The 61,398-nt window shown below is 36.3% G+C and overlaps 2 protein-coding genes and 1 non-coding gene across 3 annotated transcripts; 2 read left to right on the top strand and 1 right to left on the bottom strand.

Moving 5' to 3' along the window:
- Nucleotides 1–13,314: 13,314 nt before the first annotated feature.
- Nucleotides 13,315–13,421, bottom strand: LOC148573450 (small nucleolar RNA R71). The gene has a single exon (XR_015905810.1). It is a non-coding gene; the product is annotated as a small nucleolar RNA R71 (small nucleolar RNA).
- Nucleotides 13,422–35,491: 22,070 nt separating this feature from the next.
- On the top strand, nucleotides 35,492–38,360 carry LOC110265108 (zinc finger BED domain-containing protein RICESLEEPER 2-like). The gene is made up of 4 exons (XM_088505775.1): nucleotides 35,492–36,315; nucleotides 36,395–36,706; nucleotides 36,826–37,539; nucleotides 38,141–38,360. The coding sequence occupies exons 1-4, from the start codon at nucleotides 35,492–35,494 to the stop codon at nucleotides 38,358–38,360; spliced, it is 2,070 nt and encodes a 689-aa protein (XP_088361901.1).
- A 5,233-nt stretch (nucleotides 38,361–43,593) lies between these two features.
- Nucleotides 43,594–54,177, top strand: LOC107627093 (nucleolar-like protein). The gene is made up of 15 exons (XM_088505177.1): nucleotides 43,594–44,037; nucleotides 45,628–45,974; nucleotides 46,075–46,209; nucleotides 46,760–46,910; nucleotides 47,337–47,404; nucleotides 47,591–47,650; nucleotides 47,736–47,861; nucleotides 47,938–48,066; nucleotides 48,374–49,027; nucleotides 50,455–50,647; nucleotides 50,759–50,952; nucleotides 51,692–51,793; nucleotides 52,708–52,847; nucleotides 53,153–53,431; nucleotides 53,534–54,177. Exons 2-15 carry the CDS (start codon nucleotides 45,774–45,776, stop codon nucleotides 53,796–53,798), a joined length of 2,697 nt encoding a protein of 898 aa, XP_088361303.1. The 5' UTR covers nucleotides 43,594–44,037; nucleotides 45,628–45,773; the 3' UTR covers nucleotides 53,799–54,177.
- The last annotated feature ends 7,221 nt before the right edge of the window (nucleotides 54,178–61,398 follow it).

The raw sequence follows: 61,398 nt of genomic DNA on the forward strand, positions 1-61,398 counted from the left end.
AAGAACACTCAAGAACAAATTCGAAAATTTAAAGAAAATAAAGAACACACAAAGGACACTAAACTTAAGAATTGACACTAGACTCAAACAAAAGACAAAGAAAAGATGGATTTTGAAAAAGTTTTTGAAAAAGAAAACAAAAGACACAATTAAAAGTAACTAATCTAAGCAACAAGATAATCCGGTAGTTTGTCAAACTCGAACAATCCCCGACAACGGCGCCAAAAACTTGGTGCACGAAATTGACTCCGCAATATTCGTACAAATAGACCGGCAAGTGCACCGGGTCGTCCAAGTAATACCTCAGGTGAGTGAGGGTCGATCCCACGGAGATTGTTAGTTTGAACAAGCAATGCCTATCTTGTAGATCTTGGTCAGGCGATTAGAAAGATGATAGTTGTTGTGAAAAACGTATGAAATAGATAAATAAATAAAACGTTACTAGATAGGTGTGAAATCAGTGATGAGAGAACGGTTGATGCTTCAGAGATGCTTCCTCCTTCTGGATCAACTTTTCTCACTGTCTACTCCAACTTCTGATTGATTCATTCCATGGCAGGTTGTAAATGACTAACGCCAGGTCAGTGGTCATTAGTCTTCTCTACTTCAGATCAAATGCCGGCTCAGCGGTCATCCAATCTGAACGGGGGTGAAGCTCTAGTAGTCCATTCCCTTGGTGATCCTACTCAAAATACCATAGACAAGGTCAGATCTTCCGGATCAGAGAATGCTACTCTATTGATTATAGCCTATACCACAAAGGCCCTAATTGCCCCGTACCTCGGCTGCACTGATGTCTCCAAGTACCTAACGAAGTCGTGGATTAGCCGTCTAAGAGATGTATAATCAAGCTTGTGGTTCAGTACTATCCCGTCAAGGACTCGTAAGAACCCATGTGAAATAGGGATGATGGTCAAGTTACACTCCCAATTCATTAGGATGAAGAACGAAGACACATCTTCGAATGGAATCAAGCATAGATTGAAATAGAAGAGTGATATTATTAATCCATAAGAATCAACAGAGCTCTTAACCTTAACCTAGGAGGTTAGTGACTCATAGCTTACTGAAAATTAATGTAAAACGTGTAAAGTGGGCAAGAGTGAGGTCGAAGATCCTAAACATGGGTGATCTTCTCCTATATATGCTAATCTAATAACTAAGGATTACAGAAATATGATAAACTAGTCTTGTAGTGCAAAAATCCACTTTCCAATCCCACTTGGTGAGTGTTTGGGCTTAGCTTGAGTGAGGCCACGAGTTGGTACTCCCTCTGGGGCGTTGGACGCCAGCTTTAGACTCCTGAATGGGGGTTGGACGCCAGCTACTCCCTTTTGGGCGTTGGACACCAGGAATGGGGTTGGTGGTTAGCGCTGAACGCTAGTTTTGGACCTTCATTTCCAAATAAAAGTATAAACTATTAAATATTTCTAGAAATCCTTGGATGTTACCTTTCCATAGACGTTAAGAACACACCATTTGGAATTCTGTAGCTCCAAAAATGCTCTTTCGAGTGCATGGAGGTCAGAATCTAACAACATCTGCAGTCCTTTCTCTGTCTCTGAATCAGACTTTGCCAAAACTCCTCAATTTCAGCCAGAAAATACCTAAAATCATCACAAAACACAACAACTCAAAGTAGAATCCAAAAATATAAATTTTGCACTAAAATCTACGAAAATATAATAAAACTTAAACAAAACATAACAAAACTATATAAAAATCATGTCAAAAAGCGTATAAAATATCCGTTCATCAGGATGCTATATGATTAAGGTGCTAGGTAAACATTATAGCTACAATGCATTGTCTCATAAACACCGAACGGTATGGCAGATTAAATGAGGTTTTGATTTGTTGGACGTGGGGTTTGACTATTTTTTGTGAAGTTTGATGTGGCTGAGGAGCGAGAAAAGGTTCTCTTAGGAGGTCCATGGATGATTGAGGAAAATTATGTGGCAATGAAGCCTTGGGATCAAGAGTTCAGATCAAGTGAAAACTGTTTTGGAGCAACTTTACTGTGAATTAGAATTTCTGAATTACCAATTTGGTGCTACCAAGAAGATGCAATGTTCCGTATTGTGCCTGTAGTTGGCATCCCCGTCAAGGTTGATTTAGCAACAAAATTAGCTGAAAGCGGACGATATGCTCGTGCATGTATTCAGATAGATTTAGGATTGCCAGTGACTAAAAAGATTTTTGTTGAAGGTGTTAAATATGAGGTTGAATATGAAAGTCTTCACCTTATTTGTGGTTCCTGTCTCAAGTTTGGTCATGATATGAAAGTGTGCAAGACTGACAGTAATGCGGGAGGAGGAACTAATGCCAAGGAGGTCGGCAATGTAGCAAAGCAGCCAGAAAGTTCAAATTCAAAAAATCTGGTGCATATGGAAATGGCAAGTTTTCATTTGGCAAGAATCTTGGAGGTCAGACCTTAATTGTTGCTGTCCCGGATTTGGTGGAGAGTGATTTGCATGTTGTTCATATGGACCATGCACAACATGAGGCTTTGGAAGGTTGGACTCAAGTGATTAGGAAAGGAAAGTATAAAATGGGTCAAAAGCCTTCTCCTTGCATCTATCAAGTCCAACCAAAAGCAAAGAAGACTCCTAACAAGGCTACCAATACTTAGACAATGCCTAATCATCAATGTACAACACATACTATTAGATCCAGAGTAAAATTAAGCAGGGGTATAAATATTGGAAAACCGGTTAATATGGCTTCTTCGGGGACCCGTCACAATGTCCATCATCAGCAGCAAGGTGAGACAACAAATGGCACTTGCGGAAGCATCCTCACCCAAACTCTTTGCAGAATTCGCTGGCAGATAAGGATGGAGCATCGGTGGCGGGTGTAGCGCAAGTTTCGACGGAGAAAATTACGTTGCAACTTGATAGTCCATTAAAGGCGGGATCGTCGAAGACATGGACATCATGTTCTCGGGTTTGTTATTGGGGCTCCCTTTTTGCTGTTTTTTACGGATAGTTTCAATATCATAGCCTGGAATGTGAGGGGTGCGTCTAACAAGATGGCCGGAGTGCATTGCAAAAATTTGGTGAGAATATATAAACCATCTTTCTTCTTTATCTTTGAGACTTATAAAGTGTTTAATAATTTGAAGAATTTTTAGGATAAGTTGAATTTTCATTGTATTGGTGTTGAGGAAGAAGTAGGACATAGGGGTGGCATTTGGTTCTCTCTTCTATTGCTAATGCTTCTTGCGTGATTACTAACCAAACTGACCAATGTATCACAATGAAAGTGAGTGTGGGTAGCTTAGTTTCGCTTTGTAGTGCAGTGTTTGGGAGTCCTCAATTCAAAAAAAGAAGTATGCTTTGTATAACACCCTACCACACAGAGCCTTACACCTAGGATGTAAAACTGAGGTGGTGAGGCACTACGACCTCTAAAAATAAAATATAAATATGTATAATAGTTGAAAGAAGGTAGTATACTAGGAGTCTTAAAAAATAGGTAAAACAAAACCGCAAAATTAAAAGCGCGACCCTCAGGAAAGAGATTACTTGCATACGAAGGAAGCTATGGTTCACTAACATATATATATATATTAAATGACAAGAGTAGAGAGTCAAAAGTACAAAATAACAAGCCCCTAACTCAGCCTGCGAAGCTAAGGCTGGCTGGAGAATATTTACATACATATATACATAACCCAAGGTCCAAAATACATAAATAAAACCCTGGTTCTCCTTAAACCTCTAAGAGGTGCAAAAGTAAAGTAAATATAAACATATGAGGAGAGTCTATACATACATACATATATATATATATCAAAAGTAAGCCCCAAAATGAAATCACTTCGCTGCAGAAGTTCCAAACGCCTACCGAGGTGCCTCTCAACCTACATCTGAAAAATAATAACATAGTATGGGATAATAACCGGGGGTTCTCAGCATGGTAAAGGTGCCATGTACATAAGATATAAGATCCTAGGAATGCTAGAGGTAATCCTAGAACGCCAACACTCAGATTATCAAACTTAAAAAACTAAAACAGAAACCATAAATTAGGGTGGCTCTCTAAGGCTTTCTAGACTTAACCAATTTCTTAAATCTAACTAAAAATCAACTAGAACCCTAAATCTCTCAACCTTTCCTCTGTTCCTACATCTTCGATGGAATTACACAGACAAACAAGCAGACAATGCAGACACAAGTAGATTACAGATAAAACAAGTAGCAAATATAGCAAGTAAGCATAATAATCACATAGGCAAGCCCAATTAATGCACAAGAAAACAAAACATACATATGCATATGATGAATGTCTATCCTACTGGCCACGAGCTCATGTGTCGGTTATATCGCCAGAACCTGACACATCTGGTAGCTAACCCAGACATTTGTCTCTAGGTTGCGCATCTCCAAGAGGATCATAAACGAAGGAGAGTGCCTTTCCACCTTCTCTTGGAGGTTTCACGAAGGAGAGTGTCTTTCCACATCAAAGGAGTGTGCCTTTCCACCTTGCAACCAAAGAAGAATATGGGAAAAACAATACGAAGGAGAGTGTATTTCCACCTTCCCCACATCCCCGTCACGACAAAAGAGGGAACTTCTGTCCTCAACTTGCCATCCGAACACATTTTCAAGTTAACACGCAAGCTGGATCGCACCCAGACCTTGTCATCTCGACCATTCCGGCCACACACACACCTCGACCATTTCGGCCATACACAGTCATCCCCAATCTCATCATTAAGATTTCAATTCAGTAACTCTAAACCATCCTTCACTTCCAAGTAACCTTACTTTTCATAGCTTAATCTCATCACTACACTTAAAACTAATCTTTAGAGGTTAAAAGAATAAAAATAGAGGTTTAGAGGTTAAAATTTGAAATTTAAAACACAAAAATCTATTTTTGCTGAAATAAGAGTCACGCGTATGCATGGGTCACGCGTACGCATGTACGCGAGGCAGTAGTGACACTTCACGAATGAAGGGTATGCGTACACAGAAATCCCAGGTCACGCATACGCGTAGGCCACGCATACGGGTCGGCGTACATTTTATCAAAAATTTTGGCTAAGTCTGAAAATCTGCGGAATTTCAATTTCGAATTCCAAACTTCTGACGCGCATAATTTCTTCCGTTCTTTAAACGGCGTAAACTTCACGAACCCAATTTTAAAACAAGTTTGAAATCATTCGAAGGTTCAAGAGTTGAGTTATGTCTTGTCGAAGTTTGGCTAAAATCCTACTTTACACAAAGTTCCTCAAACCTCAAGTTTCCATTAAAAACCAAACTCAATCAACATTTTATACTTACAAACAACCCACCAACACATCTTATCACAGCCATACTGCCTCCACATCTTACCATAATCAACCATACCTTAATTTTACATGATTCTCACACATGGACTTCACAATTTTAGCAACAAATTATCAACAATCCATCATCTAATCATATTCATCATTATCAACATATCAAGCATCATTGATCCATCATTTATCACCCTACTCTCATCATGAACAATAATCATCAATAAATACTCAATCCATATAAAAAATCATCATCAAAGGTGCTAGGCAATTAACATACTCATACGTTCCAACCTATCCTATGGTTATCTAGCCTAAGTTTTCACAGAACATTATATATTAAATATGAGAAACCTAAACCATACCTTGGCCGATTTCCTCGTATAATCCAAGACAAACCCACAAGGCAAGCTCACGAGTTCCACTTCCAAACTCCAGTCTCCACAGATTCACCAAGCATTCAACATCCACAATTAAGCTCCAATTTATATACACACACACCTAACACATATTATCACATATTCATACCCACAACTCAATACCCAACACACTAAATCAAGAAATTAGCTAGAGTTCTAGGATTCTCACCTTACACAAGCACCAAAGAAGTAAGATTGAACGGTCTCCTCAAGTTAATTTGAGTCTAAACACCAAAATTTAACAATTTTCAACATAATTGCTCATAATTTTCGAAATTGGAAAGGAAGAAATTGGAACATAGAAGTGGTTTTCTTACCTAATTATTGAATGGGCTTTGTAGAGCTCGTCGCTGTGGACGCGTGGTCACAAACAGTGCGGCAATTGGAGCTCAGAGCGAGAAGTTATGGAGGATTGAAATCAAATCATGGGTTAGGTTTTGATGTTCTTGTTCCTTCCTTCCCCAAACTATTTTCTGCGTGTTTCAATGTGTGAAGGGAAGGGAAATGAGCTGAGCTCTTGGGTATAGGTGGCTTGGGTTGGGACTTGGGCCCATTTTGGGTCTGGTTTGCCCGGTTTGGCCCGCTCAGCCTAATTTTGGTCCAAATTCTTTAAAATTTGTGTCAAAATTCTTGTTTTAAGTAGCTCTACCTCATTAAACTATAAAATTTATATTTTTAATTTCTTTTATTAAATATTAATTTATTAATTAATTATTCACTAATTTTACAGGGTTTACATCTTACCCACCTAATTAAGAATTTGGCCCTCAAAATTCAAATTCAGTTATCTGAAAAGAGGTGTGGGTAGTCCTTCCGCATACCTAAAGTTTCTTGAAGCTGACCTCATTACTCAAAACTTCCATCTTCTTTCATTTAAACTAATTTAGTTTGTAAGACATGAATTTGTTTTAGAAGCGTGTTTTAGAAGTTACAAAATGTGGAGTACGTCGAATAGGTTCGAAAGGTATGGCAAAAAAAGTATTTGGTATGCCACTGACCATCAATCCTCTTCCAAAAATGAAATGGACCAACTTAGCGAGGTTTAACTTCTTAGTTTTTCATTACTCATATGATTATAGTTTATTGAAGTAATCTTCACAAATGTGTATCTTCCTTCTTCAAACCTTAGAAGTCTTCTCTTTAGGTCCGCATAACTCTTTTGTCGGCTTTTCGTAGTAAGAATCTTAACTCGGCTTTTTCGTCATCTTGACTATCAAATTCGGGAGCTAAGATGTTTGATACTCCAGTTTCAGATCAATACAGAGGCGTTTAGTGCACCGTTAAGCCTCACCTTCTTTCTGATGTATAGTCTTGTCGATATCTCTAGTAAATAGTTTACTTCGATGGACGGAATGGACTCGGTTAATTGATCCGTGATTATTTATCAGTGTTACTTCCAACCCTAATCCTTGGTAACTCCTTTCATAATTAGTAGCAATCCCTTTTTGCTTTCATTGTGAAACCTTTCGTGGTCGCCACATCTCGGATGACTCTTGGTGCTCGCTCCTCATCTTCGAACATGTCAGATATTCAGTCACACGCTTTGCCATGCTATCCATCATTTTGGGCCACTGAAATATATCTCCTTACAATCATGATACCTCTTAATAGTTCTTGGATGAATTAAATTCTTCCCTCGATGGGTTCAGGCAATGGTTTACATCTCTATTTCGGCATTAGGCATATAAATCTCTTCTTGTACTTTCGAATCCATTTTTTCATCCCTCCAAGTTTCCTTCTTTGTCTCCCTCGATATCTTCTTGATTTCCTTTTGTTTACCAAACTTTGACATCCTCGGTAGCTCTCTATCGTCTAGTTACATTTCTCGTACCTCATCTTTGCCATGTTTTAAGACTACAATGGATCTACACCTCCAGCTACACCCTCATTATCCAACATAGAGCTCCAACTTACCTAGCATTCCTTCCTCTGAAATTTACATCCAAGCATTCCTCAGAAACTTCTTGCTCAAGGCATCCGCTACTACCTTACGATGTTGTATTAGTACGTATTCTAAGTCCTCCAATAACGTATTGCATTCAAGCGTCCTCAAGGATTAAGGCTCCAAAATTCTTCGTAGTGTTATAGGCTCATTTCCGCGTTCAAAAGTCTTGTTCTAGGGAATTAATACTTTAATGGTTGCGTTTAGGAGTTGTACATGAAGCAAAATCCAGTACAAGTATATTTTCGAAAAGATGTTATGTTCAAAGAGACGAACGAGCAACACGAATGAATGGTGTTCACAAGAAATCAAAAGAAAGTCTTATATATGATCAGACAGAGTTGTACCGAAATATTAGAATGCACAAGAAGAAGAATTAAGGTGCATCTCAAGGAAAGAGTGCAAATCAAGAACCCTTGATAAAAAGAGCAAATCATTTAGAGTCAAAGAAATCTCAGCTGATTTTGAAGAACATGATTTGCAAATAAGAGCAACTCTACTCACAGCGAGCTCTCAAGATTCAAGGATTACGTAATTATACTATTACAAGCTCAAACTCATCCTGGAAGAATCAAGATTCATGGTATCCTAGAATGATACATTACTACTTAAATTCGGTCATTGCAATTACCTTAACCTTGTGGTTGTGGTCGATCTGCATCATGAGTCCTCCCATGTGGACTAGGACAGTTCCTAACCAGGTACCCTGGTGATCTGCACTGGTAACACAGACCTTGCTTATTTTTATGCTGCCTATCCAAACGGTAGTTCTCAGTCCTCTTGAATTTTTGACTCCTCGGTGCCAAGTTCTGATGGTGGTCTCCTCGGCGGGATTCCCGATTATCATTCTCTGCCACAGCTGCCTTTCTCACACATTCTTCAGCTATTCGGCTCTTGTTCACAAGTTCAAGAAAAAACTCTAATCTCCATCAGTCCAACGGAGCTCAGAATGTCACTCCGAAGTCCTTCCTCGTACTTAATACATTTCCACTAAGCAAAGTCCTCCAGAGCACTTTGACAGATTCGGGAAAATTGGCACAGTTCTTCAAATTTGTTGGTGTACTCCGCAACAGTCATCTGACCTTGCTTTAACTGCAACACCTCAAGCTCCTTTGCATTTCGGACAAAACTAGGGAAATATTTCTGGTAGAACTCAATTCGGAACACTTCCCAAGATATCACCGTGCCGTCTGGTTGTAGAACTCGTCGTGTTCCCTACCACCAGTATTGAGCTTCACCCTATAACTGGTAGGTTGTGAACTCTACCCACTGTTCCTTGAGAACCTGTTGAGCTTGCAAGGCCCGCTCTACTGGTTGGAGCCAGTTATCTGCCTCTGTAGGGTATGTGGTCCCTCTGAAGGTTGGAGGGTGCACTTTTAGAAAAACAGCAAGTGTCATCGGCCCTTCATTTCCATTGTTACCATTTCCATGGTTCGCTTGATTTCCTAACGCCTCGGCTGTCACCTGCATAGCCACAGCCATGTTTCCCAGGGCAGCCATAAAGTCTGCAGGGTCGTTCCCTGCCATTCCAGGGTTCGCATCACCTATTCTACCTCTACCTCGCCCGCGACCATGTTCGCGAGTCAACATCTAGTTCCTTGATGAGTCCATATTTGACGATATATTTTAGCTTGAATTGGATGGATTTCATCATATAAACCTACACTTATTCCCTTGAATAGCATGCTTTTGAACTTTCCTCCCAAATTGCGCTTGATTATGAAAATATGCTCTTTTATGCCTAATCTAATCTATTTTATTCCATTTGCCTTCCATTCGATGCCTTGATGTTGTTTGTGAGTGATTTCAGGTGTATAAGGTAGGAATGGGTTGGAGAAAATGGAAGAAGAGCATGCAAAGTGGAGGAAACATGAAAAATCAAAGGAGATGAGTTCAGAGACGTGTGCGTATGCACAGCTGCCTGATGAGCGGATAATTTATACGCTTTTTGGCATTATTTTTAGTATGTTTTTAGTATATTTTAATTAGTTTTTATTTAAAAATCACATTTTTGGACTTTACTATGAATTTGTGTGTTTTTCTGTGATTTCAGGTATTTTCTGGCTGAAATTGAGGGACCTGAGCAAAAATCTGATTCAAAGGCTGAAAAAGGACTACAGATGCTATTGGATTCTGACCTCCCTGCACTCAAAGTGGATTTTCTGGAGCTACAGAAGCCCAATTGGCGCGCTCTCAATTGTGTTGGAAAGTTGACATCCTGGACTTTCAAGAAATATATAATAGTCCATACTTTGCCTGAGATTTGATGGCCCAAACAGGCGTTCCAAGTCAGCTCAAGAATTCTGGCGTTTAACTCCAAAACTGGCACAAAAGCTGGAGTTAAACGCCCAAATTGGCACAAAAGCTGGCGTTTAACTCCAAGAAAAGTCTCTACACATGGAAGCTTCAATGCTCAGTCCAAGCACACACCAAGTGGGCACGGAAGAAGATTTCTGTATTAATTACTGATTTCTGTAACCCTAGGCTACTAGTTTTCTATAAATAGGACCTTTTGCTATTGTATTTGACACACTTTTCACACTTTTTTTTACACTTGATATACTTTGATAGACCTTTTCACGTTTGGGGGCTGGCTTCACGGGCATGCCTAGACCTTGTTCTTATGTATTTTCAACGGTGGAATTTCTACACACCATAGATTAAGGTGTGGAGCTTTGCTGTTCTTCATGAATTAATACAAGTACTACTGTTTTTGTATTCAACTCAAGTCTATTTCTTCTCCAAGATATTCATTCGTTCTTCAACTTGATGAATGTGATGATCCGTGACACTCATCATCATTCTCACCTATGAACGCGTGACTGACAACCACTTCCATTCTACATGCAAACAAGCTTGAATGTGTATCTCTTGGGTTTCTAATCTAAGATTGGAACCTTCGTGGTATAGGCTAGAATTATTGGCGGCCATTTCTGAGATCCGGAAAGTCTAAACCTTGTCTGTGGTATTCCGAGTAGGATCTGGGAAGGGATGACTGTGACAAGCTTCAAACTCGCGATTGTGGGGCGTGTGACAGACGCAAAAGGATCAATGGATCCTATTCCAACATGATCGAGAACCGACAGCTGATTAGCCGATGTTGTGACAGAGCATCAGGACCATTTTCACTGAGAGGACAGGATGTAGCCATTGACAACGGTGATGCCCAACATAAAGCTTGCCATGGAAAGGAGTATGAATGATTGGAAGAAGGCAATAGGAAAGCAGAGGTTCAAGGGGAACAAAGCATCTTCATACGCTTATCTGAAATCCACCAATGAATTACATAAGTATCTCTATCTTTATTTTATGTTTATTTTCATCACCTTAAACTCCATAACCATTTGAATCCGCCTGATTGAGATTTACAAGATGACCATAGCTTGCTTCAAGCCGACAATCTCCGTGGGATCGACCCTTACTCACGTAAGGTTTATTACTTGGACGACCCAGTGCACTTGCTGGTTAGTTGTGCGGAATTGTGACAAAGTGTGATTCACGTTTGAGAGCTCCAAGTCCTTTGGCGCCATTGTTGATGATCACAATTTCACATACCAAGTTTTTGGCGCCGTTGCCGGGGATTGTTCGAGTTTGGACAACTGACGGTTCATCTTGTTGCTTAGATTAGGTATTTTTCAGAATTTTTAAGAATGAATTCTAGAGTTTCAAGGTGATGTTCCCATCATCATAAAAGCTGATTGATTCTTATCAATTTAGCTATTGAATGTAATGTCCTGCTGAAGCTTGGCCAAACATGTCTAATCTTTTTAGACTGAAGCTTTAGACTAACATTGCATGATTCCTGGAATTCTTATTAAAAGTTTTGATTCTCTTTATTTTCTTTTCCATATAAATTTCGAAATTCACAAAAAAAATTATAAAACCATAAAAATAAAAAATATTTTATGTTTCTTGTTTAAGTCCAGTATCAATTTTTAAAGTTTGGTGTCAATTGCATGTTTCTGTTCTTCTTGCATTTTTCGAATTCATGCATGTTCTTCATTAATCTTCAAGTTGTTCTTGATGATTTCATTGCTCTGATCTTTAAATTCTCTTGTTTTGTGTGTTTTGTTGTTTCTTACATGTATTTTTAAATTGTTATAGTCCTTAGTATACAAACTTCTAAGTTTGGTGTCTTGCATGCATTGTTTATTTGATCTTAGTTGCATTTTTATTGATTCTCATCATCAAAAATTCAAAAATATTTTTAAAACTATGTCTTTTTAAGTCAATAATATAGAGAATTGAAGATTCAGAACATTCAGCAGAGGAATCAAACAAAAAAAGCTGGGCGTTCAAAACGCCCAGTGAAGAAGGAAAATTGGCGTTTAAACGCCAGCCAAGGTACCTGGCTGGGCGTTTAACGCCTAAAAAGGTAGAGATTTGGGCGTTAAACGCCAGAATGGGCACCATTCTGGCCGTTTAACGCCAGGATGACACTAGAGGGAAGATTTTGTTTTTAATTCACATTTTTTTCAAGTTTTCATAATTTTTCAAAATCAAATCTTTTTCAAATCATATATTTTCAATCATATCTCTTTCAAAATCAATTTCTTTCCATTTTATATTTATCCTTGCTTCAATTCAAGATTTACTTCAAAAATTTTCAAGTTGTTACTTGCCTATTAAGAAAGGATCAAATTTTAAATTTTAGAATCATATCTTCTAATTTCTTGTTAGTCAAGTAACCAACTTTAGTTTCAAAACTTTCTCTTTTTAATTTGATTTTCAATCATATCTTCTCAAACATATCTTTTCAATCACATCTTTTTCAAAATTAATTTTTCAATCATATCTTTTCTAATTTCAAAATCTTTTTCAAAAATCACTTTATTTCTTTCTCAATCTTAGTTTTCGAAAATCTCAATCAAATTTTCAAATTTCTTTTTAATTATTTCAAAATCTTTTTAATTAATTTTCGAAAATTCTTCCCCTCTTCTCACATCCTTCTATTTAAGGGACTAAGACTCCTCATCAAGGTGCAATTCGAACTCTGTCCCTCTTGATAAGTTCGAATTCTCCTCTATCTACCTCCTCCTTCTATTCTTCTTTTCCTCTGACACCTCAAGGAATCTCTATACTGTGACATAGAGGATTCCCTACTTTCTTGTTCTCTTCTCTTTCATATGAGCAGGAACAAAGATAAAGGCATACTTGTTCAAGCTGATCCTGATCCTGAAAGGACCTTGAAGAGAAAGCTAAGAGAAGCTAAAGAATAATTCTCTTTAGAGGGCCTACCAGAGCTCTTCAAAGAAGAAGAAACCATGGCAGCTGAAAACAACAATGCCAACAATACAAGGAAGGTGCTTGGTGACTTTACTACACCTACTCCCGACTTCTATGGGAGAAGCATCTCTATCCCTGCCATTGGAGCAAACAACTTTGAGCTTAAGCCTCAATTAGTTTCTCTAATGCAACAGAATTGCAAGTTTCATGGACTTCCATTGGAAGATCCTCATCAGTTCTTAGCTGAGTTCTTGCAAATATGTGACACTGTCAAGACCAATGGGGTTGACCCTGAAGTCTACAGACTTATGCTCTTTCCTTTTGCTGTAAGAGACAGAGCTAGAACATGGTTGGATTCACAACCCAAAGAAAGCCTGAACTCTTGGAAAAAGCTAGTCAATGCCTTCTTGGCAAAGTTCTTTCCACCTCAAAAATTGAGCAAGATTAGAGTGGAAGTCTAAACCTTCAGATAAAAGGATGGTGAGTCCCTCTATGAAGCTTGGGAGAGATACAAGCAATTGATCAGAAGGTGCCCTTCTGACATGCTTTCAGAATGGAGCATTATAGGAATCTTCTATGATGGTCTGTCTGAACTATCCAAGATGTCATTGGATAGCTCTGCTGGAGGATCTCTTCATCTGAAGAAGACGCCTACAGAAGCTCAAGAACTCATTGAAATAGTTGCAAATAACCAATTCATGTACACTTCTGAAAGGAATCCTGTGAATAATAGGACAACTCAGAAGAAGGGAGTTCTTGAGATTGATACTCTAAATACCATATTGGCTCAGAATAAAATATTGACCCAACAAGTCAATATGATTTCTCAGAGTCTGTTTGAAATGCGAGCAGCAACAGGCAGTACTAAGGAAGCTTCCTCTGAAGAAGAAGCTTATGATCCTGAGAACCCAACAATGGAAGAGGTGAATTACATGGGAGAATCCTATGGAAACACCTATAATCTTTCATGGAGAAATCATCCAAATCTCTCATGGAAGGATCAACAGAGACCTCAACAAGGTTTCAACAACAATAATGGTAGAAAAAACAGGTTTAGCAATAACAAGCCTTTTCCATCATCTTCTCAGCAACAGACAGAGAATTCTAAGCAGAGCCACTCTGACTTAGCAACCATTGTCTCTGATCTAATCAAAACCACTCAAAGTTTCATGACTGAAACAAGGTCCACCATTAGAAATTTGGAGGCACAAGTGGGTCAGCTGAGTAAGAAAATTACTGAACTCCCTCCTAGCACTCTCCCTAGCAATACAGAAGAGAATCCAAAAAGAGAGTGCAAGGCCATAACCACATCTCACATGACCGAACATGGAGAGGAGGAAGAGGCAGTGATTCCTACTGAGGAAGACCTCAATGGACGCCCACTGACCTCCATGGAGTTCCCTAAAGAGGAACCATGGGAATCTGAGGCTCACGCTGAGACCATAGAGATTCCATTAAATTTACTTTTGCCATTCATGAGCTCTAATGAGTATTCTTCCTCTGAAGAGGATGAAGATGTTACTGAAGAGCAAGTTGCTAAGTACCTTAGAGCAATCATGAAGCTAAATGCCAAGTTGTTTGGTAATGAGACTTGGGAGGATGAACCTCCATTGCTCATCAAAGAACTGAATGACTTGACTAGGCAGAGATTACCTCAAAAGAGACAGGACCTTGGAAAGTTCTCAATACCTTGTACCATAGGCACCATGACCTTTGAGAAGGCTCTGTGTGACCTAGGGTCAAGCATAAACCTTATGCCTCTCTCTCTGTAATGGAGAAGCTAGGGATCATTGAGGTACAAGCTGCAAGAATCTCACTAGAGATGGCAGATAATTCAAAGAAACAGGCTTATGGACTTGTAGAGGATGTCTTGGTAAAGGTTGAAGACCATTACATCCCTGCTGATTTCATAATCCTAGAAACTGGGAAGTGTATGGATGAATCCATCATCCTTGGCAGACTCTTCCTAGCCACAGCAAAGGCTGTGATTGATGTTGACAGAGGAGAATTAATCATTCAAGTGAATGAAAACTCCCTTGTGTTTAAAGCTCAAGGATATTCCTCTGTAACCATGGAGAGGAAGCATGAAGAGCTTCTCTCAATACAGAGTCAAACAGAGCCCCCACAGTCAAACTCTAAGTTTGGTATTGGGAGGCCACAACCAAACTCTAAATTTGGTGTTGAACCCCCACATTCAAACTCTAAGTTTGGTGTTGGGAGGTTCCAACAATGCTCTGAACATCTGTGAGGCTCCATGAGAGCCCACTGTCAAGCTATTGACGTTAAAGAAGCGCTTGTTGGGAGGCAACCCAATTTTTACTTATTAAATTTCTATTTCCTTTGTTATTTTATGTTTTCTGTAGGTTGATGATCATGTGAAGTCACAAAAACAATTGAAAAAGCAAAAACAAAGTGAAAGCAGAATGAAAAATAGAACACCCTGGAGGAGATAGTTACTAGCATTTAAACGCCAGTAAAGGTAGCAGAATGGGCGTTAAACGCCTAGTCTGGCACCATTCTGGGCGTTTAATGCCAGAAAAGGGCACCAGACTGGCGTTTAACGCCAGGAATGGGCAAGAAGCTGGCGTTAAATGCCAGAAATGGGTAGCAACCTGGCGTTTAATGCCAGGATTGGCAGAAAGGGGCGTTTTGCACGCCACTTGGTGCAGGGATGAGATATCCTTGACACCTCAGGATCTGTGGACCCCACAGGATCCCCACCTACCCCACCACTCTCTCTTCTTCACCCATTCACCAATCACCTCAATACCTCTTTCCCAAAAACCCCTCACCTATCAAATCCTACCATTCTCTTCACCACTCACATCCACCTTCATAAAACCCCACCTACCTCACCATCCAAATTCAAACCACTTTCCCTCCCAAACCCACCCATAATGGCCAAACTATACACACCCTTCTCACTCCTATATAAACCCATCTTCACTCCTTCATTTTCACACAACCTAAACACCACTTCTCCCCATTGGCCGAAACACAAAGCCCACTCCATCTCCTCTATTTCTTCTTCTTCTACTCTCTTCTTTCTTCTTTTGCTCGAGGACGAGCAACCTTCTAAGTTTGGTGTGGTAAAAGCTAAAGCTTTTTGTTTTTCCATAACTATTTATGGCACCAAAGGCCAGAGAAACCTCTAGAAAGAGGAAAGGGAAGGCAAAAGCTTCCACCTCCGAGTCATGGGAGATGGAGAGATTCCTCTCAAGGGTGCATCAAGATCACTTCTATGAAGTTGTGGCCAAGAAGAAGGTGATCCCCGAGGTCCCTTTTAAGCTCAAAAAGGGCGAATATCCGGAGATCCGACATGAGATTCGAAGAAGAGGTTGGGAAGTTCTCACTAACCCCATTCAACAAGTCAGAATCTTAAGGGTTCAAGAGTTCTATGCCAATGCATGGATCACCAAGAACCATGATCAAAGTGTGAACCCGGACCCTAAGAATTGGCTTACAATGGTTCGGGGGAATTACTTAGATTTTAGTCCGGAAAATGTAAGATTGGCATTCAACTTGCCTATGATGCAAGGAGATGCACACCCATACACTAGAAGGGTCAACTTTGATCAAAGGTTAGACCAAGTCCTCATGGACATATGTGAAGAGGGCGCTCAATGGAAGAGAGATTCAAGAGGAAAGCCGGTTCAACTAAGAAGGCATGACCTCAAGCCCGTGGCTAGGGGATGGTTGGAGTTCATCCAACGCTCAATCATTCCCACTAGCAACCGGTCCGAAGCTACTATAGACCGGGCTATCATGATACATAGCATCATGATTGGAGAGGAAGTGGAAGTTCATGAGGTTATATCCCAAGAACTCTACAAGGTGGCGGACAAGTCCTCTCCTTTGGCAAGGTTAGCTTTCCCTAATCTCATTTGTCACCTTTGCAATTCAGTTGGAATTGACATAGAGGGAGATATTCTCATTGATGATGACAAACCCATCATTAAGAAAAGGATGGAGAAAACAAGAGAACCTCATCAAGAGCATAAGGAAATTCCTCATCATGAAATCCTTGAGATGCCTCAAGGGATGTATCTTCCTCCACAAAACAATTGGGAGCAAATCAACACCTCCCTAGGAGAATTGAGTTTCAACATGGGACAACTAAGGGTGGAGCACCAAGAGCATTCCAACCTCCTCCATGAAATTAGAGAAGACCAAAGAACCATGAGAGAGGAGCAACAAAGGCAAGGAAGAGACATTGAGGAGCTCAAGCACTCCATAAGATCTTCAAGAGGAAGAACAAGCCGCCATCACTAAGGTGGACCCGTTCTTTAATTTCCTTGTTCTTTATTTTCTATTTTTTGAAAGTTGTGCTTTATGTTTATATTTGTGTCTTTATTACATGATCATTAGTGTCTATGTCTTAAACCTATGAAAATGAATCCATTACCTTTCTTAAATGAAAAATGTTTTTAATTAAAAAATAAAAAGAAGTGCATGAATTTAAAATTTTAAAACAGTTTAATTATCTTGATGTGGTGGCAATACTATTGTTTTTCTGAATGAATGCTTGAACAGTGCATATTTTTGAATTTGATTGTTTATGAATGTTAAAATTGTTGGCTCTTGAAAGAATGATGGAAAAGGAGAAATGTTATCTGATGATCTGAAAAATCATAAAATTGATTCTTGAAGCAAGAAAAAGCAGTGAAAAGCTTGCAAAAAAAAAAGAGGCGAAAAAAAAAAGAAAAAGAAAAGCAAGCAGAAAAAGCCAATACCCCTTTAAACCAAAAGGCAAGGGTGATAAAAAGGATCCAAGGCTTTGAGCATCAGTGAATAGGAGGGCCCACAGGAATAAAATCCTGGCCTAAGCGGCTAAACCAAGCTGTCCCTAACCATGTGCTTGTGGCGTGAAGGTGTCAAGTGAAAACTTGAGACTGAGCAGTTAAAGTCGAGGTCCAAAGCAAAAAGAAGAGTGTGCTTAAGAACCCTGGACACCTCTAATTGGGGACTCTAGCAAAGCTGAGTCACAATCTGAAAAGGTTCACCCAGTTATGTGTCTGTGGCATTTATGTATCCAGTGGTAATACTGGAAAACAAAGTGCTTAGGGCCACGGCCAAGACTCATAAAGTAGTTGTGTTCAAGAATCAACATACTTAACTAGGAGAATCAATAACACTATCCGAATTCTGAGTTCCTATAGATGCCAATCATTCTGAACTTCAAAGGATAAAGTGAGATGCCAAAACTGTTCAGAGGCAAAAAGCTGAAAGCCCCGCTCATCTAATTAATATTGATCTTCATAGATGTTTTTGGAATTCATTGTATATTCTCTTCTTTTTATCCTATTTGATTTTCAGTTGCTTGGGGACAAGCAACAATTTAAGTTTGGTGTTGTGATGAGCGGATAATTTATACGCTTTTTGGCATTGTTTTTAGTATATTTTTAGTATATTTTAATTAGTTTTTATTATATTTTTATTAGTTTTTATTTAAAAATCATATTTCTGGACTTTACTATGATTTTGTGTGTTTTTCTGTGATTTCAGGTTTTTTCTGGCTGAAATTGAGGGACCTGAGCAAAAATCTGATTCAGAGGCTGAAAAAGGACTGCAGATGCTGTTAGATTCTGACCTCCTTGCATTCAAAGTGGATTTTTCTGGAGCTACAGAAGCCCAATTGGTGCGCTCTTAATTGCGTTGGAAAGTAGACATCCTGGGCTTTCCAGCACTATATAATAGTCTATACTTTGTCCGAGATTTGATGGCCCAAACAGGCGTTCCAAGTCAGCTCAAAAATTCTGGCGTTTAACTCCAAAACTGGCACAAAAGCTGGAGTTAAACGCCCAAACTGGCACAAAAGCTGGCGTTTAACTCCAAGAAAAGTCTCTACACATGGAAGCTTCAATGCTCAGCCCAAGCACACACCAAGTGGGCACGGAAGAAGATTTCTGTATTAATTACTGATTTCTGTAACCCTAGGCTACTAGTTTTCTATAAATAGGACCTTTTGCTATTGTATTTGACACACTTTTCACACTTTTTTTTACACTTGATATACTTTGATAGACCTTTTCACGTTTGGGGGGCTGGCCTCATGGGCATGCCTAGACCTTGTTCTTATGTATTTTCAAGGGTGGTGTTTCTACACACCATAGATTAAGGTGTGGAGCTTTGCTGTTCTTCATGAATTAATACAAGTACTACTGTTTTTCTATTCAACCCAAGTCTATTTCTTCTCCAAGATATTCATTCGTTCTTCAACTTGATGAATGTGATGATCCGTGACACTCATCATCATTCTCACCTATGAACGCGTGACTGACAACCACTTCCGTTCTACATGCAAACAAGCTTGAATGTGTATCTCTTGGGTTTCTAATCTAAGATTGGAACCTTCGTGGTATAGGCTAGAATTATTGGTGGCCATTCCTGAGATCCGAAAAGTCTAAACCTTGTCTGTGGTATTCTGAGTAGGATCTGGAAAGGGATGACTGTGACGAGCTTCAAACTCGCGATTGTGGGGCGTGTGACAGACGCAAAAGGATCAATGGATCCTATTCCGACATGATCGAGAACCGATAGCTGATTACCCGATGTTGTGACAGAGCATCAGGACCATTTTCACTGAGAGGACGGGATGTAGCCATTGACAACGGTGATGCCCAACATAAAGCTTGCCATGGAAAGGAGTATGAATGATTGGAAGAAGGCAATAGGAAAGCAGAGGTTCAAGGGGAACAAAGCATCTTCATACGCTTATCTGAAATCCACCAATGAATTACATAAGTATCTCTATCTTTATTTTATGTTTATTTTCATCACCTTAAACTCCATAACCATTTAAATCCGCCTGACTGAGATTTACAAGATGACCATAGCTTGCTTCAAGCCGACAATCTCCGTGGGATCGACCCTTACTCACGTAAGGTTTATTACTTGGACGACCCAGTGCACTTGTTGGTTAGTTGTGCGGAATTGTGACAAAGTGTGATTCACGTTTGAGAGCTCCAAGTCCTTTGGCGCCATTGTTGATGATCACAATTTCGTGCACCACTGCCCAATCAGAGCGCGTGGATCATTTCGAGCGCGTCACGCGTCCAACCAGGCATCGCCTAGTGTGCGTGCGCACAGATACTTGTGCGTACGTATAGGAAGGGATTTTCGCAAAGTGTGCCAGTGCACACATCTGTGCGTCCGCACAGGTCCCAATGCATGCCTCCATTAAAAACGCACGTGACTCGCGATTTTGGGGCTTTCTTGGCCCATTTCTGAAGACTTGGAGGCTAGTTTGAGAGGCTATATGAAGGGGAATGCAACACATAACAAGAGAGCCATCTTAGAATAGGAAAAACACATAGTAGGAGTAGGAGTAGTGTAGATTAGAAAATTCTCTCTTAGGTTTAATTAGTGTTTGTATCATTTTATACTTCAAGTTTGGATTTAGATTATAGCAATTTTATTGTAAGTATTTCTTTAATTCTCTCTTTTATGACATTACTTGTTCTACACTTTCTCATATTTTCATTTCTCTTGCCAACTTATATAGTTTTTCAATTTTGGATTTCTAGTTGTTTAATTTGATGTTTGATGGCTTTTATATGTTTGTTTAAGTTGCCTTTATTGACTTTGAGCATTTATGGTTCATAACTTTCCTTAATTTACCAATTTTGCCATGTTTTGTGAATATGCATACTAGGTGTTTGATGAAATGTCAACCCTAGCTATGGGATAAATTTCTACCCCTTGGCTTGGGAGAAATGAGTCTATGGATTACTAGAGCCATAATTTCCAACATTTAGTGATAATTCTTGGGAAGTTAGTTGATTCTTGTTTCCATTAAAGCTAGCCTTTTATCAACTAGTTTGGTAAGTTGGTTAGAACTTATGGATTAAGGTTAATTATGCTTGCTTGACTTACTCCTTGATGTTTGGGGTTAACTAGGCGAGATTAACTCATGATAATTATCATAGTTGTGGTTATGACAAGGAAGGGATTCCATAACTCATCCCAAGTCAAGGTTTCATTTATGTTTTGAACCACTTTTCCATTACTTTTTAGCCTTACTTGTTTATATTACATACATAGTTCTTTTGTTCTTTCATTAGTTTTTTAATTGCAAATTTTGTCTAGTTCTTTTATCTCTTTATTTCTTTATTGCTTCCTCATCATTGAAAACACCCCTTGTTTCCCACAACCAAAATTGTGTGCACTCTTTGGCATTAGTTCCTAGGGAGAACGACCCGGGACTTAAAACTCCCGGTTATTTTGTGTTGATTGTGACATCTTTAGGGTTATAATTTGATTGATGATCAATGGTTGGATTTGGACTACACTTGCAACATCAATCTTACTTTTAGTGCAAAAATCCAAACACATGCTTTTGGTCATCTATCATTCCTATACACACCAAACAAGTGATATCAAGTTGATCAGTCTCAATATCACAAGTCTAGTGCCTCAAGTCCCAAATGCATGCTCATGAACATTTATGCCACATATATCAGTTAGATATCCTAATAGCACATAAATACACACACAAAGAATGCACACAAGCATAGTCAGTCCGTCCCTCAGGCTCTACAGGAACGAACTACTCTGATACCATAATGCAGCACCCTACTAATGCGGAATTTATAACCCACAAGCTAACCGATAAGTGCACCGGGTCGTATCAAGTAATACCTCAGGTGAGTGAGGGTCGATCCCACGAGGATTGATGGACTAAGCAACAATGGTTAAGTGATTTACTTAGTTAGACAAACAGAAAATAGTGTTTGAGAGTTCAAAGAGCATTAAATAGTAAACTCAGAATATCAGAAGACAGGCAAGTAAATAAGTTGGAAAAACAATATGGAGAAGGCAGTTAAGGCTTCAGAGTTATCTATTTTCCGAATTGACTTTTCTTATTAATTTATTTTAATCATGCAAGATTTAATTCATGGCAAACTATATGTGACTAGACCCTAATTCCTTAGACCTTTCTAGTCTCCTCTCACTTTCATCAACCGCCAATTCCTTGGTCAATTAATTCCAATTAGGGGGTGAAGTTTAATTCTAGTTATTATGCCAGTAAAATCCTAATTATCCAAATATAAGAGGATTATACGTCACGTATCCCGTTAAGTCCAGATAATTAGAATTTAGGAGAAATTATTTTCAAGTTGTTGTTCAAGTAAAGAGCTTTTCCAAGTTATACAAGAACTCAATTAGAAAGAGGGTCATACTTCCGTTCCACCCAATTTCATAAGATAAAGAACGAAAACAATTCTTAAATTATAAATCAGTACATGAATTAAAATAGAAAAAAAATATTATCAATCCATACAATAGACAGAGCTCCTAACCTTAACAGTGGAGGTTTAGTTGCTCATGGAAAAGAGTGAAGACCAGGATTCTGGTAAACTGTAAATTGGGCTGAGGTGGAATCATCCCTAGAAGAGAAGTTTCTTTTCTCTTTTATATCTAATCCTAATTAATTTAAAATCTATTTTCTAAAACTAATATAATATCTTTTCCTATTTATAAAAATTAAAGTTTAAATCAGAATTAATTATAGCAATCAGCATTTTCTGCGTTTTCTGCACGTGACGCATGTCACGCGTACACGTCAGTCACGCGTACACGTCGATGGTCTTCTTCGCGTGTCACGCGTACGCGTCAGGTACGCGCACACGTGGCTCCTCGATGGTCATCTCCTTTAATTCTTGTGCTTCTTCCATTTGTGCAAGCTTCATCTCCATCCTCTAAGCCATTCCTGCCTTATATAGCCTTCTTCTCTTTTTCTGCGGAAACTCTATCAAATCCAATCAAATGCTACCTAAAATAAACAGAATTACACACGACTCAAAGTAGTATCCATAGTGGCAAAAAGATAGGAAGGATGCTCACGCATCACCTACCACACAGATCCTTACACCTAGGATGTAAAACTGAGGCGGCAAAGTGCTACGACCTCTAAAAATAAAATATAAATATGTATAATAGTCGAAAGAAGGTAGTATACTGGGTGCCTTGAAAAATAGGTAAAAAAAATCGCAAAATTAAAAGCGCGACCCTCAAGAAAGAGATTACTTACATACAAAGGAAGCTATAGTTCACTAATATATATATATATATATATATATATATATATATATATATATATATATATATATATATATATATATATATTAAATGACAAGAGTAAAGAGTCAAAAGTACAAAATAACAAGCTCCTAACTCAGCCTGCGAAGCTAAGGCTGGCCGGAGAATATTTATATACATATATACATAACCCAAGGTCCAAAATACATAAATAAAACCCTGGTTCTCCTTAAAACTCTAAAAGGTGCAAAAGTAAAGTAAATATAAACATATGAGGAGAGTCTATACATATATGTATCAAAATATTAAAAGTAAGCCCCAAAATGAAATCACTTCGCTGCAGAAGTTCCAGACGCCTACCGAGGTGCCTCTTGACCTGCATCTGAAAAATAACAACATAGTATGGGATGAGAACCGGGGGTTCTCAGCATGCTAAAGGTGCCATGTACATAAGATATAAGATCCTCGGAATGCCAGAGGCAATCCTAGAACGCCGACACTCAGATTATCAAACTTAAAGAACTAAAATAGAAACCATAAATCAGGGTGGCTCTCTAAGGCTTTCTAAACTTAACTAATTCCTTAAATCTAACTAAAAATCAACTAGAACCCTAAATCTCTCCGCTTTTCCTCCGTTCCTCCATCTCTGGTGGAATTACACAGACAAACAAGCAGACAATGCAGACACAAGTAGATTACAGATACAACAGGTAGCAAATATAGCAAGTAAGCATAATAATCACATAGGCAAGCCCAATTAATACACAAGGAAACAAAACATATATATGCATATGATAAATGTCTATCTTACTGGCCATGAGCTCACGTGTCGGTTATATCACCAGAATTCGATACATCTGGTAGCTAACCCAGACATTTGTCTCTAGGTTGCGCATCTCTAGGAGGATCATAAATGAAGGAGAAGAGTGCCTTTCCACCTTCTCTTGGAGGTTTCACGAAGGAGAGTGCATTTCCACATCGAAGGAGTGTGTCTTTCCACCTTTCAACCAGAGAAGAATGTGGGGGAAACAATACAAAGGAGAGTGCCTTTCCACCTTCCCCACATCCTCATCACGACAAGAGAGGGAACTTCCGTTCTTAACTTGCCATCCGAACAAATTTTCAAGTTAACACGCAAGCTGGATCGCACTCAGACCTTGCCATCTCAACCATTCCGGCCACACACACACCTCGACCATTCCGGCCATACACAGTCATCCCCAATCTCATCATTAACATTTCAATTCAGCTACTCTAAACCTTCCTTCACTTCCAAGTAACCTTTCTTTTCATAGCTTAATCTCATCACTACACTTAAAACTAATCTTTAGGGGTTAAAAGAATGAAAATAGAGGTTTAGAGGTTAAAATTTGAACTTTAAAACACAAAAATCTATTTTTGTTGAAACAGTGGTCACGCGTATGTGTGGGCGTGCCTTTTGGCCCATTTCGCGTATGCATAGTTTGGTTCGCGTACGCATGTACGCGAGGCAGTAGGGACACTTCGTGAATAAAGGGTATGCGTACGTAGAAAACCCAAGTCACGCATACGCGTGGGCGTACGTTTTATCAAAAATTTTAGCTAAGTCTGAAAATCTGCAGAATTTCAATTTTGAATTCCAAACTTCCGACGCGCATAACTTTTTCGTTTTAAATTATTTTTCTTTCGTTATTTGAATGGCGTAAACTTCACAGACCTAATTTTCATATAAAATAAGTTTAAAATTATTTGGGAGTTCGGAAGCCAAGTTATATCTCGCCAAAGTTCGGCCAAAAACCAACTTTACACAAAGTTCCTCAAACCTCAAGTTTTCATTAAAAACCAAACTCAATCAACATTTTATACTTATAAATAACCCACCAACACACCTTATCACAGCCACACTGCCTCCATATCTTACCATTGTAACTACCCTACCCCATAAGGCCTGTGATTTCTGATTCTTTACAACGTTCGCTGACGCGCATGGATTTAGATATAGATATATATAAAGCATAGATAACGAATTAAAATTTGAACACGTAGCACTAAAACTTTTTAGTGCTTCCGAGTGACGAATCTTGGTAATTAGATAATTACCGCTATAGTTAATTTGTGTCCCTTAAAATTAACTATTTCTTACTAACCCAGTTTTGCCTTCCTCCCTTTCAAAGCCACGGTTTTTTCTTCTTTTCCTCCTCCCAGTTCCACCGAACTAAGTTTCTTCTAATTGAATTAAAACCCAAGGGAACTCTGGTTAAGTTCATTACATCTTCCCCTCTCACCACCAAACGCTACATCAGGAGAAACCATGGTCACCGCTTCATTCAAGGACTGCTGTGAATTGGTGTTGCAAGGAGAGGAAGCCACGAAACTTTGCCACTCCAGCTCATCCTTCTCCATCTTCTATTGATATATATAGCAGAGCTAAACCTTTTTAATCCCTCTGGAAACCACATGAAGAGAGGAAAGGAAGCAAAAGTGGCATTTGATCAAGGAAGGGAATGAGGAAGACGTCAATAGTGTACATCACCATTAAGGAGAAAGGAGAAGACCATCAAAGGAGCTGCAACCCAAAGCCAAAGAAGAAACCCTACCCTTTCTTCTTTCTGATTCCCTTAGAGTTTTTCTCATTAGGGTTTTATGAATTAAGGTAGCAAAGGACAGGCCTTGGTTTTTGAATTCTCGAAGGAAGGTAAGGGTTTAGGTGATTAGATTAGATATATTTGTAGCTGACAGTTGTGGTATTATTGTTGATGATGATTCTATATGATTGTGTGGTAATTGCTACTGGAATTTTGTAGAGGAGTCATAAATTTGATGTTGCAATAGCTTGCTACAATTTTGCTAGTGTATCATGAATTTGTTAAGTAATTGTTGCTGAGTATAGTGTAGAGTTTGATATTATGAAGGTGTAATGATATGGTACCGATGGTGTAAATTTTTGGAATATATGGAATTGAGGCTCTTAGAGCTGTAATCCATATGAAACAAGAAGAGATGACCTAAATGAGTTAGGATTAATGATGTATAATGGTTAGGGTTTTAGGGAAGCAAGTTAGTGTTTACAAACTTAAGTACCTATGCTGCAGAAATTCTGTAGAATTTTGGACAGCAACTTAAAATAAAAACTGGGAGTAATTTAGATGTGATTTTTTATCCAAATTATTTTTCTATCAAATTTAAAGAAGTCAAAATTACTCCATAAAAATTTCAGAGAATTTGGCCAAGTGGTTTGGAAGATATGAATTTTCGAAGTTTAGTGGTTGCTGTAGAACTTTCTGATTTTCTGATCTTGTAGTACCAACTTTCAGCTGCTATAACTTTGATTTATTTGAAATTTTGAGTTGTTTCCAAAATGATTTTAAATATCTATCAGTATATTTTAAGTGAGTATAAGTTTCATGTCCATATCTATTTTGTAGGCTTAATTAAGTCACCTGGAAGCTGGATTGCTTGCTGGAAATTCTGAACTGATTTATGAAAACAGGGTACCACTTCCAATTGACAATTAAATAATCAAATGAAGTAATATGAACCTGAAACTTATGGATTCTGAAACTTAGGAGTGTTGAGTATAATCTCACAAAAATTAAGAAGCAACGGATTAGAATTGAAATTATTATAGATTTTATAAAAACACTACTGTTTGCTGTTTTTCTGAATCCTTATAAGTGCAGTAGCAGAATTTTAAAACTTTGTATAAAATTCAATTCTAATTCAAATTAAAGATTAGAATCTCTAGAATGACCTTATCAAGAGAGATAGTCCGTGCATAAGCTTTGACAACATAAAAACCACATAACAAGACAGCAAGGTACTGTTCAAAAAATCTAGAACAATAGTCTCAGTTTTTTTCCAATATCTAGCATTAGACTGCTCAGAAAAATATGATTCTTAGTTCTTTAGAAACTTGAGTTCAATTCGAACGCGTGGGCATAAAGTTTTCACAAATTTGAGTCCGTTTGTTATATTAATTATTAAATAGAAAACTGATCGCCAAGAAGGTATTAGGCTAAACAAGTCTAGAAAATGAATAAGAATGTAAGTTATCTCTAGGAAGGTTTAAAGTTAAAAGGTGATGCGGAGGTACGTATGATAAAACGGTGATGCGGAGGTACGTGTAAGTAAATGGTGATGTGGAGGCATAAAGAAAACAAAAGAAAATGAGGAATAATGAATGAAACAAAAGTTGAGAATTGTATATTGAATGGGCCTTGTGCCAAATTGCTAATGCGAAAGTGTCCGCCTAACTGATAGCCTGAGATTGCTAATGTGGGAATGTTCGCCTAATTGATAGCCTGCCTCTTACCGTGATACCAAGATATACTAATTGACATGGGTTCGCCCATTATGATAATTGTGCCTAACTGACACGGTAAAAGAGACCATATTTGGGGTTCTCCCCGAGTAACGTCAGGTTGCAGGTAAACAACCGACACATGAGATCATGACCTGCGCTAGAAAAAGGCATGCATTATCTTGTTTGCGCATATGAACTTCATGTGAATTGTTTATTGCCATCTCCTAATTGTTTATACTATCTACTTTTTGAATGTATATTTGTACCCTATATCTCTATGTTTGTTCTTTTTTTGTTTCACGACAACTTAGAGACAAAGACCCTAGGTTCTCCGTTTACCTTGCTGAGAACTCTAGGTTCTCACCCTTCTTCTCTTTCTTTCTCCCCCTCCCCAGATGGGATCGGCAAAGGAGTCCGTTGAGTTTCGGGTTTTGGTATATCGCCCACGTTTCAATCCCGGCATGTCATACGTGTTCACTCTAGCTGAAGACCATTTCAGAGATTGACCTAGCTGATTTTTTACTCCTTTTGACGATTAGTAGTATTACTTTCCCCTCGCTTTTGTAGTACTTTTAGAGGGGTAGGACCTCTTAGTAGTTGGTTCCAGTTTAGGAAACCCGTGTGAGGGTTGGGACTGACTTCTTCTTTTATATCTGTATATAAAACTTGGAGTAGTACTCGGCTTTTGGTAGATGACAGGTATCTCTAAGCTTAACTCATGTGTATATTTATATATATGTATATATGTTATTTTCTGTTGCCATGCATTTATCTATGACATAGCTTTAAGAACTAACCTTGCAAGCAACTAAATGATATTTCACGATTAATGTTTATTCACGCTAAACCGATAAAGGCTTTTATTATATTTGTTTACAAAATCTGAGTCTAGAGCTAAGTAGGTCCTTACGACGAGTAACACCTAGACTTTTGGCATTGGTCATGACGTGTCGAAGGTTGGGTTGTTACAATCATAGTCAATCATACCTTAATTTTACATGATTCTCATACATGGACTTCACAATTTTACCAACAAATCATCAACAATCCATCATCTAATCATATTCATCATTATCAACATATCAAGCATCATTAATCCATCATTTATCACCCTACTCTCATAATGAAAAATAATCATCAATAAATACTCAATCCATATCAACAATCATCATCAAAGGTGCTAGGCAATTAACATACTCATACGTTTCAACCTATCCTATGGTCATCTAGCCTAATTGTTCACAAAATATTATATATTAAATACGAGAAACCTAAACTATACCTTGGCTAATTTTCTTGTATAATCCAAGACAAACCCACAAGGTAAGCTCACGAGTTCCATTTCCAAAATCTAGCCTCCACAGATTCACCAAGCATTCAACATCCACAATTAAACTCCAATTTACATACACACACACCTAACACATATTATCACATATTCATACCCACAACTCAATACCCAACACACTAAATCAAGGAATTAGCTAGAGTTCTAGGATTCTCACCTTACACAAACACCAAAGAAGAAGGATTGAACATTCTCCTCAAGCTAATTCGAGGCTAAACACCGAAATTTAATAATTTTTAACATAATTGCTCATAATTTTCAAAATTGGAAAGGAAAAAATTAGAACACAGAATTGGTTTCCTTACCTAATTGTTGGCTGGCCTTTGTAGAGCTCGTCGTTGTGGACGCGTGGCCACAAACGGTGCAGCAATCAGAGTTCGGAGCGAGAAGTTATGGAGGATTGAAATCAAACTATGGGTTAGGTTTTGATGTTCTTGTTCCTTCCTTCCCCGAACTATTTTTTGCGTATTTCAATGTGTGAAGGGAAGGGAAATGAGCTGAGCTCTTGGGTATAGGTGGCTTAGGTTAGGCCTTGGGCCCATTTTGGGTTTGGGTTGCTCGGTTTGGCCCGTTTGACTCAATTTTGGACCAAATTTTTTAAAATTTGTGTCAAATTTCTTGTTTTAAGTAGCTTTACCTCATTAAATTATAAAATTTATATTTCTAATTTATTTTATTAAATATTAATTTATTGATTAATTATTCACTAATTTTACGGAGTTTACACTTTGGGATCATTTGCGTTTTATTAATTCAGGTCATAATGGACCATGGCTGGCTGTTGGTGATTTTAATGAGATTGTGGCACCAGACGAGAGTACGGGTGCTTATTTTTCTTCTCACAGAGCTAGTCTATTAGCTACTACTCTAGATGACTGTGAACTCTTTGATCTTAAAGTGACTGGTAGGAGATATACTTGGTATAGACCAGTTCAAGCTGGCAGGAACTTAGCTAAAAAGTTGGAGAGCACTAGTTAATGAGGCGTGAATGACAATATTTCCTGAGATTTATTCTGAAATTCTTAGCAGGCTTCATTATGATCATTCTCCTATTTTAGTTCGTTGTCATGGTGGCTCCAGAGTGAAAGGTTCTCGTCCTTTTTGGTTCTAGGCTGCATGGGCAACACACTCTTCTTATAAACATGTTATCAGTAAGGCTTGGGATCAATGGTTTTGAAACGTTACTGAAAGGCTTAAGATAGTTCAACAGGTTTCTTTGGACTTTAACTCAAAGATTTTTGGAAATATTTTTGTTCAAAAAAGTAAGTTAGAATATCAGATTGATCAGATTCAATGGTGTTTGGAGGTTATCGATGTGTTGTCTCTGAGAATTAAAGAAGCTGAATTGAGGAAAGATTATAATAGGCTTTTATTGCAAGAGGAACTTTTTTGGTATCAGAAATCTAGAGAGCAGTGGGTCAAGTATGGGGATAGAAACACTAAATTCTTTCATCTTCAGACTTTGGTGCGTAGAAACCATAATCGAGTACATGGATTATACATTAGAGATGGGTCTTGGTCTACTAATCCAGATATTCTCCAGGAAGAAGCCCTCTCTTTTTACAAGAATCTCTTTGGTACAATGAAAGGGGTTGAGGTTGATTGTTTAGGGGATGTTCCGATGCCCACTCTAAGTCAAGTCAGCAGTATTTAGTATGAGCCATTTTAAGGCTCCTAGTCCAGATAGCTTTCAAGCTTACTTTTCTAAACAATATTGGAAGATAGTAGGCACTGAGATTTGGAATATTGTCCGGAGCGCTTTTTGGGAAAGTACTTAAATCCTAGCATCATGGAAATTCTGATTGTGCTTATTTCCAAAATTGATAACCCTATCTTTATGAAGGATTTCAGGCCTATTAGCTTGTGTAATGTTGTTTAACAAATTATCACCAAAGTATTGACTAATCAACTTTGCCCATTTCTTCCAGATATTATTAGTCCTTTATAAGGAGGTTTTATTTTGGATCATGGTGCTCCTGATAATATTATTGTAGCCCAAGAAATTCTGAATTTCATGAAGCACACAAAATTCAAGAAAGGTACTATTGCTTTTAAAATTGATCTTGAAAAAGCTTATGATAGGGTGGATTGGAGGTTTTTAGAGAGTACTCTCATTACTTTTGGTTTTTCTATCATCACTGTTAATTTGATTGTGAATTGTGTTCGTGCATCATCTCTTTCTATTTCACATAGTTTTGCTCCTAGAAGGGGGCTTAGACAGGGTGATCCAATGTCTCCTTACTTATTTGTGCTTTGTATGGAAAGACTTGCTTGCTATATATCTCATAAGGTGGTCGAGGGTGTGTGGAAACCAGTTTCTGTCACTAGGGGTGGCCCAAAATTTTCTCATTTGATGTTTGCAAATGATCTCTTACTTTTCTGTCAGGTTACAAAGAGTCAGGTCCAAATGGTTATGCATTCTCTCAATATTTTTTGCAAGGTATCTAGCATGAAAGTAAATCTTGAAAAGTCTAAAGCTTTTTGTTCTAAAAATGTGACTACTCGTAAAAAAGATATTTTTACTAGTGTTTCTTCAATATGTTTTGCTTTGGACTTAGGAAGATATCTTGGAATTAACCTTAATCATTCTCGTCCCAATAGGGCTTCTTTTCATTCGGTGATTGAAAAGGTGAGGGAAAGATTAGCTAATTAGAAAGGAAGACTTATAAATAAAGCAGGGAGACTTTGCCTGATCAATTCTGTTGCAGCATCTATTCCTGTCTATCATATGCAGGTATCTTTTTTTTCCAAATTGGGTTTGCGATAAATTGTCTTCTATGATGAGACAGTTCTTTTGGAAGGATCAAGTTGATTGCAGAGATCTTTCTCTTGTTAATTGGAGGACCGTGGTCACTTTAAAGAAATTTAGTGGCCTGGGTGTTAGAGATCCTGCGTGTGTTAATATATCTTTACTTAGTAAATTAGTTTGGCAACTTTTTCATTGTCAGGACAAGTCTTGGGTTGCTCTATTGAGGGGGAAGTATCTAAGGAATGAAGGAGTTTTAGATGGCCCTGTCCCTTGCAACACTTCTCATGTTTGGAAGAGTATCTCAAAGGCTTTTGGTGCTCTTAAGGATGCCTTCTCTTGGTGCGTTGGGTCACTTGATCAATCTTTTTGGTTTGACAATTGGAGTATTGAGGGCTCAATTGCTCAAGATGTCCCTTTTGTACATATATCTGACTCTGATTTAACTATTAGAGATATTTGGAAAGATGGCCAATCAAATCTCCATAATATTTTCTCTAACATTCCAGAAGATGTCAAATAGCATTTGAATGCTTATAATCTGAATTTGAATGCTGGAGAGAGTTCAGGTTGGTTGTGGGTGTGGCATCTTTTAGACTCTACTCAGTTAGGAGTGGATACAGTTGGCTAGCCAAAAGAAAGTTTGACTGGAATGAGCGTGATAATTGGTTGTGGGTATGGCGACTGCATATTCCTGAGAAGTACAAATTCTTAATTTGGCTCAGTCTTCATAACGCTATTCCTACGGCAGAGTTTCGTTTGGGTCGTGGCTTAGTTTTATCTAGCACTTGTCATCGGTGTCAGAATGGTTCTAAATCCATTCTTCATTTTCTTCAAGAGTGCCCTAGTGCCAAGGAGGTTTGGAACCTTTTAGGCCTGTATTCAGATAACTCAGATTTACGTGATTGGCTCTACAGAGGTGCAAGGAGTGGAAATGTTTTTCTTTTTTTTTACCATCTGGTGGATTTGGAGAAGCAGGAATCATGACTTATTTAATACAGATGACTCTTGAAGTGCTAGTAAAGTGGTGAGTTTGATTCGTAGTTCAGTAAGGGAGTTCCACACTATTTTTGCTATGCATCAATCTTTGTCTCCTCTTTCGCTTTGTTTGCATTGGGTTCAACCTCTAGTTCACTCTATTAAATTGAATTGTGATGCTAGTTGTTTTGTTCCTTTTGGCTATGCTGCTTTTAGTTGTATCATTCGCAATTCTGAGGGATGTTGGTTGAAAGGTTGCATTGGGAAAGTCGAACTGTGCAGTATTCTTTTTGCTAAATTGTATGCGATTTGAAGAGGTTTACTTCTAGTTTGGGATAGTGGATTTTGTGAAGTTATTTGTGAAACAGACTGTTTAGAAGCTCTTTTCTTGGTAAACCAAAGAATGCTTGGTAAGGATATTCTAGAATGGAGTTTGGCAAAACATATACAGGAGGTTATGAATTAGAATTGGAGAGTTTCTATTCTTTTAATTCTGAAAAATGCAAATAGTGTTGCAGATTGTATGGCTAAAGCAGCTGCTTCTAGTGCAGACATTCACTCAAATTGGAGTCAACCATAGAGTGAGTCTCAATATCTAATAGATTTAGATATAAACTTAGCCAATTAATTTGATTTTATCTTTTTTTTTTAGTCACTAAAAAAAGATACTACCAAATAATTTTTGTGTGCAAAATGGTCAAACACTAATTAAATGGAATATCAGTACTCAGTAGTATTGACTTAGGGAAAGTAAATATTATAAAGTAAGAAAGTATTTCTATAAGTAGTATATCCATTTATTTATTTATTTATTTATTTATTTATTAATTAATTATTTTTTTAAAGAAATTGATAGGAGTTTAAGGCATCATTTGACTCGTTTGTAAGTTTTTTCCTCTCTTCAATTTTATTAAGTCGGGTTAACAACAGATGATATAACTCTTTTCAATTATATTCTTAAACTATCATGATTAGGTTAGAACAGATTAGGTCTCGATAATTTAAATCTTCGTTTTATCTCTAATTTTTATTTTTTGTAAAAGCTTATTTTTATCTATATTTAAAAAAATGATGAGAACAATAATTTTTTTTTCTATTCCTAATTTTTAAACAAAACAATTCAAAATATTTTTTTCAAAAAAAAAATAAGAGTCCAACATTTTTATGTATTATATATAATATTTTAAATAAAACACATTGAGTAAATGATCAAATTCATTCTTAAAAGATTACTCGTTCTTTAAATTAGTCCGTGAAAAATATTTTTGATCAAATTCACCCTTTAAAGATTTTACATTAGTCATACTAGTCTTTTCATCACTTTATACTAACAGCATCAAAATTTGTTAATGTAACACGTTAAGTGATACCACACTGACCACAACACACACTTGATAATCCTAATTGACTGCTAATATGACAAATTTATGCAATTAAATCAAATTAACTTCAAATTGAGGAGGACTATTAGACATTGAAATATCTCAATTTAGGTTGATTTAATCTAGTTCCATAAATTTATTATATTAACAGCTAATCAGAATTATCAAGTGTGTAATGTGATGTTACTTAACGTACTATATCAATAAATTTTGACGCCATGAGCAGTGAAAGTGATAGAAAGGCTAATGTGACCAATTTAAAATTTTTTAAAAATGAATTTGATTAAAAAAAAATTTGAGATGAATTTGAAGAACAGATAATTTTTTAGGAACAAAATTGACTATTTATTCAAAATACATTTTTACAAATATTTTTATCATAAAAAATATATTATATAGTAATATTTTTTTACAGAAATAGTTAGTTAATAATTTTTTAATAAAAAATATAATTTTCTAATTAATAAACAATCTAGTATAACTAGCATTTACTCTAGGAATTAATCAAAACATACCTCTTTTATTTTTTTAGATTTTTTTCTCCCCTTTTTGGCATGAAATATACCTCTTAAATGCCACTTTTTTAATTTTTTTTTTTGTTTGCTCCTATTTTAGGCCACCAAACTTCAATTATTACTTCTTCGAAACAAAATACGTTACTCCCATTGCAAGGTCTGTTTCCAATTTTTTGGAATAATCCTCTTTTGATTTTTTACAGTATTTTTTATTCTAACATGTTAAAGACTAGTCATTTGCAAATCAAAGCTCTATTTTTTTTTTTTTATCTTAAATAAAAACTCTACTTGAAAATTTATCGTTGACTAATGAATGAGATAACCCTCTTTAACTCCACTTAAAGCTACAATTGCCCACGCCCACACCAAGCAAAGCAAACGGGCCTTTTATTACTGACGGAGCCCAACATCCCTATACTCCTGTTATACGGGGCTGATTCGGCTCAACCTCAACCCACCCACCAAGCCATTTTTAAATATGAAACGACAATCCCTTGCAATTAGGGGTGGAAATAGGCCAGGCGGCCTGCCAGGGGCCTGTAGCCTGGCCTGTATTTAGCCTGGCCTGGCCTGTATTTAGCCTGGTCTGGCCTGGCCTGATAGGAAATAGGCCCAGGCTCAGGCTATTAAAAAAGCCTATATTATTTAAAAGGCCAGGCCTAGGCTTTTGAAATAGCCTGTTGGGCCTGTCAGGCCGGCCTGAGCCTGCAAATATATATATACTAATAAAAATGCTATTGGAAGGAATTGAACTTGGGTCTTCTAACTTATAAAAATACCTTTATCCACTCAGCCATTTGTCTCTTTAATTATATAGGTGTATTTTTATTTTCTTAATATCTTTAATCTTTGATGTTGGAATATCAAAAGTCAATCAAATAAAATAATTCTAAAATCTTTCCCTCCACACTAATAAAGAAATACACATTAACACGGTCATTTTCTTTTCTCTTCTCCACTTTACACGCTCCTACCAGCTACCAGCTACCAATCTATCATCCTCTTCATCTTCTCTTCCTTTGACTGTAAGCACTTCTTCTTCTTTCTCATGTCATTATTTTTTATTTTATTATTTTTATATTTATTGTTATAATGTTAATTATTTTTCATCAATTAGGATTTTATTCTGTCAAAGATCTTCTTTTAAGTTTGATTTTTTTTGTTTGTGTTGTGATATTACTTCTACTTTTCTGAACATAAAATTTTATCTTTTTTTTTCGTTAAAAGGTTCTTACTTTATGCCATTGATATGATGAAAGCAAAAAAAAATCATGAGATAATGTTGTCTGTTAATTTTTGTTTAGGTATTACAATAAGCTTTAGAAATGGCTGAATCTGTAACTCCAAGTAATCCATTGACAAATTCTATTTCTTTAAATGGAGAAGAAATTAATCCGTCAGTACCAACAATGGCAACAACAGATACTGGCATTGCACCAACACACACAACAATTATTACAAATCAACCAGTCACTGATGAAAGTAGTAGTAATGAAACTATTGTTACAAAAAAAAGGAAGAAGACTTCACCAATTTGGGACGATTTTGATCAAGTTGAAAGTTCTGAAGGTACAAAAGCTATTTGCAAGTATTGCAAATCAGTGTTTTTTTACGCTGGAAAAGGAGCAAGTACTTCACATTTATGGAGGCATTCTAGTAGTTGCTTACAAAGGAGATTGCATGTTGCTGCACAAAAGAAGCAACCATTGATTCCATTTCAACCTTCCAATTCAAGTATTAATCCCTTTGTGACACCAGGTGCAAGATATTCTCAAGAGAAGATGAGACAAATAATTGCTACAGCAATTATGATTCATGAGCATCCTTTCAGCATTGTTGAGGATGAAGTTTGGATGTGGGGCTTCCAATATGCCAATTCTGAATTTCATAAAATTTCTCGCAAAACTGCTCGAAGTGATTGCTTGGCAATATATGAGGCTGAAAAGAAACAACTGAAGGCTTTGTTACAAGGTGTTAGAAAGATAAGTTTGACAACTGACATGTGGAGATCAAGTCATCAAATTGTTGAATATATGGTTATCACAGGTCATTTTATTGATGCAGGATGGAATCTTCAAAAAAGGATTTTGAGTTTTGTTCAGGTACCTGCTCCTAGACGTGGCATTGATGTTGCGGATGCTATTTTCAAGTGTTTAGACTTGGGAAATTGAAAACAAAGTCTTCTCAGTATCTGTTGACAATGCTTCCTATAATGATTCATGTCTAAGGGCTCTTAAGGATACTATTTCAGATAACAACTCATTACCTGTTGGTGGTAGTTTGTTTCATGTTAGGTGTTGTGCACACATTCTGAATTTGTTGGTACAAGATGGGCTAGGTAAAATTAAAGGTATTATTCATAAAGTTTGTGAGAGTGTCAAGTATGTCAATTTTAATGATTCAAGATTTAAAACATTTGTTGATATTGCTGAAAACAAGCGTTTGAAGGAGAAAAAACTCATCGTTGATTGTCCCACAAGATGGAATTCTACTTACAACATGTTATCTGTGGCTTTGAAGTTTAAATCTGTGTTTCCTGTGTATAAGAAAAGAGAACCTCACTACAATTACGAACCATCATCGAGGATTGGAGGAAAGTTGAGAAGATTTGCAAACTTTTAAAAGTTTTTAATCTTACTACTCATGTCATTTCTGGTAGTGAGTATCCTACTGCAAACTTGTATCTTCCTGAAGTTTGGAGAGTGAAACAAGTAATTGATGATGCTATTGAAGATAGAGATTCCTTCATGAGAGAAATGGCAACCTCAATGAAAGAAAAGTTTGACAAATATTGGGGAGAATGCAATATGGTAATGTCTCTTGCTTGTGTTTTGGATCCTAGGTGCAAATTACATGTTATTAAATTCTGTTTTCCTTTAATTTACAAACCTGAACATGTGGCTGCTGAAAATGTTGAAAAAGTGAAGAATACATTGCAAGAAATGTACGATGAATATGCTGAAAAGTGTCATGATGAGACAATAATAAGTGGAGTTAACACTAATAGTCTAGTTGCTTCTTCTAACGTGGTTAGTTCGGAAATTAGTGGAATTGATGAAATGTTGAATATGGTTCGAGAAAAAGAAGCCATTCATCCAACAAAATCAGAATTAGAAGTTTATCTTGATGAGAGTGCTTACATTCCTGAAGGCAATTCTAAGTCTTTTAGTGCTTTGGAGTGGTGGAAAAATAATAGCTTGAAATTCAAGGTTTTATCTAAAATGGCAACGGACATACTAGCAATTCCTGTCTCAACCGTGGCTTCAGAGTCTTCATTTAGTGCTGGAGGAAGAGTTATTGATGAATATCGTTCTCGACTAAATCAAGAGTCCATTGAAGCTCTCATTTGTGGAGGAGATTGGCTTCGAAACAAGTATGGTTTGAAGAAAAAACCAAAGGTAAAAATTAACTTTCTAATATTTCTCTTTTTGACTAAGTATCTATGTTATAGAAAATATTTTCTCTTTTTAAATGTGAAAACATTGATATTGGTATGATGTGAGTAGTTAGAACAATAAAGTTGAATTTTCATGATATATGACTAAGTATTTGTTGCATTTATATTATTTAAAAATCTAATGATATGTGTATGTTTGCTTTTTTTTTTCAAGGTGTTGGAACATGAAGATTAAATCACTTGCAAGCTTAGAGGGTTAATCGATTAATTGGCCAACATTTCCTTTACTGTATTTTGATTTAAATAGTTATTAGCTTTTATTTGATGTTATGTTTAGTTGGTTTGTTACAACTCTTGATATTGATGAACTCTTTTATTTTGATATGTTACATATTTTGGAAGTAGTCAAGTGAGAATATATTTATATATATTATCTTTTTTTAATTAATAGTAGTTATTTATTGATATTTTGTCTTTATTTTGTATCACTATTATTCATAAATTTATTATTTTATATTTTATAATTTTAAAAATTAAATTATATCTTTAATTTAATTATTATTAAAAAAAAAAACAGGCCTATTAACAGGCTTCAGGCCAGGCCAGATTTAACAACAGGCCAGGCTCAATACTCATTAAAAAGCCTATATCAGGCTACAGGCCAGGCTAAGGCCAATATACTCTATTACAGGCCTGGCCTGTTAAGACTAAAGCCTGGCCTGGCCTGGCCTGTTTCCACCCCTACTTGCAATCCACCTTCCTCCAGTACAACAACCTCTCACCACGTGTCCAATTAGCAATGAACTAGAGAATCTTTGAATCACTAAATTTGGATAAACAACTTAATTAAGTTCTTTCTGAAAAAATAATTTAAACAATAAATAATTATAAACTATTTTAAAAAAAACTTAAAGTATAAGGACTTTTATTAATATAAATAAATTATTTTATATTTGAATTTTTAATTATAGAAATACTTATTTTAAAATTATAGCATTTAGATAAATAACTCAAAAAATACAATTTTTTTCACAAAAAATGAATATTAAAACAACGATAATAATAAATACTTCTCAATATTGAATGTTGATTTTCTATAACCTAATCACTAAGATTACAATTGTTTAGGCAATTAATTCTTTATTTGATCTCTTATTAGTTCCATTTTTTAGATAGAAACTGGTTCTTGTACTTCATCTTCACCCATAACAGTGTTATTGTATGTGGTAAATAGTAATAAAATTTTAATTCACAATAATCTTAATGGAAATGCCAAAGAAATTATTGTGTAGTTAATGTTTGTTATTTATTGTGTATGATATGGTAGATAAAAATAAAAAATAAATATGAAATGTGTGTCAATATATATTTTGTTGTTGTTTTTTATTTTTTTTATTTCTATTAGAATTTTCTACTTTTTTATTGGGGTCAAGAACTTGCTATAACTAATTATAAAATAATAGCAGCTATATAAAAATAAATCACATGAAAAAAAATAAAATTAAAATTTAGATTTTATACCACACACAATGTTAAATACAAATTTAATAATAAAAATAGAGTAGTAAAATGATAAATAAAAAAAACTGGAAGGAATATATGCAATAGGTGGTTCAGATGGAACATTATTTTAAAATGGTGGTAAAGGGTCAATATTTTCAGCAGATAAATCATTACGTGAAAATGATGGTGGAAGGCCAATGCTTCTAGCAGATGGAACCTTGGGTGAAAATAGTGGTGGGGAGCCAGTATTTTTTTACAGAGCCAAGAATGAAAGTAGATTTTTTTTGTTTTGAAGTCTTTTTTTGTACGAAAATGATAGAATGACTGATCGAGGAGGAAAAGTCATATATTTCTACTTTTTCAAAAAGTTATGAATTAACTTTTCGAGAAGTTAAAAGTTCTTTTTAAAATAGTATCAAACACGCATAGTGTGACTTTTCATAATTCAAAAGTCAAAAAAATAGATTCTGCTACTTTTCAATCAGGCTCTAAAAATAGCTTGTAAATAGTTATTTTGTATTTGTATTTTTAGTTTTAAAAGTACTTATTTTATAGAAATGTGATAAAAAATAGTAATATTATGAGAAAAATTATTTTTTTTATTTTTTTATAAATTTCTAAATAATTTCTTAAAAAAATATAATTTAATTTTAAAAATTGTACCAAATATTAATACTATTACTTTTCGTAAATTAAAAACTCAAAAAATAATTTTTAAAGCTTTCCAAACCACCCTAATTTACTATACCAGATTGCACCTTCACCTAAGTGTCTCCCGTCTTATAAGGAAGGGATAAGTACTTTTTTCGTCCTCAAGGTCTGGGGTCAAAATCAAAATCGTCCATGACCTTTTTTTTATTAAAAGCATCCTCAACGTTACAAATCATTATAAAATTGTCCTTTTCTATTTTTTGGACCAAATTACCCTTAACTATTAATAAAAATTAAAAAAAAATAAAACCACACCCCCCATCAGATCTCCTCGTTTCTCTCCTCCCCCCCCCCCCCAATAATTTTTCCTTCTACACCCACCCCCAAACCCCACCACCACTCCATCACTCCATCACCCCATCACCCCCTCACCGCCGCCGCCCCTGCGTCCAACCCGCCGTCCGATCGCATTGCCGTCGCGCCGTACTCAGCCCGATACGTGCCCCGCCGCGCCTCGCCGCCAGATCCGCGCCTCACGCCGTCACCCATGGAGCTACGAGCCCCGCCGGTCGCCGCCGCACCGCACCGCACCACCCCACCACCACTTCTTCTTCTTTTTCTTCTTCTGTGGACTGAATTTTTTGTAAAATTTGTTGTGCATGTTGTTTGAATTTTCTGTTGATGATGAATATGACCATGAAGAGAGGGGCATGAGGAAGTGGGGTGAAGGGGTGAGGGGATGGGGGGAGGCAGTGAGGGGGTGGAGGGTTACGGTGAGGGGGGAGACAGTGAGGGGTGGGGGGTGAGGTGAGGGTTGAGGGGTGGGTGAGGGGTGGGGGCAGTGAGGGGTGGGGAGTTACGGTGAGGAGGTGGATGAGGGGGAGGCAGTGAGGGGTTGGGGGGTGAGGTGAGGGGTGAGGGGGAGGCAGTGAGGGGTGGGGGGTTACGGTGAGGGGGTGAGGGGGAGGCAGTGAGGGGTGGGGGTGAGGTGAGGTGAGGGGTGGGGGTTACGATGAGGAGGTGAGGAAGTGGGGGTTACGGTGGAGGCGGTGAGGGGTGAGGGGTGAGGGGTGAGGGGGAAGGGGTGGAGGTGGGGGTTACCGGAGTGGGGTGAGGTGTTGGTGTTGGTGTTGGTGTCTGTGGTAGTGGTGGTGGTGGTGGTGGTGGTGGTGGTGGTGGTGGGTTGGTGACAGTAGAGGTGGTGGGGTGAGGAAGGTGAAGAGGAGAATGATGATGATGAGGGTATTTTGGTCCAAAAATTCAAGAAAGGATGATTTTAAAGCGTTTTTGAACGTTGGGGATGATTTTAATAAGAAAAAAAGGTTGGGGACGATTTTGATTTTGACCCCAGACCTTGGGGACGAAAAAAGTACTTATCCCTATAAGGAAAGTGCTACCTATCTTTTAAAATTTAGTTTTTTAATTTAAATTTTATCATCTAAAATTTTTTTAACGTCTTCTACAAAAATAAAAATGTTACTTTTTTTTTTCTTTTTCATGTGGTTACGTACGGGAATAGATCTTTTTCAGTAAAAAAAAAAACTGGATGATATCAATTGTTTAATTTAACTCTTTATTATTCTTTCTCATATTTATTTTTGGTCCCACTTATAAAATTAAAGGTGAGATATCACACCTTATTTTTTTAAATGTTAAAAAAATAAAAAATCCATTTCCGATTACGTATTAGCAGTGTTATCAAAACCGCACCGGATCGGTCGGTTCAACAAAAAAAACCGGTAAACCGAATCCTTTATCGATTCGGTCCGATATTTGGACTGAATAAGGTATAAACCTGCTGCAAACTGGTTAAATCCGGTGCAAATAGGTGAAAACCGGTCGAACTCAATAAAGTTCGGTCTAACCGAACCGATTAGGAACTAAATTTTAACAAAATGTTACAATATGGGATTCAAACCCCTCCCCTCTTGAGAAGAGACGCTATGCATAGCCATGATTTTATCAAATAGTTTACTTCTATATAATTTATTTTAAATTTAGTTATAAATTTACTCATTCTTAAATTAATTATATTTTCATTTAATAATAATTATAAACTCATTTATTTTTTTATAATTATATAATATCTATTAATATTATTTTTTTAATAAATATTTATAGTATATAATAATATAATAGATATAAACTAATTAATAAATTATTAAAATTTAAAAATAATAGATATTTTAATATAAAAACAAAATAAAAATATTTATGATAGAATAAAAATAACAAAATACTTATTATTTCTGGTCCATAATATTTTAAAATAGCTTGATATTCTTAAAATATTAGTAAAAATATGTATTTTAAATTATAATTTTAAATTTTTGACTATTTTTATTTTTTATTTACATAATATCGAGTCAATCAGTTCAACCAGTAATCCACCAGTTGAATCAATGACCCAGTAACTTGACCGATTCGATCTCCAATTCAGTTTTAACAACTATGCTATTAGTTTATTACCATCACACATACAGTACTTTTTCGGTCTTTTCTCTCTCAAATTTTCTGTATCATTATTTCTTTACATTTTTGTCTTCTTATAGTAAAGTTTTCGGATTTCTTATTCATATAACTTTTATTAGTGGCAATTTTTTTTTCTTTAGATCAACACAAATACGTTTTTTATTAGTATTGTAGTTCCATACTGTATATTAAATACAGGAAAAGAATTAAATTTAAATATATATCTAAAATTATAAAAATACATGTTAAATATTTTATTAATATACCCAAAACTCATATCAAAATGAATTATTTATACACAAAATTTATAAAATTACACAATAAATAATTGATTGAGACATCAGTATATATATCCAAAGAAAAAGACAAAGAACCAATTTTTATACATTCAACAGAAAAAGACAAAAAACAAATTTTGGATAATAAAATTTTGATCTTCGCAATTCAAAGTTCAGTGTTTACATTATAAGGTTAAAAATAAAATTTTGATCATAAATACGTCCAAAATTAGATGAATAATATAAATACATTTAAAATTAAATATTAACACGTTCAAATTACAATAACATTACAAACTTCAAATTAAACAGAGTCATGCAAAAAAAATATTAACACAAATACATCCAAAAAAAGAAAATAAAAGAACATAAACACATTTAATATTATGCACAAATTAAAAAGATAGAATCTTTTATTAAACAAAAAGAAAAGAGAGGAGAGACCAAGCACTATAATAGTCCGAGAATGTGGAGTTAACAAATTAAATGTACAATTTTAGTTATTTAATTTTTTATTAAATTAACCATTTATTTTTATATAATATCAAACATGAAATAAATTATTATTTTAAAATAATTAATTCTATTCATATGGATCTATCATTAAAAAAAAGACTAAAAAAAAGTAATTAATCTATTATTCATTATAACTCTTTTAATTTAGTTAGTGCATACTCGACTATTCAATACTAAACAAAAAATTTTAACAAATACACTTGTTCAATCCTAAATTTCAGAACTACGTTACCATAATTTTATTGGTTTTTTTAGCATCGTTTACTGTACTTGACTTTTTTTAGTTGAATTTAGAAGATCTCATCTTATTAATTTTATACCTATATTAGAAAATCATGTTATTTTTTATTGAAATTAATTATATTTAAAAAAATTTGACCATATTAAAAATTTTATCTTCACTATTTAAAAAGATGTTTATGTCAAGGTTCTGAAGATTGGACAGGATCAGTCGATTCGACTAGGTTAATTAAGAATCGATTATTCGATCGGTCTGATTGATTTCTAAAATTGCTCTATAAAAAGCCGGTTGAATTGGTGGTTGACCGATAAACTGAGCGAACCGGCCAGGTTTTTCTAAGTTCCGGTTCGCTGATTCAACAATCAAAACGGCGCCGTTTTAATTTTCTAGAGAAACCCTTTTCCTTCTCTCTCAAACACGCCCTCACCAACCCTACATAGATTCTCCTAAACCCTATCAGAGCCACCATCACCATCTCCCCTTTTTTCTCGTTCTGCTCTTCTCCTCGCGTCGCCAGAAGCTAAGGTCGGCTCGGGGCTGTTGTTGGCGTCGCCGTTTCTCTGTCCGAGCTCTCTCTGTCGCTGCTTCTCTGCTCTTCACCGTTGGTTGTCGCTGATTCTTCTCTCCTTGCCGCGCGTCGTTTCTGCTTCTCCCCTCCTCGCCGTTTTTGGTTGTGGCCCCTTCTCTGCTCCCCGCCAGTCTTGTCGTCGCTGCCTCTCTGCTCCGCACCCTGTCTCACCGTAGTTGCTTCTCTGTCTCTCTGCTCTCTGGCTCTGCAGTCTTTTCCTCCCCTTCTCTGCCAATCCAGATAACGTAAAACCTCCCCTTTATCCTCTTCAATAATGTTTAATTTGTTGTAATTGTATTATATTATTTTCTTCTTTTTGTTCTGAATATACATATGATGTATTATTGATGATTCTGCTGAGTTTCTGAGAAATTAATTTTTTCTGAAGTTTTATTTGAATTCAGTCAGTTGATTTCTTTGATTTCTTTGATTATTCTTGTTTTTCTGAGTTAATTTCTTTGATTGTTGATTGTTGTTAACAGTAAGAATTGTTGATTGTTATTTTTGTTGAGCTAATTATTATTGATTTTTGTCAAATTTCGTAGTTAATTTTGTACTATTGATCTAAATTTTTTATTTTGAGAGTGTTTTTGCAAGTTTTTTAGATATTATCATCTATTAGGGATTTTGTGAGCCTCTTAATGGTGTTATAATAAACCTTTCTTGATACTCGAGTGATACACAACGATTGAAATTGTTGCTTCTTAACTTTGTTGAACTTGTGATTGACTGAGATTAACTTTTATTTGTGTTCCTTCTTGTTATGAAGCACAATAAATCTGCATTTTAAGGCTCCAGCATCTTGACTTTGTAAACAACTTTCATGGAATATTATGTGTTGCAAGTTAGCTTTTGCTCTTTCATATTACTTTGTTGTTTATTTTGTTATTTTGAATGATTCTGAGTTGCTGGAATTTGATTCTGATTTGGAGTTGCTGTTTTTTCTATTTTTGTTAATTTTTACTTATTTTGTTGATGATTACTTGATTATTAGAAGTTATTGTTGAAATTTTTTTATTTTAAATTTTCGTTCCTGATGTGATGAGTATTGTTGCTGATTATTTTATTAGAATTTAGAAATTAATTAGAATTTTTTATTTTGTGAATTTTTATTGATTAAATATGAACAAGGTATTATATAAAATGGTAAAATTTTGAATTGTATTAGTTAAAAAATATTAAATTTGAATATTTGAAATTGTATATTGAATTTTTAATATTTTTATTTATATTTTATTAAACTGGTTCGACCACAGTTCGACTTCGGTTGGACTATTGAACCAGTCATTTGACCGATTTAATGACCGGTTCGGTTCTTGCAATTTTGGTTTATGTAAGCTGGTTAGAAAATGAAAACCTTGATAACAATATTTTTGGTGGCAAAAAAAACGGAGAATTTGGCATGTTAAAAAACTAATGGTAAAAGAAGGGGAAAAAGAATCAGTGCATGAAATTGATAGAAGAAGAGGGAGGAGAAAAAAAAAATCAACGCATAAAAAAAAAGTTGGAAAAATTTAAATGTTAAACCTGAGACTCAAAATCTTGTATTTTGGAGTGAAAATGTTTTTAAAAGTATTAACTAAAATTTCTAAAAAAAAAAAATACAGTTTCAACTTTGTTCTATTGTTTTGAAATGCTCAATCAATCATATTTTCATACCTTATTTTTATTTTCATTGAAAATAAAAATAAAAATACTCAAACCAATCAATACATAAATTTTCAATACATTTATTTTGTATCTATTAAATAAAAAAAATTTAAAACCTTAGTTTATCATGTGACCTTACTAAAGCCTTGGTTAATTCATAGAAATTGTATCAATTTGTACCGTAGAATCCACTGATTCAGAAACCTTAAACCCTGAGTCTCCTTCCCGCTGCGCAACTGCAACACAACAAACGAACAGAAACAAAAGGCCAAGGGGGACACTGTTCTTTTTACTTCCCTAACCCTCTGACACTGTTCTCTATCGCCATACCATGGGGAAGACCAAGAAGAACAAGAAGAGCAACAAGAAATCCGGTCCTGATGCCGTAGCCATGAAATTGAAAGCATCTTCTACGGGCGCCGACAACCCTTTCGAGTCCATCTGGTCTCGAAGGAAGTTTGACGTCCTTGGACAGAAGCGCAAGGGGGACACCCGCCGCATCGGCCTTGCTCGCTCCCTCGCCATCGAGAAGGTTTCTTTTTTATCCGATTGCGAATAGTTTTCAGTATTATTGTACTATATATATATGTTTAGTTAAGACGGTTTGTTTTGGGTGTTGGGTGGTTCTACAGAGGAAGAAGACACTGCTGAAGGAGTACGAGCAGAGCACTAAGTCTTCGGTGTTTGAGGATAAGCGAATTGGTGAGGGAGATGAAGGACTTGATGAGTTTGGCAAGGCTATCTTGAGAACCCAGCGAGAACGCCAGGTTTTTTTTATTTTTTTTTCTTGCCTTACCTTTTTTTGTTCCGTAAATATTTGGGTAGGCTATGCTGATTTCATTTTTGTTAATATTACACATTCCTTGGAGGGCAGGGCAGTATCATATTTACAGTGGAGTTCAATGGTACATTACATATTCAGGGAGGGATATCTATAAGTTCGAATGTGATTATTAATTTTCAAGGGTAGTTAGTTAGGTTATAGATTTATAATGGAGGCAACTATTGCCTAATTTTAGGGTAATTCAGTGTAATTTATCCTAGTATCACATGTTTAAACAGCTAGATTGATGAGATTGTTGAAATGCAAGAAAGTTTTGTTGCCAAGTAAATGATTCAGTTTCTTGCAAATTGGCAGTATACTTCTACTTATGTCCAAGGTTGTAGCTTTGTTTCTGTGACATATGAATTATGAATATGGATGTTATAAATAAGTTAGAAGTTTGTAAAGTTATCTTCTTATAACTTGAATGTGTTGCTGATCTCCGGCGTTCCTTTTCTAACGCTTCTTCATTCATGTTCTTTGGATCTTCATAGTTGAACATGAAACTAAGCAAGAAAAGCAAGTATCACCTGTCGGATGAAGAGGATGATTTTGATGAACCTAATGCTTTGGGTTTGGGAAGAGATGATTTTGAGGATGAAATGCTTCCAGACGATGATGGTGATGAAGCTTATGAAACTAAAAGTATGTAGCATTTACATAGTTTTAGCAAAGAGTCTTTTACCTTATAATTATTTGGATGTTGATACGGGCAAGCAGCGGGGTTTGTGCTCTATTTGCTCTCTTGCATTTGATTTGGTTTCTTAAGATGACTTTGTTTTGCATGATAATAGGTTAAGTGTATGTATATTATTGTGTGTCTGATGATGGCTGTATTACTATTTTGATACCTTTCATCAATGTAATTCCTGCATATTAACTTCTAGCTTCTTATTATGTTATTTTTCATGGCTTTGGCTACTTCAAATCTATTGAATTCTTTTGCTGAAGTTGTGACTTTTTGTACTATCATCATCACAGCTTTCTGCTATGTAATTAATTTATCAAATATTCTTTATTATATGTTATTTCATCATCTTGCGGTGGTCATGTTGTATATTGTTTTGACAGGAAAATCAGCTTTGGGGCTGCATATGCAGATTCCAACGGAGACAAGTGTGGCTGAAGGTGAAGCAAATGTAAGATGCCTTGTAATATAAATATAAGTATATTAGGAAAATACTGGTTGATGCATACAAAAGGAGAATGTATCAACTTAATGATCTGACATTAGTCATTGTGTTTTTTATTTCTATTCCTCGCCAACTTCTTTACCATTATCACTATATTATGAAATTGTTTGTTAATGGTGACATCTTCTGCAGAAGAAGAAAAGTCATGCGGAGGTTATGAAGGAAATTATTGCAAAAAGCAAATATTTTAAGGTGTGGGATTTTTTTATTCAGCCTCTTGTGTTTGTTTTCCTAATATATATGTACACTCATTCTTTCACTCTTTAATGTTTTGCAGGCTGAAAAAGCGAAAGAAAAGGAAGAAAAAGAAGAACTGCTTGACGAATTAGATAGGAAGTTCACTTCTTTGTCTCAATCTCAAGCATTAGTTTCTCTAACGAAACCGAATAATTATTCCGAGCAGGTACTTTTAACACAGGAGAGTCTTGTTTAGGTCTTAGTAACTATCTCTTATTTTAACTTCTTTTCCTTTCTGGCAGGAAAAACCGGATGAGTATGACATACTTGTCAAACAAATGGGACTGGAGATGCGTGCTCGTCCTTCAAATAGGATAAAGACACCAGAAGAGATAGCTCAAGAAGAAAGAGAACATTTAGAGGAAATGGAGGTACAATTACTTGACTTTTAAGTATTTGTTATTGTGCTTTGGATAAAATTGCTTACATGATATAAGGAGTTTTTATGTAATTGTTCAAGAAAACAGAGATTTGTCCTTGGTTGAATAACTGAATTTATAAATATCAATCATGAATTTGTTTGGTATTTTTGAGTTCATGTCAGACCTAGAAGCATGCCATACCTAAATGAGAAGCTAGATTGAGAAGCTAGGCTTGGCTTTGGATAATTAACTAATGGGCTAGTGTTCATCCTCAGTTTTGATACAAAACTAATGAGTCCTTTGTTCTACCTTTCAGGAAGAGCGGCAGAAAAGGATGCTGGCTTCTGAAGATTCAAGTGATGAAGACAATGAAGATTCAGAAAAGGCATCTAAACAGAATCCAAGATCTCTATCTGGTGATGATCTTGGTGATTCCTTCTCTCCAAATGAAGAAACTATGGCTAAGAAGGGTTGGATTGATGAGATTCTTGAAAGAAAAGATGAGGAAGATTCTGACAGTGAAGAGAGTGATGGTGAATATTCTGATGACTTAGGAAGCTCAGAAGGTGCTGATGAGGGATCTGATGAGGATCTTGATGATCATGAGAAGGATCTTTCTTTAAAAGATTGGGAGCAGAGTGATGATGATAATATTGGAATAGATCTGGAAGATGAAGATAATGAGGAAGAAAGCAAAGAAAGAACTTCAGAAGAAGTTGATGGGAAAAATTTTGTGGGTACGAGTTCAAAGAAAGACACGAAGGATCCTTTACAAGACAAAAAAATAGATGTTGGAGGAAAACAGTCGAAAGAGTTGGACATACCTTATATAATTGAAGCCCCCAAGAACATTGAAGAATTATATTCCCTGCTGGATAATTGCTCTATTTCTGATACCATTCTAGTAATCAACCGGATTCGGAAAAGCAATCCAATCACACTTGCAGTGGAAAATCGCAAGAAAATGCAAGTATGAAATTCCTTCACTTTGATCAACTCTTTAGTTCTAGATAATATCTTTGCATTTATACATGTGATGTTCCACTGATGTCTCTGAAACTTTGTTGGCTAAAAGCATTTTCTCATATATTTTCAACTTAGAGCATGAACTTTGATCTGATATTAACATTTAATTAAAATTATATATTGCTATTATATGTCACATGTATTAATATTACTAGTATCAGTTAACACTTCATTTGTTGAGTAAATGTAGCTGATATGTTACTACATTTATGTTATGCTTTTGCTGGTAGTTACTGCCTAGACTGGACATATATATTCTTGCATTATTGTAGGAATCCTTAATCATCAGTTTGAATCAAACTAATGCTTTGATAAAAGTAAAATTAGCTAGCTAATATAGTTTGATACATAGTGTTTTACATCATATCCCTCTCCATGTGTTATATCATGCAATAATTTAATTTTGTTCTTGAAAGCTATTAACCAAGTTTGAGAAAATACCATGGTATGCATTAATTGCTATTGATATCGTTACGACATTGTTTCCCAAGGGGATATGGTTGTGCCTTTGTTTGTAAAGTATGCTGGTCCAGGTTCAAACTGCATTGGGATTGGATATGCAGCATTCAATATAGATTAGTATAGTTTAGGTATTAATTTGATTTATTTAATTAAACACTAAATTTATTAGGCATTAATATAATTTATTAAAATAAAATATTAAAATTATTATAAAGTATATAATGAGACTAAACAAATGGAAGATATACATATATATGACACGATAAATACAAACTCAACTATAGCTCATTAGTTGAGGACCATGTGAAAGGAGAATAACATGAAGGTACCAGATTTGATTCCTCAAACTAGCCATTTGGAATTGTTTTTGAAGGCTTACACATACACAGTTCAGTTTACGAACTGGTTCGCTTGTGCTCAACCCAGTTGGTTCATCTCCAACCCGGTCAGATTTAATAACTATGGCAATATGTATCTGTGGATATGAAAAATAAATTGAAAAGATTAAAAGAGAACTCACGGTTACAAAAGTGTATTGGCATTGCATAGGGGAACTCTTGTCCAACCTTACATGTTTTGCTTTTCATAGGGGAACTCTTATCCCCGATTTTTTATTATCCTTCTACTCGTCTTATTGAAATTCTTCTTTTATCCGATAAATAAATAATTATCTAGCTTGGAAACTAACTAACTTTTCCCTCCTTTTAACTGCTGCATCAAAGATGTTTGCTCAAGTTAGTTTGCATAAGTATGGGAAATAAAATTATGGCAACATTTCCCTGACAGATACTCCTCTTCTTTTGGTGATAGGTTGCAACTTCATCTATATCATTTGTCAAGAGTTGTGCTTCATGATTATTATTTGTCAAACTATATAGTTGGAAATAATCCTAGGTCTTCCCTTTTCAGGTATTTTATGGGGTATTATTGCAGTATTTTGCTGTTATGGCAACCAAGAAACCTTTGAATGTTGGGTTACTCAATATGCTAGGGAAACCATTGATAGAGATGAGTATGGAGATCCCATACTTTGCTGCAATATGTGCTCGTCGCAGAATAGAGAGTATTAGAAAGCAGTTTGTTGAGAGTATCAAGAATCCAGGTAAGAATGAAATTCAGTTTAATAAGTTCATTTTCTCCATTACCCTTTATCGGGAGCTATACAGTTGTATGCCTGTTTTACACGGTTTAAAGAGTACCATTCTTGTTGCAGAAAGCAGCAGTTGGCCTTCTACAAAGACATTATTTCTCTTGCGATTGTGGTCCATGATATTTCCATGCTCTGACTTCAGGCATCCAGTTATGACCCCTGCGATTCTATTGATGTGTGAGTATCTCATGCGTTGCCGAATAGTATCTGGTCGGGATATTGCCATTGGCTCTTTCTTATGCTCAATGCTTCTCTGCGTAAGTATATGCTTGGGATATTTCTATACACTAACTTAAGGCATGCAGTTTATTCTATGCTTGATTGGTATCATAAAAGTTTTGTTGCAATGTTGACAACTTGATGTGTCTTAATGATGATGATGATAATAATAGTAATAATAATAATAATAATAATAATAATATAAAAATGAGCTAACAAAAGGGAAAAACTGTCATAAGGGATAATTTTTCTAATAATTTCTTTTCTTGGTAATTTTTTTTAATCACTTGACTTACATGACAGCAAAACCCTTATTAAGAATCATGTGCTGAGATATATACAAATATATTGGCAGATATCCCCAATGCGCCATTGGTTTGTTTATCTTTCTTCTTTTGCCCAAAACCATCAAAACTAGTCAGTAGGACATACTCCAAAGTCCTAGATTTTGCCAACTAGTCACCAAATATACCAAACTTGTCCGATTCTGCAGTTTTTCTTTCACTGTGTCATTCTAGTCCGGACTTGTCTTCTAGAGTTCTATACCATTATCACTATTAATACCAATTTCTTTCAACCTACCTCTGCCCCGTCTCATCCTATGCACCATGAGATGAGAAAATTTCATATTTAGCTAGCATGTGTTATGATTTAGAAACTTTGCTTTGGACATCTATTGTTGCAAGCATGATATATTGCACTTCTTTATGTCAAGTTTCTCTGTTTTTGGATGATTGCATTTGCAGCTTGCTTATAATATGCTTACCGTGAATATAGGTATTTAGACAGTCGAGAAAGTTTTGTCCTGAAGCAATAATGTTCCTCCAAGCTGCGCTGATTGCAGCGGCTGAGAGTAATATTTCGCATACAGATTCACAGGTATGACTTCTTAATGGATAATGAAGAAGTTTCCTTTCGGTTTGGCTATATCTGTAATGGAAATTTCACTACATAGAAACCATTAGGAGGGAAAAGAAAAAGGAGCAGGGACATGGAAAGAAAGATATTTCGTATACATCTGGCCTATTAATTTGTGTTTGCTTTTTTATCGAAAAAACTTGTGTTAGCTTTATGAAAACTATTTTCTGGTAATTCCAAGTATAAAACTATTGTTTTGTTTAGAGAAAAATTCTGTAATTTCTTGTACTTTTGATTAGTGTTCCCCTAAATCATTCATGGAAACTATACATATATAATTAATTTCTAGACATGTTTTTATCAGAACATATGCTACTGCTACATGATATGAACTTGGGAGGAGTTAAATAACAGCTTTATGTTAACCAAAAAACGAAAGTTTGCATTTATAACACACCAAAGCATTTTAATTTCAATCAAATCCTCTAAAAAAATGAAGAGATCTGATCTTAATTATAATGTAAATCCATGATTGACTAAGTTCAAATCCCTTACAGAGCAAAGTGCATGTCAGATTATTGGGTTAATATGCATTTTCATGTTTGATACTCTTTTAATGTTGTTTACAAAAGTAAGAATGTTGATGCACTATACTTCAACATTTAGTGGATATTTCAGTGCAAGCAGTCCCAACGTTAAGTTAACAGATATCTATATTGATCTTGCATTCGTACTACTGATCAATTGAGTGTATTGCTTATCATGCAAGAAGACTTCATATATAGGCTTGAGGTTTGTGCAGTAGTAGATCCATTAGATCCTGATTTTTGGTGTACATTATCGGCTATGTAGTGCTATATGCGTTATGTTGCCATGTTGGTGCTACATTTTCCTGGTTGGACATTGAAGTAAGCATGCTATTTGTTTTATGCTAGGCATATCAACTTATGGAACTGAAAGCTCTCAAGCCTGTGTTGTGCATATGTGAAACCGTAAATGAGATTAGTCCTCTGAACTTTTTCCAGATAATGGACATGCCGGAGGACTCTTCTATTTATTCTTCTGATAATTTCAGGTAATCAGTAATTATTCACACTCAATAAGATGCACATTGTTATCAACATATATCTTTTTAATACCGAGTCCCACTCGGACTTGAAAGGATTCTTTATTCCTTATCAAGGTTCTTTTGGGGGCAAAGCCTGTAGAAGAGTTGGGAATTTTTTTATGAAAATAATGCAATCATATCGATCTTCCTAAAAGTTGCCAGTTATATCTCTGTGTTTACACTTAGTGGCTATATATAGTCTTGAGTTTTGGTTGTAGTCCTGGTGTGTATCTTCATTTATCCTTTGCTAATTTGGTTTTCAATGATTACAGGGCTAGTGTGTTAGTTGCTGTTGTCGAAACTCTACAAGGATATGTCGAAGTGTATGAAGGCTTAAGCTCGTTTCCTGAAATATTTTTACCAATTTTGAGAATTCTATTTGAGATATCAGAACAGAAAAATATGCCAAATGCATTAAGAGAGAAAATTAAAGATGTGACTGAGCTAATTAAGGCGAACATAGATAAACATCACACTTTGAGGAGACCACTTCAAATGCGAAAACAAAAGCCAGTACCAATCAAATTATTGAATCCCAAGTTTGAGGAGAAGTAAGTTTACCTCTTTTTCGCACATTCAAAATGTTTATTTGGTTTGTTTGCCTGTAGGATATACAGAGAACTCGAATTAAACACTCCATATTTATTCTGCAGTTACGTCAAGGGTAGAGATTATGACCCAGACCGTGAACGAGCCGAAATGAGAAAGTTGAAGAGACAGTTGAAGCGTGAAGCAAAAGGAGCTGCTCGTGAATTGCGTAAAGACAATTATTTCTTGCTTGAGGTGAAGGATAAAGAAAGGTCTTTACAAGAAAAAGAAAGAACCGAGAAGTATGGTAGAGCTAAGGCATTCCTTCAAGAACAAGAACATGCTTTCAAATCTGGACAACTGGGAAAAGGGAGGAAGAGGAAGAGATAAATTTAACTTCGGCTTTCTTCGATACTGCGTTAACAAATTGAGACATGCATGGGCCCCTACTTCACATTAAAGAGCTCAAGGGATTGCCTTTCTTGCAGTCTAAGTCAGCATGGAGCATGCCATTCGACCTGCATTGGTTGTCACTAAGTAAGCTTTCCACTTCCCGCTCAATCTTTAGGAGTTGAAGCAGAAATGATGCAGGTTAATCTTCTTGAAAAGAAAGTGTGTGTTGGTGATTGTTAGCGGGAAGATACCAATTTTGTTTGATATTTAATACTTAAGTGGTTGTAATATTCAAATTACGGAAAGGAGTCCTAAAAATTTGTACGCTGAAAGGTGAATAATATAGAGGCAAAAAATTTTGTTGGAGTAGTGCTAACTTCTGATTTCATTTTAGTTTTCAATGTTAAGATATATAATTTAACTGCCCTCTACCAGCGCATTCTTATTCTTATTGAGGATAAAAGGTGATCTTTTAACATAAAGGATATTTATTTTGTGAAAATATAATTTATTTGCTCCAATCCAAAAGAATAATCACTTTTAGAACTAATATTCAGTGGTGTTATTTGTAGGATTTTAGATTTTTGGAAATTAAATAATAAATTATATATTATTTATTTTATTTATTCGGGGTGAATATATTTTTTAAAATTTTGATATTAATTGAATATTTATTTTTATTAATGATTTAAAATTTTAATAATTAAAAAATAATGAAGATTTTATATGGTTTAATTTGAATAATTAATTTTAAATTTTATTTTATGAATAAAAATATTTATTTGATTACCTTTAATTTTAAATTAGAGTATTTATTTAAAAATAATTGTAAATTGATGAATAAATAGCATTTTTTTTAAAGATAATTTTGTTAGATTAAAATTTGTTTCTAGTTATTATATTACCTTTAATTTTTTTCTAAAATATCTACACTAGTAGTAGCTTTTGTTTCCAAAACAAAACCCTAATTTTTTTCCAAACCTTTACCCCTCACCCTTTTTCCAGCCGTCACCCACTCCATTCCCACAGAACAGAAAATAATAGGAGTATTTATGGTGTGGTTTGGATCGATTTTGAGTTAAAAATTTATCTGATCTGAACACTAATTTTATTTGCGGTGCGCTTTGGATTGGATTGGATTTGTAGTTTTGTAAATTAAAAAAATAAAATACATATAACAAGTCTCAATATCAAAGTTTAAATAATCAACAATGACATAACAAGTCTCAACAATATCTTAAAAAGTCAACGATAATATAACAATAGAAATAAAATTAAGAAAAATTATTACAAAGGACCGTTAAGAAGATTTAATTATTAAAAAGGATCTTTAATATTAAAATTATTTAGAAGAACTAATTTTATAATATTTAAAAAAAGACCAAATTTTTTTTGTAAAAAAACAAATATATCCTTAGATTATTTTTTATTTATTTCTTTTTTTTAAACATTTTTTTTAATTATCTATCGTACTCAAATTTTTATTCTTCATCTATAACTCAGAGACATTTGTTACTGTCAATCACAAAATGTAAGACCTAGAAGCAATACCTGGGAGTATATCAATGTCTTACTATTATCATATATAGAGTAATCAACAATGAGCATCAAATAAATCATTCAAAATTTGTGGGATTTGTTTCGAGAGATCTCTTTCTTCAATTATTCAAGGCGTGAAATGCAATAATTTACAAATATTTCACACCAGAGACCAATTAGATCAGCACCGATTATTGCATTTGATTCAAGGGTTAAGCCTTGAATAATGGGTAAAAAACACAAATAAACCAATGGGGAAAACTTGTTACATGAATAAGCCAAACGAAAAAGAGATCCACGAATCAGCCAAACCCTATTTATATACAATTCGAACCTAATTGGTTCGAACCCTATTTACCCATAATTCGAACCTAATAGGTTCGAACTTCAACTTTATAATTCGAACCTAATTGGTTCGAACTACGTTCAATTACGTGCATCAAATAATTCGAACCTATGAGTGATTGTGCTATATAAGGAGTTCGAATCAAGCAGATTCGAATCACTTATCCTTTTCCATACCCCACCAAATCCCAGAGAAAACGACCCAGATTCGATCCGAGAAATAGTAGAACCGAAGACTCAGCTGATGGGGGACGATCCTGCAAGGCTGTACCGGTTGGATGGGGTTGCTCATATAGCTGGGGTCATCAACGACGAGGTTAGTACATAGAAAAGTTTCTGCACATGGTTTATTTGAGTTAGTGGTTTTGCATGTGGTTTTAGCGGTTCTATATGTGAGTGGTTTATCGGGGTGGCATTGGAAATGGTTTAGCTTAGAGGTTATTGCATGCGGTTTAGGGGGGCGGTTTTTGGTAAGTGGGTTTTTGTAAGTGGTTTTATATGCGCTTCTGTGAATAGTTTATGTAAGTGGTTTATGTTAGGTGGTTTTGTTAGTGGTTTGTTGTAGTGGTATTGCAAATGGTTTAATTTAGTGGTTTTGCATGCGGTTTAGTTGGTGGTTTAGGGTAAGTGGTTTAATAATGTGGTCCATTTAATGCGCAGCCACAGCGATGCATCAGGAGCATGCGGCGGCAACAAGGCATGCCACTCGATGAGCGTTATGTTTCGTACCTGCAGATGGCCGGGTTATACCATCTGGTTAGACTGAACGATAGATGGTTCCGGTTAGACGAGCCCCTTGTCAGCGCCTTCGTCGAGAGGTGGCGTCCTGAGACGCATACCTTCCACATGCCCTTCGGAGAGTGCACGATCACGCTTCAGGACGTGGCATACCAGTTGGGGTTGGCAGTGGACGGGCGTTATGTCAGCGGTTGCCTTACAGACTTCCATCTGTATATCGAGGGTGGACGTCCAGCTTGGGTGTGGTTCGAGGAGTTGCTTGGAGTGATACCTCCTCCGAGCCAGGTTCAGAAGTTCGCAGTAAACTGCACCTGGTTCCAGGAGACTTTCGGACAGTGCCCCGAGGGAGCCGATGAGGACACTATGCGGTGCTTCGCTCGTGCCTATATCATGATGTTGTTGGGCACTCAGCTGTTTGCAGCCCCTCCCGCGTCCCGCCCTGAACATCGACTTTCTGATGTCGAAGGACGGGAGAGGCGGTGATCGTTGGTTCCCGTCCGCCTTACCAGATTGGCATATTCATTGGGAGACCCGTGCGGACCACGTCCTCCGGTTCGATTTTGTTGCCGATCCTGGACCTTCGCACGCCTATCTAGACTGGTGGAGCCAGCATGGGAAGAGGTTCTTGTCACCCGATATTCATATGGGGGATCCGAGGGGCATTCCTATTCCTGTCGAGGCGTCACAGAAGGGTCCTGGTCGAGTTCTTGACATGGATCGAGTCGACGACGTCCCTGATAGGCGTCGGGTTGAGAGGAGAGCTCGTGTCGGGACACGACGGAGCCAGCGTGAGTGGAGGTGGCTGGAGCGGGCTATCGACGAGGCTGATGAGGCAGGTAGGGGTGGTCGTCGAGGACGAGGGCGTGGAGGCAGACGGAAGGCGCCCGTCGAGGGCCAGGACGGTCGTGAGGCTGGTGGCCTTGGTGGACAGGGGTACGCCACCAGAGATCCTGCTCCCCATGCTGAGGCTGGACTTGGGGAGGTGCCGCTGGGAGATTACTTAGTTGGAGTTCCACCTTAAGACCCCACACCTCAGGAGAGTAGGCCATGGGTGAGTCCAAGCAGCACGTTTTTAGACCTACTTGCCGGTGTTGGGTTTGACGGGGATCTTGGATCCCCCTTCTTTGATGACATCAGTGCCATCATGCATGATGATGAGGCTGTCCCTGGGCGGAGTCAGACGACGGGGACACAGGCACCGTTAGATGTCGATCTGAATGAGCCGCCCTCCGTTCCTCCTCCTGAGTATTTCGCTTTGGGTGGTACCCCAGCGTCCGCACATACTGCTGGGTCACATTCAGTTGCCGGGCCGTCCTCATCCCGACCGGTACATGTCCAGCCTAGGACGCCTGCATAGCCAGCCCCGCAGAACGAGGACGAGGACGAGGAGATCGAGGAACAGGAGCCGTTTATTCGGAGAGGTCAGAGGACATGGGTTTCACGTCGTTGCTTCACGGGGTCGCACCTTTTTAGATGATTTATGTGCCTAGTTGTATGTTACCCATGTTTGTCTATGTATTTTGTTACCAGTGTTACTTTGTATCCACCTTTAGATGTATGTCTGTGTTAGAGAGAAAACATTTGTACTTTGCATTTTGATGTTATTTAATTGCTGCATCATGTCTTCGTAATGTAACTCGTACACTAATTTATTCTCATGCGTGTTCAGCATACATTTCGTTTAATACTACCTAAACAAAACATATTCATAAATTCCGATCCCATGCACGTAACATATGCAGCTTCGTTCCTTACTAATTCGAACCATCTAGCTTCAAATTGCATTGAACGTAGTTCGAACCAATTAGGTTCGAATTACTTGAGGGACAAAATCGGTAGTAATTCGAACCAATTAGGTTCGAATTGTATATAAATAGGGTTTGGCTGATTCGTGGATCTCTTTTTCATTTGGCTTATTCATGTAACAAGTTTCCCCCCTTGGTTTATTTGTGTTTTTTACCCTTGAATAATTGAAGAAATAGATCTCTCGAGACAAATTCCACAAGTTTTAAATGATTTATTTGATGTTCATTGATAATTACTCTATATATGATAATAGTAAGACATTAGTATACTCGCAGGTCTTATGTTTTATGATTGGCAGTAACAAATGTCTTTATGAATTATAGACGAAGAATAAGAATTTGAATATGATAGATAATTAAAATAAAAATATGTTTACAAAAAAAGAAATAAATGAAAAAATAATCCAAAAATATATTTCTCTCTTCACAAAAAAGATTTGGTCCTTTTTTTTAAATATTATAAAATTAATCCTTTTAAATAATTTTAATATTAAAAGTCTTTTTTAATAATTAAATTTTTTTAACAGTCCTTTATAATAAATTTTCCATAAAATTATAGGTTAGTTAAAATAAATAAATAAATGATACATAAAATATTTATTATATAATAATAACACATAAATAATATAAAAATGTATAACAAATTGAATATGTTATAAGTATAATTGTAAATATAATAATAAAATAATAATATTATAGCACATTGTGCGATTTAAATTGGATCGGATCGGTTATGAAAAGTATATTTGAAATTCGATCCGATCCAGCGGTTTGCAAAAAATAGAATCTAATCAAATCTGAATTAGTGCGGTTTTAATCAATTTTCGGTTTGGATTGGATTGGATGAGCGGTTTAATTTGGATCGGTTTGAATTTGAACAGCCCTAGAAAAGAGAAAGGGAGTGCCCGAGGAGTGAGGGAGAAGAGAAGAGAAAGGAGCCCTGCCGCCACTGCACCCCGTCACACCCATCCGCGTCCAGCTCGTTGTCGCGCCGTCTTGCCGCCAAGTCGCCGTCGTTGGCGCCAACGGTGAAGGAGAGAAGGACGAGTGCTAGGAGAGAGAGGGAAGCTGTTCGCGTTGTCATCGTCATGCTGGAGGGTCGCCGTTGTCATCAAGAGCGTCAGGAGGGTAAGAGCGCGACACTGAGGGAGAACCAGCCAAAGAGAGGGAGAGGCGTCAACTTTGCTACGACCTCGCTGCCAAGGGAAGCCGCCGTCGCCATCGTCGTCCTCATCGCGACCTATCACCGTCACTGGAGTCAGCCACCTTCATCGCCGTTCATGCCGTCGCTGTTCCTCGCCACTACTGAGCTGCGGTCGAGTTGTGCACCGCTGCGCAGTGCCGTTCCCTACTGACGCCGTGGTTGGTGGTTGCCTCTGCCTTCGGGGTAAGCACCCCCACTGGAGCTCAGTCACCGTTCCACTCTCCGACAGTCATCATCGGAGCTGTGGCTGCTCCGCTCTTGGTTTCTTTTTGTGCAGTAAGTTGCTTTTGCTTCGAAAAATCTTTTAGTCGCTTTTTTGTATATGTTTTTGAGGTTTTGGCAACATAGGGTCAAGTTCCGGTTATTGCATGTCATGATTGGAGTTGCGGTTGTTGCTGCGGATAATAGATAAAGCTGAGGTCGTGGCTACCGCTGTTGCAGGCCGAGAGAAAAGAAAGTTTTTGTCACGTTGAGTCGTGATTGAGGTAGGGGCGCTTTCATTAAACTTATTTTATTTTCAAGAATTGTTATAAATCGATATTGATGCAAATAATATATTTTTTGGTGATTATGTGAGTCTTATAGAGTGAACTGAGTTGCCTTGAATGAATGTGATTGCTTGCTTGATTGGTTTATTGATCGATTGAAGATGTTTAGTTGGGTTTTGTAATTGATTTAAGGTCCTTATGAAGATGATCGGATTGTGGCTATTTTTTATTATTGAGTTTCATTGTGGTAGTGAATGAAAGATTGATTTGAAAATCTGATTCGTATGTTTTATTAAAGAATGATTTGAGATTTGGAAAATGATTTGGTTTCGGAAATGAATTGAGATTTGGAAATGATTTGATATTAGAATTGGTTTGATTTTAGAAAATGATTTGAGATTTGGGAATGGTTGGGTTTTGAACCCGTTGAAAAAAGTTTGATAAATGGTTTGGTTGGGACCCTTGATTGGTGGCAATAGTCCGAATTTTAGAAGAGATGCTGTCGAATTTTTTTTTAAATTGGAGTTTTGGTTTGAAATGTTATTTAGAAAAGTTTGGATTCAAGAATTATATTATTTGATTTTGATTTTTTAAGAAAAGCAATGAATTATGTTTTGAATTTTATTTAGTTAAGAAAAGAATTATACTATTTTGAATTTGATTTATCAAAGAAAAGTTTATATTTCGAGTTTGAATTATCTAAGAAAGAAATTATGTTTTGAGTCTGATTCAATAGGAAAAAGTTCTGTTTTGAAAAGTATTTAGTAAATTTAAAATAAATGATTTTCTTGAGTCTTTTAAAAGAGATTCAAATTGAAAAATAGTTTATGAGCTTGAAAGAACTTGAGATATGAGGATGATTATGATAAGTTGATAGTGTGCTGGCCTGCCGGGCATTATATCTCAAGAACAATAGTGTACAGGAAACTATATCCCTGGGATGATTTATGATTATATATTGTTTTGGTAAGTCGCTATGCGGCTCGGGTAAGGATAGTGGTGAATCCCACTTGTCGAGGTTGCGGCGCCGGCATAAGGACGGTGGTTAATCCCGCTTACGTTCAAATGTGAAGGATGAGGTAGTATCCCACTCGCATAACCTTCTCTGATATAAGAGTGTGTTAGGCACTATATCCTTGAAACGATAGTGTGCAGGGCACTGAATCCCTGACGTGGCAGAAAAGCTACATTCGAAAGGATGTGTCGGGTTGGCAACTTTGAACCGACAATGTGATATCACAGCTAGTAGGATAGTCATGCATCATATGCATCTATGTGATATTTTTAGGTGTGCAAATTGTACTTGGTTTGCCTATGTGAATAATTCTGTTTAACTACTAGTTGCTATATGTGATGTAATTGCTCTTGATTGTGTTTAAACTGTATTACTTGTGATTGTAATTGTTGGTTTAGTTTATGATGATTGGAGTGTGATGTGATTTTATTTTGGGCCGGAAACCGTGATTTGGTTGTTTTGG

Source organism: Arachis ipaensis, chromosome B2 (assembly GCF_059453495.1).
Source record: "Arachis ipaensis isolate K30076 ecotype BB chromosome B2, ASM5945349v1, whole genome shotgun sequence".
Classification (NCBI taxonomy): domain Eukaryota; kingdom Viridiplantae; phylum Streptophyta; class Magnoliopsida; order Fabales; family Fabaceae; genus Arachis; species Arachis ipaensis.

Excerpts from the sequence above, each read along its gene's own strand:
- LOC110265108 (XM_088505775.1), top strand. The coding sequence starts at position 35,492 with ATGGCTGAATCTGTAACTCCAAGTAATCCATTGACAAATTCTATTTCT. Across the intron at positions 36,707-36,825 it reads TTTAAATCTGTGTTTCCTGT|TGAGTATCCTACTGCAAACT; the intron begins GTATAAGAAAAG and ends CATTTCTGGTAG. Across the intron at positions 37,540-38,140 it reads GGAGATTGGCTTCGAAACAA|GCCTATTAACAGGCTTCAGG; the intron begins GTATGGTTTGAA and ends AAAAAAAAACAG.
- LOC107627093 (XM_088505177.1), top strand. The coding sequence starts at position 45,774 with ATGGGGAAGACCAAGAAGAACAAGAAGAGCAACAAGAAATCCGGTCCT. Across the intron at positions 50,953-51,691 it reads TATGCTCAATGCTTCTCTGC|GTATTTAGACAGTCGAGAAA; the intron begins GTAAGTATATGC and ends CCGTGAATATAG. Across the intron at positions 53,432-53,533 it reads AATCCCAAGTTTGAGGAGAA|TTACGTCAAGGGTAGAGATT; the intron begins GTAAGTTTACCT and ends TTTATTCTGCAG.